Genomic DNA, 72,089 nt, shown 5'->3' with positions numbered 1-72,089 from the left:
AAAGCATTCTATCTCTACAATGTGGTTTAGATAGAATACAACTCTATCACAGTTACATTCAACCTCAGCCGGTTACATTCCTTAAAGTCTAGCTCTACCACATGGTAGAGCTAGAAGAATGCATTCTAGCTCCACCACATGGTGGAGCTTGACCTCAAAGTCTTCTAGCTCTACGATGTGGTCTAGTTAGAATACATGAGTCTACCACGTGGAAGAGCTAGATCAAATGCAATTCTAGCTCCTTGGTTCTTGTTGTGTGAAGTAGGTCTCTTCTTGGAGTAATTGGTTTTGTTGATGTGTATGGAACACAGCTAGATCGATGCATTCTTGCTCTAACACATGGTAGAGCTAGACCTCAAAGCTTTCTACCTCTACGACTCTTGCTCCACCACATGGTAAAGCTAGACCCTAAAAGCATTCTATCTCTACAATGTGGTTTAGGTAGAATACAGCTCTACCACAGTTACATTAAACCTCAGCCGGTTACATTCAACCTCAACCAGTTACATTCAACCTCAGCCGGTTACATTCATTGAAGTCTAGCTCTACCACATGGTAGAGCTCGAAGAATGCATTCTAGCTCCACCACATGGTAGAGCTAGATTTCATAGCATTCTGGTCAATACATTCATTAATCTTGCTCTGCCACCTGGTAGAGATAATATCCATTGAAAAACCAGCACTAGAATACTTTGAAGTAGTCCAGCTAGAATGCATTTATCTAGCTCTACCATGTGGTAGAGCAAGACTAATAAATGTATTGAGAGCTCCAAGATGGAGTAATTGAGATAGAATGCTTTGAGTTCTAGCTTTACCATGTGGTGGAGCTAGAATTGCACTTGAGGTCTAGCTCTACCATGTGGTGGAGCTAGAATCGTAGAGGTAGAAAGCTTTATGGTCTAGCTCTACCACAGTTACATTCAACCTCAGCCGGTTACATTCTTTGAAGTCTAGCTCTACCACATGGTAGAGCTAGAAGAATGCATTCTAGCTCCACCACATGGTAGAGCTGGACTTCAAAGCATTCTAGCTCTACGATGTAGTCTAGATAGAATACAGTTATACCACACATGGTAGAGCTAGACCTCAAATGCAATTCTAGATCCACCACATGGTAGAGCTGGACCTCAAAGCATTCAGTTCTACAAAGTGGTCTAGGTAGAATACAGCTCTACCACGTGGTAGAGCTAGATCAAATGCAATTCTAGCTCCTTGGTTATTGTCATGTGAAGTATGTCTCTTCTTGGAGTAATTGGTTTTGTTGATGTGTATGGAACACAACTAGATCGATGCATTCTTGCTCTACCACATGGTAGAGCTAGACCTCAAAGCTTTCTACCTCTACGATTCTAGCTCCACCATATGGTAGAGCTAGACCTCAAAGCATTCTATCTCTACAATGTGGTTTAGGTAGAATACAGCTCTACCAATGTCACATTCAACCTCAGCCGGTTACATTCATTGAAGTCTAGCTCTACCACATGGTAGAGCTAGAAGAATGCATTCTAGCTCCACTACATGGTACAGCTAGATTTCAAAGCATAAAGGTCAATACATTTATTAATCTTGCTCTGCCACCTGGTAGAGAAAATATCCATTGAAAAACCAGCACTAGAATACTTTAAGGTCCAGCTAGAATGCATTTATCTAGCTCTACCATGTGGTAGAGCAAGACTAACAAATTGCATTTGAGGTCTAGCTCTACCATGTGGTGGAGCTAGAATCGTAGAGGTAGAAAGCTTTGAGGTCTAGCTCTACCACAGTTACATTCAACCTTAGCCGGTTACATTCATTGAAGTCTAGCTCTACCACAGTTACATTCAACCTTAGCCGGTTACATTCATTGAAGTCTAGCTCTACCACATGGTAGAGCTAGAAGAATGCATTCTAGCTCCACCACATGGTGGAGCTGGACCTCAAAGCATTCTAGCTCTACGATGTAGTCTAGATAGAATACAGTTCTACCACATCGTAGAGCTATCTGACCTCAAATGCAATTCTAGAACCACCACATGATAGAGCTGGACCTCAAAGCATTCAGTTCTACGAAGTGGTCTAGGTAGAATACAGCTCTACCACGTGGTAGAGCTAGATCAAATGCAATTCTAGCTCCTTGGTTCTTGTCATGTGAAGTATGTCTCTTCTTGGAGTAATTGGTTTTGTTGATGTGTATGGAACACAGCTAGATCGATGCATTCTTGCTATACCACATGGTAGAGCTAGACCTCAAAGCTTTCTACCTCAACGATTCTAGCTCCACCACATGGTAGAGCTAGACCTCAATTGCAATTCTAGCTCCACCACATGGTAGAGCTAGATCTCAAATTACTCTATCTCTACAATGTGGTTTAGGTAGAATACAGCTCTACCAATGTCACATTCAACCTCAGCTGGTTACATTCATTAAAGTCTAGCTCTACCACATGGTAGAGGTAGAAGAATGCATTCTAGCTCCACCACATGGTGGAGCTGGACCTCAAAGAGTTCTAGCTCTACGATGTGGTCTAGGTAAAATACAGCTCTACCACATGGTAGAGCTAGATCAAATGCAATTCTAGCTCCTTGGCTCTTGTCATGTGAAGTAGGTCTCTTTTTGGAGTAATTGGTTTTGTTGATGTGTATGGAACACAGCTAGATCGATGCATTCTTGCTCTACCACATGGTAGAGCTAGACCTTAAAGCTTTAGACCTCAAATGCAATTCTAGCTCCACCATATCGTAGAGCTAGACCTCAAATGCAATTCTATCTTCACCACACATGTAGAGCTAGACCTCAAAGCATTCTATCTCTACAATGTGGTTTAGATAGAATATAGCTCTATCACAGTTACATTCAACCTCAGCCGGTTACATTCCTTGAAGTCTAGCTCTACCACATGGTAGAGCTAGAAGAATGCATTCTAGCTCCACCACATGGTGAAGCTTGACCTCAAAGCATTCTAGCTCTACGATGTGGTCCAGTTAGAATACATTTCTACCACGTGGAAGAGCTAGATCAAATGCAATTCTAGCTCCTTGGTTCTTGCTGTGTGAAGTAGGTCTCTTCTTGGAGTAATTGGTTTTGTTGATGTGTATGGAACATAGCTAGATCGATGCATTCTTGCTCTACCACATGGTAGAGCTAGACCTCAAAGCTTTCTACCTCTACGACTCTTGCTCCACCACATGGTAGAGCTAGACCTCAAAGCATTCTATCTCTACAATGTGGTTTAGGTAGAATACAGCTCTACCACAGTTACATTCAACCTCAGCTGGTTACATTCAACCTCAACCGGTGACATTCAACCTCAGCTGGTTACATTCATTAAAGTCTAGCTCTACCACATGGTAGAGCTAGAAGAATGCATTCTAGCTCCACCACATGGTAGAGCTAGATTTCATAGCATTCTGGTCAATACATTCATTAATCTTGCTCTGCCACCTGGTAGAGATAATATCCACTGAAAAACCAGCACTAGAATACTTTGAAGTAGTCCAGCTAGAATGCATTTATCTAGCTCTACCATGTGGTAGAGCAAGACTAATAAATGTATTGAGAGCTCCAAAATGGAGTAATTGAGATAGAATGCTTTGCGGTCTAGCGTTACCATGTGGTGGAGCTAGAATTGCATTTGAGGTCTAGCTCTACCATGTGGTGGAGCTAGAATCATAGAGGTAGAAAGCTTTGAGGTCTATCTCTACCACAGTTACATTCAACCTTAGCCGGTTACATTCTTTGAAGTCTAACTCTACCACATGGTAGAGCTAGAAGAATGCATTCTAGCTCCACCACATGGTAGAGCTGGACCTCAAAGCATTCTAGCTCTCTGATGTAGTCTAGATAGAATACAGTTATACCATATGGTAGAGCTAGACCTCAATTGCAATTTTAGAACCAACACATGGTAGAGCTGGACCTCAAAGCATTCAGTTCTACAAAGTGGTCTAGGTAGAATACAGCTCTACCACGTGGTAGAGCTAGATCAAATGCAATTCTAGCTCCTTGGTTATTGTCATGTGAAGTAGGTCTCTTCTTGGAGTAATTGGTTTTGTTGATGTGTATGGAACACAGCTAGATTGATGCATTCTTGCTCTACCACATGGTAGAGCTAGACCTCAAAGCTTTCTACCTCTACAATTCTAGCTCCACCACATGGTAGAGCTAGACCTTAATTGCAATTCTAGCTCCACCACATGGTAGAGCTAGACCTCAAAGCATTCTATCTCTACAATGTGGTTTAGGTAGAATACAGCTCTACCAATGTCACATTCAACCTCAGCCAGTTACATTCGTTGAAGTCTAGCTCTACCACATGGTAGAGCTAGAAGAATGCATTCTAGCTCCACCACATGGTAGAGCTAGATTTCATAGCATTCTGGTCAATACATTTATTAATCTTGCTCTGCCACCTGGTAGAGATAGTATCCATTGAAAAACCAACACAAGAATACTTTGAAGTCCAGCTAGAATGCATTTATCTAGATCTACCATGTGGTAGAGCAAGACTAATAAATGTATTGAGAGCTCCAAGATGGAGTAATTGAGATAGAATGCTTTGAGGTCTAGCTTTACCATGTGGTGGAGCTAGAATTGCATTTGAGGTCTAGCTCTACCATGTGGTGGAGCTAGAATCGTAGAGGTAGAAAGCTTTGAGGTCTAGCTCTATCACAGTTACATTCAACCTTAGCCGGTTACATTCATTTAAGTCTAACTCTACCACATGGTAGAGTTAGAAGAATGCATTCTAGCTCTACCACATGGTAGAGCTAGAAGAATGCATTCTAGCTCTACCACATATGGTAAAAATAGAAGAATGTATTCTAGCTCCACCACATGGTAGAGCTGGACAAAGCATTCTAGCTCTACGACGTAGTCTAGATAGAATACAGTTCTACCACATGGTAGAGCTATCTGACCTCAAATGCAATTCTAGCTCTATGATGTGGTCTAGGTAGAATACAGCTCTACCACGTGGTAGAGCTAGATCAAATGCAATTCTAGCTCCTTGGTTCTTGTCATGTGAAGTAGGTCTCTTTTTGGAGTAATTGGTTTTGTTGATGTGTATGGAACACAGCTAGATCGATGCATTCTTGCTCTACCACATGGTAGAGCTAGACCTTAAAGCTTTATACCTCAATTGCAATTCTAGCTCCACCACATGGTAGAGCTAGACCTCAAATGCAATTCTAGCTTCACCACATGGTAGAGCTAGACCTCATAGCATTCTATCTCTACAATGTGGTTTAGATAGAATATAGCTCTATCACAGTTACATTCAACCTCATCCGGTTACATTCATGCAAGTCTAGCTCTACCACATGATAGAGCTAGAAGAATGCATTCTAGCTCCACCACATGGTGGAGCTTGACCTCAAAGCATTCTAGCTCTACGATGTGGTCTAGGTAGAATACTATTCTACCACGTGGTAGAGCTAGATTAAATGCAATTCTAGCTCCTTGGTTCTTGTTGTGTGAAGTAGGTCTCTTCTTAGAGTAATTGGTTTTGTTGATGTGTATAGAACACAGCTAGATCGATGCATTCTTGCTCTACCACATGGTAGAGCTAGACCTCAAAGCTTTCTACCTCTACGATTCTAGCTCCACCACATGGTAGAGCTAGACCTCAAATGCAATTCTAACTCCACCACATTGTAGAGCTAGACCTCAAAGCATTCTATCTCTACAATGTGGTTTAGGTAGAATACAGCTCTACCACAGTTACATTCAACCTCAGCCGGTTACATCCGTTGAAGTCTAGCTCTACCACATGGTAGAGCTAGACCTCAAAGGCAATTCTAGCTCCACCACATGGTAGAGCTGGACCTTAAAGCATTCTAGCTCTACGATGTGGCCTAGGTAGAATACAGCTCTACCTCATGGTAGAGCTAGATCAAATGCAATTCTAGCTCCTTGGATCTTGTCATGTGAAGTAGGTCTCTTCTTGGAGTAATTGGTTTTGTTGATGTGTATGGAACACAGGTAGATCGATGCATTCTGCTCTACCACACATGGTAGAGCTAGACCTCAAAGCTTTCTACCTCTACGACTCTAGCTCCACCACATGGTAGAGCTAGACCTCAAATGCAATTCTAGCTCCACCAGATGGTAGAGCTAGACCTCAAAGCATTCTATCTCTACAATGTGGTTTAGATAGAATACAGCTCTACCACAGTTACATTCAACCTCAGCCGGTTACATTCGTTGAAGCTTAGCTCTACCACATGGTAGAGCTAGAAGAATGCAATTCTAGCTCCACCACATGGTAGAGCTGGACCTCAAAGCATTCTAACCCTACGATGTGGTCTAGGTAGAATACATCAATACCACGTGGTAGAGCTAGATCAAATGCAATTCTAGCTCCTTGGTTATTGTCATGTGAAGTAGGTCTCTTCTTGGAGTAATTGGTTTTGTTGATGTGTATGGAACACAGCTAGATCGATGCATTCTTGCTCTACCACATGGTAGAGCTAGACCTCAAAGCTTTCTACCTCTACGACTCTAGCTCCACCACATGGTAGAGCTAGACCTGAAATGCAATTCTAGCTCCACGACATGGTAGAGCTAGACCTCAAAGCATTCTATCTCTACAATGTGGTTTAGGTAGAATACAGCTCTACCACAGTTACATTCAACCTCAGCCGGTTACATTCATTGAAGTCTAGCTCTACCACATGGTAGAGCTATAAGAATGCATTCTAGCTCCACCACATGGTAGAGCTAGATTTCAAAGCATTCTAGTCAATACATTTATTACTCTTTCTCTGCCACCTGGTAGAGATAATATCCATTGACCAGCACTAGAATACTATAAAGTCCAGCTAGAATGCATTTATCTAGCTCTACCATGTGGTAGAGCAAGACTAATAAATGTATAATTGAGAGCTCCAAGATGGAGTAATTAAGATAGAATTCCTTGAGGTCTAGCTCTACCATATGGTGGAGCTAGTCTAGGACCAATGACTCTATCTTATATTTCTGTAGTTGATTCTCATCCCAATATTGAATGCATAAATATTGGGGTACCTGGGATCCATGAGTATCAACTAGATCCCAAGGCATTCATTATTAAATGAATAGTAAGAGATAAACAAGATACTATGTTCTCTCGAGGGTGGAAGTTAGATTGTGCAAGTCAAGAAATAACTCTTGAAGAGTTGCAAGCTTCCATTGCTTATTGTGTGAAAGGCAAACAAAAAAAAGAGAAAACGCCCTCTAAAGATCTAGTTCAAAAAAAGGTAAAAAGCAGTACAGGTATTATGGATGTAGATGAAGCAGTTCTTAAATCTACAGTAGAGAAAACAGGCTTGGAAAATTCAACAAAAATAAGATTTGTGGATCCCAAAGTTTTGGAAAATGAGGTGCAAAAGGCACAAAAGAGTGATACAAGGGGTATGGAAAAATACTCTAAGTATTTTCCAATCAAGTACAAAGAATATGAGATCCCGGTAGATCAATGCTGGCTAGCTCCTGATCACTATAACTCCCGTCAAATAGAACCTCACCATGTGGATGAATGCGTGTTATTTTTTGGTGCAAGTGCAAATAGGCCAGGAGCGTGTGCATACTTAATGCCTATAAAGAATGCTGGCAAGAAGAAAGGAATTCCAATGAAACTAAGTGAGGTAACAGAGGAGAAACTCACTGAGTATTTATATTGGATTATTGATGGCCAACATTCCATCTATGCTACAAAATTCTTACGGTATCAAGAAATGGAAAAAGATGGTCGTGCTCAAGACCTGATACAAGTGTATGAAAAAAGGAAGGCTCGAATTGTTGTAGATCCAGAGCCACAAGTTGCAACGGCCATATCTACTATAGCTAATGAAGAGGCCCAATCATTATATGTCAAACAACCATACTATGATGTCTTGCTGCACTTGAGGAGTCAGAGGATCTTCAATAATTCTCCATCAAGGCCAGCATCTGGAGTAACAGAGGGCTCATCATCTCGTGTAGACTGGGATGTATGTCCATATCCCTTGCTCTCTTAATATTACAAATTTTATTCACTTGCAAAATGCTTTAAAAAATTTAAGTGGCATAGCAAAGGAACAGTATAATGGGGCATTGCATTTTCGACGTGACAACCGATGCATTGGTGTAATAGAGTTTTTCAGCAAGGGAGATGCCTTTCAAGGACTAGCAGATGTTCCTGATCCAGGTACACAAGCGATTCATATCCTTAGTGTTTTTCAGCAAGGGAGATGCCTTTCAAGGACTAGTAGATGTTCCTGATCCAGGTACACAAGCGACAATATTGGATACTGGACTTCTTGATATAGATAATGAAGATGTTAAAACTATCCCAGGCAGACATTGAGTTTCTAAGAATCAAGAAGAATCTTTTGATCAAGAAATGTATTCGAAAGTATTGCAAAGAAGGCTGCAAGCTTGTTGATCTTTTCACTAATGGCTACATCATCAAGCTAGGGCTAGCACTAAATAAGGAAGTGATTTGCCTAGTGGAGAGTATTGAAGATCAAAGAAAGATGGGAACAAGGCTTCTTGACTTTACAAAGTCAAGAAATGAGCAACCAGTACCGCCTATTACTAACAATCCAAGGAATACCACAGAAAGATTGAGCCATGGTGAAGTTCGTTCAGCTCGAGATTTTTTGGATTTTGAAGACAGTATGTAACTTCTTAATGGGCTTTCCTTGTATCTTCAATACTTTGATTTGGTGATGTTTTGACTTGTTATATCCTTGGTTCATTTTTTAGTAGTATTTTTGTAGCTCTCTCCAAATTGGGCTTTGGAATCTAGAATCACCAAGTTATGGATCCTAACATGTTCATTGACAAATTCACTTTTTACATAACCAATTGGTGAATTTGGAAAGCCTACTTAGTGGTCGCACAATGGCCAGTTGGTGAATCTGAAAATCTTGCTTATAAATCTAAGATGATAGAGCTAGAGATCCTCTCATTTACTTCAATCCTACCCTGTAGTAGATCTAGATTTCAATAGGTCTACAATTTGGTGGAGCTAGCTACCTCTTCAAAGTGGTGGACCAAGAATCCATTAAAGTCTAGCTACCTCTTCAAAGTGGTGGAGCTAGGCCAATGCACCCCCCCAAAGACAGTTTTTGCAGAGCATCCATTTAAGTCTAGATCTACCATATGGTAGAGCTAGGCCAATGCATTTCTAGCTCCACCACATGGTAGAGCTAGTTCAAATGCAATTCTAGCTCCTTGGTTCTTGTCACGTGCGAGGAGCTAGAACCCATTGAAGTCTAGACCTAGAACCTATGGAAGTCTACTGGCTCCACCCATAAAGAAGCTATCTTGATCCCCAACTCAACCACGTGGTAAAGCAAGACTTATAAATTTCAACTCTACCATATGGAAAATCTAAAACATCTAAAATTTTAGCTTTACCATATAGTTGAGTGTTTTTGTGTTTCTCACCTCCACCTACTGTTGGAGCTCAAGAGTGGATCTCAAGGCCTACTTCCAACAAGAGCTCCCTTGCAAACTGGCTCTACCAAACGGTAGAGCTAGAATAATGGGTGTATTTGGAAATCCATTTTAAACCCTCCAATTCTAGAGTGAGCAACTAGAATTGATAATTGGTATCCAAACATAATTTCCTTTTAGATTACACCAATAAACATGTGTTAAGAGTGAGTGTTACAATTGTAAATTCTTTTAGTTTGAAAGATTGTTGAGTCAATGTTACTTTTTTTTCTTTTAGATCCCGAAATTGAGATAGTAGCACCAAGTGAAGTAGCTACGGAATGCCACAATCAAACTGTGGATGAGAGCTTCTCCCACACATTCAGTGATGTCCATCCAGAAGGTTTAAAGACAAATGCTGACAATGAAATTGGGGTACCTAAACCTCCAACAAATGAAGCCATGGGTGAGAGTTTCCAGCCCGAAGAAGAAGTACCAAGAAGTACCTACACTGCTATCTCCAAGAAATCAGTGTTGACAATTGTGTTGGACCTGAATGGTCTACTACTGAAACGTTGTCAACAACAACCATCTTCAATACATGAAACTATTCAAATGGATTCAAAACGATATATTGTACTAAGGCCAATTCTTGAAGATTTTATTAAAAAATATTAATGTTGGGATCTGGTCAACAACAGAGAGTAATGTTCTTCAAATATTGAGAATACAAGACAGAGCAGAAGAGATATTGCCTTTTTTTGTAGTTTGGACTCAAGAGGCTTGCGAGAAGGATAAAAGTGGTAAAATAGCTAGACTTGATATTCCAACAGTTCAGGCAATGTTCAAGCCATTGTCAAAAATTGCTTCATGTTTTGATTGTGATGCTCGTAGAATGGTTCTTATTGATGACTCTCCATACAAGGGATGTGCTTCTCCTGATAATAATTGTATATATCCTGCAAAGTTTGATGAAGAAAAGATGGTCGACAATATTCTCATTGATGAGCTGCTCCCTTACCTATTGCAGCTTGATGAGAGTGAAGATGTGCGTGAGATCATTGGCTCTAATCGCTACAGACAACCTCCAGTATCCAATGAAAATGAATACAAAGGTGTGGTAGATTTTTGGAGAAAGCGCAATTTAAATTGGTCACAGAAGACAATCTACACTGATAGGCTACCAATATCAGAGATTATACAAAAGCATGTCGACAATCAAGAGGTATTAACAAGACAATATGAAAACAAAGAGAAGAGATAATAGAAATTATGGCAAAAGAACGAGTCAGTATTGCTAGCATGAGGGGACCACAAGTGATTTCTCTAGCTAGAAAATTGGGTTCTACCACAACGCAATTGAAGGCATCCAATGCAAGGGCTTTCATAAACAAGGTGTTAAATGAGTACAATCTTGTCCAACGGGATAGAAATAACTAAGGTACTACCCAACATAAATGATAATTATAACTAAATACATGATTTTATGCAACAATTGTGTATTCACAATGAAGAAACTTAATTTATGATGGTTTCTTGCAGATTTGTTTCAAGGATATTGCTCCAAGGAGTATTCACTTAAAGAAGCCATTTGTCACCAAGGATTGTATTTTTTTTGGAGGAATTTTATCTTTTTGTAATCATGAATTGACAAGAAATTTTGTCTTGTTTTTAAAGTAGTGGCAAATGTATTACTCTTCAAATAATTTTATAAATGTTGGAGTGCACTCTACTATAAGATGCCTCCTAATTTGAAAATGTATGGAAGCTTGATCTTTGTCTTATGATTTTAATTCCTACATATATGGACTATGGTAGAGCTAGATCAATGCCTTCTAGCTCCACCTCATGGTAGAGCTAGACTTCAAAGCATTCTACCTCCACGACATGGTAGAGCTAGACTTGAAAGCGTTCTAGCTCTACCATATGGTAGAGCTAGATCAATGCATTCTAGCTCTTCCAAATCACCACACATGGTTGAGTTGGACTTCAAACCATTCTAGTTCTACCATGGGGTCTATCTAAAATATTTTGATACAGCTCTACCACGTGTTAGATCTGGACTTCAAATATTATTTCTAATTTTGCCATGGGATCGAGCTAGAATACTTTAATATAGCTCTATCACATGGTAGAACTAGATTTAAAAATATTCTAGCCCTACCACATGGTTGAGCTAGAACAGTGCATTCTAGCTCTACCACGTGGTTGATCTAGATCAATGCATTCTAATTTCACCACATTCTGATACCTGCTAGCACATTTTGTCGCGTCTTTTTAGAATCAAATGGAAAGAGTCTTTGCATCTTGGGTCATTTTGTAATGCACCTAAAGTCAACATTTTAGAACAGTATATAGTTTAGCGTGCATAGTCACATTTGTTTTGTAATTGTTTAAAATCTATCTTTGCATAAAAGTAGTTGTAACATGCCTTCCCCCACATGCCCACCTTTATCATTAAGCATGCTCATTTTTTTCCAGGTTATGTGATTGATTCTAATTGGCAGAGGCGACTTCTTCGTCACAGAGCATTAGTACGTCACATGTCCAAGAAAATCCAGAGTGTACTAAGACAGTTGGTTCAACGCCGTCTTGACCGTCTACGGGAAATTGATGCAAGGTTGCGCTTTGTGCATCCGTCTGAGGGGGTTATCATACTGACATGGTATTCGTCAGACCCAATATGCGTATCCCTACGCAAAGAGGATGAGAATAATAGCCCTCCTATCATCCTCTTTGCGCTTTGTGCATCCCTCTGAGGGGGTTATCATACTGACATGGTATTCGTCAGACCCAATATGCGTACCCCTACGCAAAGAGGATGATAGGAGGGCTATTATTCTAAACCTTAATGGTTTGTTGTGCCATGTTGTCGAAACCCAATATGAGGAGAAGGATCCTCCTTACAGCAACGAGTTGGTAAAATACCCAATTAACCAATATCGTTTATGTCCTATGTCACAAGGATGCACATGAGTTCTTAGATTGGTGTATTCAATTCTTTTATGTTTTTATTTGGAGCGCATGTAGGAGAACTAAGGTCTCTGGAATAATTGACACAATATTTCCACAACAAAAGCCCAAGTTTGCAGGTATTCTCTCACAAGAGCATTGTTCAAAATCCACATGGGTTGTGCAGAATAGACAAGTTTTCTTACCAACAACCTTCCAAGGAAAAGTATAGTTTTTTGAAAGAAGATATAAGAAATTGGTTGTTTTTATGGCTACAGAATGAAGATCGGCAAGAGTATACATGGGATAATGCCTTTGAAGAAGAACCTAACCAATTCTCAAATGATGTGATGAAGAAATGGCTTGAAGAAGAGAAATTGAAAGTAGAGAATAGGAAAAAGACAGAGGTGTGGAAGCAACAGCAGGAGGCTGATGCTGAGGCAGAGAGGCAGGAACAACTTGAAATTCAAAGAAAGCAAAGAGAGGAGGCTGAAGCTGAGGCAGAGAGGCAAGCAGAGAGTGAAAATCAAGCAAAGCAACAAGAGGAGACATCATGAAAGTAATACACCACCATAAAGCTCATTTTGTTTGTCCATAATATAATCAAATGTAGAGGATGCAAGTATTTTGGCCTTTTTTTAATGTAATAAAAAGCCATATATTGAAATATGATATTGTAATCAGGCCTCTTATGGAGCATACTGTTCAAATGTTTGCCTTTGCAAAGCATTGAACAAATTCTAGCACAAGCAATAAATTCATGTTCATTTACAGTGTTATTATAATTGAGTCATAAATGGAGTGCATCCTTCTCTAAGGGGACTCCTTTTATCCTTTTATCTTTTGGTCAAACTTTGCAAATTATTATTTTTTTAGTAAGAGTAGGTGAAGACTTTTAACTATCATTTTGACAAAGGTCATCCTACTGCAAGGAGACTCTTTCTATCTTTAGTAATGTTAATTTGTAGTAGTTGTGTATCATAAGAAAACTTTCACCATGTCAAATTATAAATTCTTGTTTCAAATTATTTAGTCTTTGTTCATTACAATGCAGTCTTAAAATTGGAGAGTGCATCCTACTCTAAGGGGACTCTCAATATACAATCTCTTGTATCAATGTTTTTACCTGGGAGTCTAGATTGAACAAATGGTAGATCCTGGTTCTTTCAATGCATTCTTGCTCCACGTGGTAGAGCTAGCATTCTATGTCTATATCTACCATGTGGTGGATCCACCATCCATTGAAGTCTAGCTGTATAATTTCATGGAGCTAGCTAGCTCCACCATGTGGTATCTTATTGAGCTCTAGCTCCACCATGTGGTGGAGGTAGCAGCCATGGTCTCTTCATGGAATTTTGGCCTTACCACATGGTGGAGCTAGTATCCATGTGTGGTAGACCTAAACCTTTGGAAGTCATAAAATACGACTAGAATTTTGAGTCTAGATCTACCGTTTGGTGGAACTTGCATCCACTGAAGTCTAGCTCTATAATGTCCAAATGGTGGAACAGGATCTAGAATGGATAAGTCATGGATCAAGAAATCCTTTTCAGCTCTATAATAGACAAGTGCTAGATCTAAAGTGAAGAGATAAAGTGATTGACATTGGACTGCTAGCCATGCTAGCTAGACACCTCAATATGAGCAACAAGGCAAATATCTCGCTACATTGTCCATTTCAGATAAATAACTACACGAGTTTTCTTCAAAAAAGTTCATTTATTTTGGGGTCTCCATGTTTTGTACAGCAACAAGAATACATTGAAACTCGATGATAACTACTACAATGTGTTCAATAATCAAGATGATAATCAAGATAATAATTGAGAGAATAATCTAAGTGTGTAATCTTGTGAGTACACAAAATGAACATGCTTAAAAAGAAGCTCAATACCTCATTCAACCAATACACCCCCACGACACTAGTACATTTTGTTACTCCCTTTTGTAAAATTGAATGTAAATGGTCTTTGTAAATGGTCTCTATTATAATAAAATATAAAGGGTCTTTGTAATTTGGCCATCTTCGCGAGCGTGCTGTTCAATTGTGTGCCTTTTGCAAGGCATTGAACATATTTTAACACAAAAAAAATAAATTCATTTTCATTTACAATGTTTTATTATAATGGAGTCATAGATGGAGTGCATCCTACTCTAAGGAGACTCCTTTTATCTATTGACAAAGTGCATCATACTTTAAGGGGACTCTTTAGTAGAATAAGCTTCATCAAAATGAAATCTTTTAACCGTAATTTTGACAAAGTGCATCCTACTCAAGGGGACTCTTTCTATCTTTAATAATGTTAATCTGTAGCGATTGTATATATAAGTATAATACCTTCACCACCTCAATTTATAAAATCTTGTTCATTTTGTCTTGTTCATTACAATGAAGCTTTAAAATTGGAGAGTGCATCCTACTCTAAGGGGACTCTCAATATACAATCTCTTGTATCAATGTTTGTAATTGGGGGTCTAGATCAATCAAATGTTATATCTTGGCTTCTTATGGACTGTAGAATGGCCAAGTGGTGGATTTTAAAATCTTTAAATCCTCCTCAATGTGTTGTAGCTCCACATGGTAGAGCTAGCTCAAAATTCTAGCTCTACCATGTGGTGGAGCTAGAACCCCTTAAAATCAAAATTACACCCCCATGATACTAGCACATTTTGTTACTTCATTTTATAATTGAATGTAAATGGTCTTTGAATATGGTCTCTATTATAACAAAATATAGAGGATCTTTGTAATTTGGCCAACTTTGGGAGCAGACTGTTCAATTGTGTATCTTTGCAATGCATTGAACAATTTTTAACACAATAAATAAATTCATAGATGGAGTGCATCCTAGTCTAAGGAGACTCCTCTTATGCATCCACAATGTGCATCCTACTTTAAGGAGACTCCTTTTATCCAGCTATCTTTTGGTTGTTAATGCAAAAGTTTTATTATTTCTTTAGTAGAATTAGCTTCATCAAAATGAAAATTTATAATCGTAATTTTCACAAAGTGCATCCTACTCCAAGGAGACTCTTTCTATCCTTAATAATGTTAATTTGTAGTGGTTGTGTATATAAGGATACCTTCAAGTGGTGGATCTGAAAAATCTTGAAACCTTTCTATTTCTAAGATCAAGCTACTAGGTTCGATCTAGCATCACTTGATAAAGCAAACCATTTTTAAATTTTTTATACTAGGTTGAAGAAGGTAGATTCTAGATTAAATGCATACAATTTTTCAATGTGGGAATGGGATTTTTCCCACTTTACCTAGTACGGTCTTGTATAGTTCTTGCATCATTTCTTTGTGGGTATCACAGCAGCATAGTACCCATCCTTTTAGTTTTTATCTTGTACTTAAAAGGAACAACATCTAATTTAAGATCACGCAGAAGCTTTTCGAAAATAAAATCGTGTGTACTATCAGCAGCATGCAATATGTTTACTTCCTAACCCTTAATTGTACCTTTCATTTTAAGAAGCATATGAAGAGAGACTTTCTTTTTAATGGGTTTAGGCATACCTTGATCATCGTATTCCTCTTCTTGTTCAGAATTACCCTCTTGCTTGAGAGAAAAGTCATCGTCATCCTCATCGTCTCACCATCAATCATGTTGACTCAAGCGGTGGGTTGTTGAGGCTTTGTTTAAGCTTTAGTTGACCCTTTTGGAGTTGATTTTGATCGCTTTAGTTAGCCTTGAAACTGATGTCTTGACCCTTCCATAAAAGCTCCAATTTGTTGAAATCTTTGCCCTTTAGTGTGCTTGCTTCTCTCCAACTACAACATCAACTGCAACTAAATATCTTCAAGAGAATTCATAGTCTTCCCATGAGTGATTACCCAAGCTCTAATACCACTGTCATGACCTTTGTTCATACGCTTAAAATCCATTAGCTAAGACTCTCTACAATTAACAAAAAAATCATAGCATAAACAAATAATTAACAAGCATGAAAAATAACCATCAACACTGAGAGTATTAGGTTGAATCTCCCCTGGCGTGAGAAGAGGCTCCCATACCTTCTCACCTATATTTTTTGTATTGATTATTTACGGTACCCCTTTAGAAAATTAGCTCCCTTATAGAAATATCTCAAGGCTTCCAAAAATAGAGAGCTTGCACGAAATTTGCACAAAAATAGCAAAAGAGGTAATAATTATGTTTGAGCCCATATCAAAAAGATAAGCATACCAAAATTATATATACAAGGACATTCGCAAAGCCAATAAATATTAGAATATGAATATAATAAATGGGTGTCACACGCTCTCGGAGATCCCATTACGGTCCAATACATATCCCACTCAAACTAATGTCTACCACTCAAATATCGCATGTTCATAAAATCAATGTCATCACACACAGCTGATTAATAAATTAAACCCAACCATTTAAAATTGAGCACACACACAACTGATTAATAAATTAAACCCAACCATTTAAATTGAGCGCACACAGCTGACTAAACACATTAGTCCTCAAAGATATCAAACATAACCCAAACACAAAATGTACCCCCAATAAGCATACATCACACATATGGAATTAAATAATGGCATCACCCACATTCCAATGCATGAGTAATGATCACACAGGCGCCCCCATTCAATCATAGAGGAAATAAGCACACATCATGGAACACATCCTTTGTGTTGTGTAATAGGAGTTCTTCAATCTCCTCCTTCTTCGGTCTTCTTAAAGTGCTTGATGAAGTTATAATCTGATAAATGAAGAGAGAGAGAGAGAGAGAGAGAGAGAGAGAGAGAGAGAGAGAGAGAGAGAGAGAGAGAGAGAGAGATTAGGGAGGAAGACATGATAAGGGGCTATAGAAGGGGAGATTAGCTACTAGGAAAGATTTGTAGATGGCAATAATATGTAGAAAAACACACACACACAAAGAGAGAGAGAGAGAGAGAGAGAGAGAGAGAGAGAGGGGGGGGGGGGAGGGAGAGGAGATTAGGGACTATGGAAGGGGAGACAAGAAAGAGGGTAGTTTGCTATAGGATTAGGAGCTTGGAAAAGAGATTTGCATGTGGGAAATAATATGTAGATATATATATATATATATATATATATATATATATATATAGAGAGAGAGAGAGAGAGAGAGAGACCTTAGGGAGGAAGAAGATTAGTGGCTATGGAAAGGGAAGATTAGTGTCTATGGAGAGGAAGAGAGCTTGGGGAGGAAGAAGATTAGTAGCTATGGAGAGAAAGAGAGAGTGAGAGAGTGAGAGAGTGCTTGGGAAGGGGGAAGATTAAGGGCTATGGAAGGGGAGATGAGTAAGAGGGTAGTTTGTTAGAGGCTTAGGAGCTTAGAAAAGAGAAATAGAGATTGAAAATGACTTTCTGACCATACTATATTTTTTGGGGAGATTTTGGAGGAAAATTGGACCATTTTGGGGGAAGTTAAAAATTTTAAATTTTTGGGCCTTTGCAAGAGAATTAAAATGGGTCCATTTGTGCATAAAATTGGGGAGGTCCCTAAAGATTAGGAGGGAGAGAAACCTAGCCCCCCTACTTTTGAAGTGGATAAAATGTGCACACTCCTCTTTTCGTATTGGTCCAATCCTAATGTCAATAAAAAGGGTGTTAGTATATGCTCAATGCTCACCTCTCAGAATGTATCTCACATTGATGTATGGTGCACATTTATACGGCCCCCATTATGAGGAGAACCCATTGGTGCACATATCTTTAGTGGGAACCCCAACTTAGATGCTAGAAGAGGTCGTAGTTGTGACCGCGTTGATGGTTAGGAGATGATGAGGGGTACAAGTATTAGCTGGGGTCCAAGGAATATTCCCTCGGATACTAATTTCATCATTAGTGGGGACTGGTTGGTTAGGACGCATTATGGATATGCAGGCGGTGAGCCATGTCAATGCTGCATAGCCACCCATGTCTTAAAGATGTCCACCGTACTACCTACAGCATTATAAATGGACATAGTTGGCACAAGCTAAGGCATTCAATGCTTGTGAGTATATATCCCCTATACTCTCAGTACGCCCTCCATCCAGAGTCTGTCTAGATTGCCATCTAAGTTCTATGCTAGAGTGCACAATTGAACAACAACACCATATTATACCTATCTCTTGTTTTATATATAATTAGAATTTTAAAATTCTCTCCATTCTCTCTATTACATTGTCTAGTGTACTTTCTCTTGCTGCTGTATCTCTTTCTGATGTGCCATATTCTTGCAAATGGCTCTTTTATATGCCTCCTAAATAAGGCATGTTAGAATCCACACTTGTAACATTTGTGCCTCCATATGGAATGGCATTAGGATTTGGCAGGCGAATGGATTTGGGAAACTAGGTGTGATGGTTTTATGAGGAAACACGATAGGAAAATCGGCAACACATAAGGTAGAGCCCTTATGCAAGTACATTGAGCTCTATGCAACCACATTGAGCTCTACTCGTTTCCACAAGGACTCTATCTTATGCATATAAGTCTCTTTGAGCTTTATGCATAAGGTAGAACTCATATGCATACGGTAGAACTCATATGGTAGAACTCTATCTTATGCATATAAGTCTCTTTGAGCTTTATGCATAAGGTAGAACTCATATGCATACGGTAGATCCCTTATGCAAATGCATGGAATTCTATGCAAATACATTGAGCTCTACGCATATGCATAAGGGCTCTACCTTATGCATATAAGTCTCTTTGAGCTCTATGCATAAGGTAGAACCCACATTGGGCTCCATGCATTTGTATAAGGTCTCATTAAGCTCTATGCATAAGGCAGAACACCCACATGCAAATGCATAGATCTCTTACAAATGAGATCTCTCATGGATATGAAAAAAAAACTCCCATAACACGTGGGTTGTGGCATTTTGAAAAAAGGGAATTGGGTTTAGATCTTACCACCATGAGACTAACCATCAAAGAATGGAGAGCTAGTAAGTGAAGGCCTAACTAAAGAAGAATGATGAACTACAAGAAGAAAAGAGAACATAACAAGAGAATATTATTTGTACTCTTCAAAGAGAGTTCTATTCATAAGATAGAGCCCTTATGCAAATGCATAGAGCTCTATGCATTTGTATAAGGACTCTACCTTATGCATAATGCTCTTTTTGAGCTCTATGCATAAGGTATAGCTCTTATACAAATGTAGAGAGATCTATGCATAAGGAAAAGCTCTATGCATTTTCATAAGGGCTCCTACCTTATGCATAGAGCTCTCTTTGAGCTTTATGAATAAGAAGGTAGATCCCTCTATGAAAATGCATGGAGCTCTATGCATCAGCATAATGGATCTACCTTATGTATATAACTCTCTTTGAGCTCTATGCATAAGTTAGCCCATATGTAAATGCATAGATCTCCTCCAAATGAGAGCTCTCATGCATGTGAAAAGAAAAAAAGAAAAAAAGAAATCCCGTAGTACCCAAGGGTGTGGCATTAAACAAAAAATAGCTTTGGGTTTAGAGCTTATTGTTGTAAGTGAATGGAGAGCCGGTACTTGTGAAGACCTAATTGAGGCAAAGTGATAACCTATAAGAAGAAAACGGAATATAAGTGAATGGAGAGCCGGTACTTGTGAAGACCTAATTGAGGCGGCAAAGTGGTGACCTTAAGAAGAAAATGGAATATAACAAGACTATTATTTAAATACTCTTCAAAGAGATGTCTATGAATAAGATAGATCCTTCCTCAAGTGCACAGAGTTCTATATGCTTAGATAAGGGCTCTACCTTATGCATAGAGCTCTTATTCAAGTGCATCTAGAACTCTATTCATTTGGCTCTACATTATGCATAGAGATATCTTCAAGCTCTATGTATAAGGTAGAGCCCTTACACAAATGTACACATAAGGAAAAGCAATACACATTTGCATAAGGTAGATCCCTCTATGCAAATTCATCGAGGTCCATGTATTTGCATAAGGGCTTTACCTTATGGATATAAGTGTCTTTGAGTTCTATGCATAAGATGGAACCCACATGCGTATAAGGTAGATCCCTCTATGCAAATTCATCGAGGTCTATGTATTTGCATAAGGGCTTTACCTTATGGATATAAGTCTCTTTGAGGTCTATGCATAAGATAGAACCCACATGCGTATAAGTCTCTTTGAGATCTATGCATTAAAAAAAGAATAAAAAATCATATAACCACAAAAGCATTAGGTTTAGTGTTTGCTTTTTGAATTATTAGTTGTTGTTATAATTCATGTGAAATTATAAACATTTCATTCCTCATATGGTTACTTGCACCCCCGATTTTGGGATGCCTATTATAAGTTGCTAACTTTTTTACACATTAAAAAAGCATCACGATTTTGAATTCTTTCAAAAAATCTTTTAACTGTGCTTTAACGTGCTAAAAACACACGTCTATATGGAAAATACTTGGATGATGCCAACTAGTTCTCAAAAACATGTAATATTATCCTTTTGGTATGTTATTGTGTTTGAAATATACTACATTTTGCAAGTATTATACATTACATGTTGTATCTCACAAAATAAAAACTCTTTGTGCTAAACACTTGTGGTATCTAGTATTTTGTTTGGTGATTACTTGGGGTAATGACATGAAAGATGATGACTTACCTTAAATAAGTGCTTCTTTTTATGATTATACATGGTGTTCAATCCATCCAATAAAGCACCTTTATTTTGAGGCTTGACTACTAGCTGCACTTCAGAAAATTGCCCACTTAGAAGTGTGAACATGATTTTTCTTGGAATTCTTGTAAAGGACTAAAAGCCATTCCCCAAGTTTTTACTTACAAAAAATTTAACAAGAGTAAATAATTTACTTGCATTAACCATCAAAAACATTAGGAAGCTCAATTCTTAGGAGGCATGCAATTTTCAATTATTACGTTGACATGTAGTGATTTGTACGGTAATTTCTGATTGAAAAACCTTGTATTATATTGGTTATGTATTTGAAACTATGATAGGCATATATATATATATATATATATATATATATATATATATATAACGTAACACATGAGAATCATTAAAGGAATCACGGAGAGGAATATGGTTGCTCAAAATTAGAAGTCATCTGAACAATGTTTAATAACATGGTTGCTCAAAATTAGAAGTTATCCGAACAATGGTTAATAACACTTGTGGTTATGATGATGGGAACACACACACACAATATAATGTAACATTAAAGGAATAAGGGAGAGGATGGTTGCTCAAAATTGGAAGTCATCCAAATAATGGTTAATAACACTTGTGGCGTGCACAATGAGAACTTGCACAGTACACACAAATCCTGGATAGTTACACTAAAGAAAAAAAAACCTATATGGTCCAAAAAAAAAAATCTCATGAAAAGGAGTAATTGTCATGGAGTTTGTAGAGGTCCTTTTTTTTTTAAGTGAGTTTGTACGAGTTGATTCGAACCCACAAATGGTCCACTTGAGAGGAGTGAGATGGAAAGCCATGCATATGGAGGATCCATTTTAGACTAGTTTTATAGTACGACCGGTCCCGTGTCAAGGAAAAAACCGACTTTTAGTGTAAAAAAAATGTTGAAATTTCAGAAACCGGCTAACAATTGTTTTTCCGTGCGCTCTCTATAATGTTAATTAATGAATTAATTTTTTAACTCATTGTAGGCCCCTATTCCTTGGAACTACCCGTTAGATTCTACAAAATTTAGTTATGAAACCGATTAAAACGAGATTACTCCCCATTTTTTCACTGGTTAGGAAAAATGTTTTTTTTCTTGACAATGGACCGGTCCACGTGGGATTACAGATTAGACTAGTTTTATGGTGTGCGACGCATAGGACCGGTCCACGTGGGATGACATATTAGACTAGTGTCATGTGCAAAGCTGCAGGAGAGGACTCAGGAGTGTGTGCCACGAGTGCACGGTGGCCGACGTAAGTAAAAGATGCTTCTTAAGCCCAGTTGTGAGAGGGAATCCACGAATGAGGAGGCCCACACGCCTGCACATTTTGCACACTACGAATTAAAAAACTCTTTTTCTTTTTGCTGAAATCTTTTCCCTTTAGTGTTCTTACTTCAACATCAACTGCAACTAAACGTCTTCAAGAGAATTCATAATCTCTGATACCACTGTCACGATCTTCGTACCACTTGAGAAGAGATTTAACAAACTCCTATGCTTAAAATCCATTAGCTCTCAAGACTCTCCACAAATTAACAACAAAAGCATAGCATAAACAAATAATTGACAAGCATGGAAAATAACATTCAACAAGAGTATTGGGTTGAATCTCCCTTGGCGCGAGAAGGGGCTCCCGTACCTTCTCACCCATATTTTTTGTATTGATTATTTACGATACCCCTTAACAAAATTAGCTCCCTTACAAAAATAGCTCAAGGCTTGCAAAAATAGAGAGCTTGCACGACATGTGCACAAAAATAGCAAAAGAGGTAATAATAATGTTTGAGCCTATATCAAAAAGGTAAGCATACCAAAATGATATCTACAAGGACATTGGCAAAGCCAATAAATACTAGAATATGAATATGCTAAATGGGTGTCACACAGTCTCGGAGATCCCATTGCAGTCCAACACATGTCCCGCTCGAACTAATGTCCACCACTCAAATATCACCTATCCATAAAATAAATGTTAGCACACACAACTGATTAATAAATTAATCCTGACCATTTAAATTGAGCGCACGCAGATGACTAATCACATTAGTCCTCAAAGATATCAAGCATAGCCCAAACACAAAATGTACCCCCAATAAGCATACATCACACATATGGAATTAAATAATGGCATCACCCACATTCCAATGCGTGATTAATGATTGCACAAGTGTCCCCATTTGATCATAGAGGAAATAAGCACACAGCATGGAACACATCCTTTGTGCTGTGTAATAGGAGTTCTTCAATCTCCTCCTTCGGTCTTCTTAAACTGCTTGATGAAGTTATAATCTGATACATGGAGAGAGAGAGAGAGAGAGAGAGAGAGAGAGAGAGAGAGAGAAACAGTTTATGGAGGAAGACAAGATAAGGGGCTATAGAAGGGGAGATTAGCTAGGAAAGATTTGTAGATGGCAATAATATGTACAGAAACAAAGAGAGAGAGAGAGAGAGAGAGAGAGAGAGAGAGAGAGAGAGAGAGAGAGAGAGAGCTTTGGGGAGGGAGGAGATTAGGGGCTATGGAAGGGGAGATAAGCAAGAGGGTAGTTTGCTATAGGATTAGGAGCTTGGAAAAGAGATTTGCAAGTGGGAAATAATATGTAGAGAGAGAGAGAGAGAGAGAGAGAGAGAGAGAGAGAGAGAGGGAGAGAGAGAGAGAGACCTTAGGGAGGAAGAAGATTAGTGGCTACGAAAGGGAAACATTAGTGTCTATGGAGAGGAAGAGAGCTTGGGGAGGAATAAAATTAGTAGCTATGGAGAGGTAGAGAGAGAAAGAGAGTGAGAGAGAGCTTGGGAAGGGAGAAGATTAAGGGCTATGGAAGGGGAGATTAGTAAGAGGGTAGTTTGTTAGAGGTTTAGGAGCTTGGAAAAGAGAAATAGAGGTTGAAAATGACTTTTTGACCATATTATATTTTTTGGGGAGCTTTTGGAGGAAAATTGGACCATTTTGGAGGAAGGTAAAATATTTAAATTTTTGGGCCTTTTAATGCAAGAGAATTAAAATGGGTCCATTTGTACATAAAATTGGGGGGTCCCTAAAGATTAGGGAGGGACAACTAGTAATTAGGGAGAGAAACCTAGTCCCCCCTACTTTTCAAGTGGATAAAATGTGCACACTCCTCTTTTCGTATTGGTCCAATCCTAATGTTATTAAAAAGGGTATTAGTATATGTTCAATGCCCACCTCTCAGAATGTATCCCACATTGATGTATGGTGCACATTTGTACGGCCCCTATTATTAGGAGAAGCCATTGGTGCACATATCTTTGGTGGGAACCCTAGCTTAGATGCTAGAAAAGGTCGTAGTTATGACTGCGTTGATGGTTAGGAGATGAAGAGGGGTACAAGCATTAGCTAGGGTCTAGGGAATACTCCCTTGGATACTAATTTCATCATTAGTGGGCACTGGTCAGTTAGGACACGCTATGGATATGCAGGTGGTGTGAGCCGTGTCAATGTAGTGTAGCTGCCCACGTCTTAGACATGTCCACCGCACTACCTGCATCATTATAAATGCACATAGTTGGCACAAGCTAAGGCTTCCAATGCTTGTGAGCATACATTCCCTATACTCTCATTACGCCCTCCATCTAGAGTCTGTCTAGATCTCCATCTAAGCTCTACGCTAGAGTGCACGAGTAAACAACACCATTGTATTATACCTATCTCTTGTTTGATATAATTAGAATTTTAAAAATCTCTTCATTCTCTCTATTACATTGTCTAGTGTACTTTCTCTTGCTGTATCTTTTGATGTGCCATATTCTTACAAAGGGCTCTTTTATATGCCTCCTAATGAGGCATGTTCGAATCCACACTTGTAACATATGTGCCTCCATATGGAATGGCATTGGGATTTGGCAGTGGATGGAGTTGGGACACTAGGTGTGATGATTTTATGAGGAAACATGATAGGAAAATCGGCAACACATAAGGTAGAGCCCTTATGCAAGTGCATTGAGCTTTATGCACACATTGAGCTCTATGCATTTCCATAAGGACTCTATCTTATGCATAGAAGTATCTTTGAGCTTTATGCAAACACATTGAGCTCTATGCATTTCCATAAGGACTCTATCTTATGCATAGAAGTATCTTTGAGCTTTATGCATAAGGTAGAACTCACATGCATAGGGTAGAGCCCTTATGCAAATGCATGGAGTTCTATGCAAACACATTGATCTCTATGCATTTGCATAAGAGATTTACCTTATGCATATAAGTCTCTTTGAGCTCTATGCACAAGGTAGAACCCACATTGAGCTCCTACATTTGTATAAGGTCTCATTAAGCTCTATGCATAAGGTAGAACCCACATGCAAATGCATAGATATCTTACAAATGAGATATCTCATGGATATGAAAAAAAAAAAAAAGCAATCCCATAACACGTGGATTGTGGCATTTTAAAAAAAGAGAATTGTGTTTAGATCTTTCCCATCCATCAGAGAATGGAGAGCTGGTAAGTGAAGGCCTAACCGAAGCAGAATGATGACCTACAAGAAGAAAAGAGAACATAACAAGACAATATTATTTGCACTCTTCAAAGAGAGTTCTATTCATAAGATAGAGCCCTTATGCAAATGCATAGAGCTCTATGCATTTTTATAAGGACTCTGCCTTATGCATAGTGCTCTTTTTGAGCTCTATGCATAAGGTATAGCTCTTATACAAATGTAGAGAGCTCTATGCATAAGGCAAAGCTCTATGCATTTTCATAAGGGGTCCTACCTTATGGATAGAGCTCTCTTTGAGCTTTATGAATAAGAAGGTAGAGCCCTCTATGAAATGTATGCTCTATGCATCTGCATAATATGTATATAACTCTCTTTGAGCTCTATGCATAAGGTAGCCCATATGTAAATGCATAGATCTCCTACAAATGAGAGCTCTCATGCATGTGAAAAAAAAATCTCATAGTACCCAAGGGTGTGACATTAAACAAAAAAGAGCTTTGGGTTTAGAGCTTATTGTAAGTGAATGGAGAGCCGGTACTGTGAAGACCTAACTGGAAAAACTTCCCAAGCCCAGAAAGCACGGGCGATTCCTCCAAAATATTTTTACTCTAACGTAGTCAAGTTCATCACTAACCAAACTGATCTGACCAAACCTGTAAGTCACTTGGTCAGATCAAGGAAGGAACTTGCACTTGCATCATAGAGACCAACGCTTTTTTCCTCATCGAGAGGTACAGCCATTGATTCTTTTCCATAGAACAATTACTATCCGGGATTTACTTCATCTATCGTACCATAACAGAATTGAGTCTCATTTTAGGGATCCATCAGTCCAGCCTACATCCAGTCCCATGGGTTAGCCAACCGCCCAACCACTGTAGTGATGGGATCCATTTAGGAATTCGGTTAGGTTTTGTCCCAGGTACAAGGAAAAAGAGTTCCCAGGCTCCCTAGCCGGATTTTTATGCAAGCTTCAAGCTAGTCACACCACTTATACACCCAATATGAAATTACCTTTTTCACAAATTCAACTGTTCTTTAAAACAATCTTTTAATGAAACCATAGTATCACTGATCATAATCCTCCAAAATACCCGGTTGAATTCTAATTTCCAATCATTCATCGGTGTACCTATGGCATCATTGGTAACCAGAACGCTCACCACCTATCCACTCAAGGGCCTTTTCGATAGTTCCTAGCTCATAGTACCCGGCAATATATTCACTTATAAAAATCAAAATGGAATCTCCATTGAAGATCAGCAAGATCAACCAATAGATCCATATAAAAGAGCCATGGATTCATCTGTTTGAGGACCAGCAAGGTCAATCAACCATATCCATGCCCGGTTTCAAAAAACAACTTAATCCTTGTTCCAATATCTTCCTCGACGCACGCGTGGGTATCTTCGGTGACCCAGAGCCCAAGCACTGTATGGTCAGTACCCTCTAGGATCCTTCGCACGTCACCTAGCGCTTCACTCATAGGCCACTTTCTTGGTCTCTCATCCACCGTACTACCGAAAGCTCACCATTTAAATCGAACCGAGGTTGGTCAAGATCTCAGCCGACGTTGCTACGCGAGACATCCTCCGTTGACTCTTCGTCAACTGTTGCAACTTTATTAGTTAGGTCTCCATGCCCTCATTCACAAAACGATCAAAATGCTTCCCCAGCATTATTGACATAAAATAGTCATTTAAAAATAGGTCATAAATAGAGTTTCTATAATGAACTCTCGTCTTTCCACATTGTTCCACATCAGTCCACTTTATTTAATCCACATCGAATTCATATGTATTCCCATTCTCATCTAATCACATCATTTTTCATTTCATCATTTATCCTCATCACATCTCATCCACTCGCATCTACCCATATCCACATCTCGTCACATCACATTCATTCACATCTCATCCATTCATATCTACCCCGATCCACATCACATCTAATTCACATCAAATCTCATCCATTCACATCAAATCTCATCCATTCACATCTATCCCGATTCACATCACATCTCATCCATTCACATCTATCCCAATTTACGTCATATCACATCTCATCCCTTTCACATCACATCGCATTCATTCACATGTATCCGATTCACATCACATCTATCCGATTCACATCACATCCATTTCACTTCATATCTCATTCATTCACATATATCTGATTCACATCACATCCATTCACATCACATCCCATCCATCCATTCACATCTATCACATCACATCACATCCATTCACGTCCATCATATTCATTTTCATCACATCCATTTACATCCATCACACCACATCACATTCACTCATATCCATCTCATTCATTCTCATCACCATCCCATCACATACATTCTATCCACATTACATCATTCTATCCACATTACGTCACATCCACATCATATCTCATTCATACACATCTCATCTCATTCATCCACATCCATCCAATCATTCACATCCATATTCATTTTAATTACACAACATCCTATCACATCCCATTTACATCTTATCACATCCATTCACATCCTATCGTATCTCATTTATATCTTATCACATCCCATTTACATCTTATCACATCCATTCACATCCTATCGCATCTCATTTACATCTTATCACATCCGTTCCACATCCTATTCCCATTTAGTAGTTTTTACTACTTCGATACCGATAATGGGACTTTTTCTAAATTTCTGCCAATTGTTTGGCCTAGATAAAGGTTCTTTTTCTCAACAACTATTTCCATATTCTTTCTCAATTACTCCAATGAATTATATTCAATATTCCTCTTTTGAATAAAAGAATTCATGGGATTTACAAAAATCAATTCTACCCATATTTTCACTTTTGATAAATAATCATAAATCGAATTATACTAAAAACTTCTCTTTTTCCCATTTAATTTCTTGGACCTCAATTATCATGGGAATTCCTCTTTTTGCATTTGATTATTTGTATTCCAATATCATGGGAATTCTCCTTTTATCATCAAATATTTCTCATAAAATAAATTCATCTAAAATAAAATATCCATTAATTCAATATGCTACAAATTTCTCTTTTTCTATTTAAATGATTGAATTTCAAATATCATAGGAATTTCTCTTTTATCATTTAAATATTTCTCATACATAAAATAAATTTATCTAAAATTTATCTTTAAATTTAAATAAAATATCCATTAATTTCGATATGCTAGGAATTTCTCTTTTTCTATTTAAATGATTGAATTCCAAATGTCATAGGAATTTCTCTTTTATCATTTAAATATTTCTCATACATAAAATAAATTTATCTAAAATTTATCTTTGAATTTAAATAAAATATCCATTAATTCCAATATGCTAGGAATTTCTCTTTTCCTATTTAAATGATTGAATTCCAAATGTCATAGGAGTTTCTCTTTTATCATTTAAATATAATTATCATAATTTTCTCTTTTCTTAATTATTTAATTACACATAAACTTAAAAATTAGTTTTCCATTGAATGTGACAAAAACCATTCTTTTAGCCTAGGATATTCAATCCTAGAATATGGTAGAAAATCCTCTTTTCACGTTATGCATAAGAATGAATTATGTATCAATTTTTTAAAAATTTTACCATAGCTCTGCTGCTATTACTAGCAATTTTTAATTTTTAGAAAAAGAATAAGACATAGTAATGTAATTATGATAGTATAACTATCTTTTAGCCTTAAATCCAATTTATGGATTTATCTCATAATATTATCATAATTTTTAAGCATATAGGTGTAAAATACCATTTTCTTAACGTCTAGCTTCACAAAGTCTAGAGTTTGATTTGTGAATAGAGAATTTCTCCATGAGAAGCACCAATTTTATAGAGAATTGGTCATAGGAATGACCATTCTTTGGGGGAGAGAGATAAACATAAAAGCATTCTAATTTAAGCATAAATGTAAACTTTATGTGATTAATCACTAAAATTCATAAGAGAGCTTCATTTGCATTAAAGAACCATTCAATTTAATACTTCTCAAGCCTGAGAGGGGTTGAGAAGTGAAAAACATTTAGAAGATTAAGAAAAAGACCATAAAGTCACACTTTACCTCTTGTTTTACTTGATTCTTTAGTCATTGGAGAGGCCCCCAACCAATCAATTGGTTAGTATATTGAGGAAGGCTCCAAAGAAGGTTGAAGAGAGAGAGAAGCTCCAATCTCTCCAAATTATAGAGAATTTTTAGAGGATAATAGAAAATATCATTATTTTAGTATAATACTAGGATGGTATAGTTCATAGATTTTTTTACAAAGGACTAAGGATCTATTTATAGGTGAGGGAGGCCTCTAACCAAGTCCAACTAGGTTCTAGAATTTTCCAGGTTCAGTATGGCTGAATTTGGACAAGATTTGGACCTAGTTTGGCTCCCTTTTTATTTGGTTTGATCCAAGAGAGAGGAGAGATAAAAATATCACAATTTTTTTGAGTTAAAAACTCCACCACATGTGTGAAATAGGCGTCCTCTTCTCCTTACCAAGGTGTCAAAAATATATCATTATCTCCAAAATATCTCATTTTTTTAGTAATATCTCATAGTTTTTTACTAATAAACCTTGTACTCAATCAACTCTTCATCTTATGTAGGCATTTACTCATTTTTGGGTATTTTTCTTTTATAAATTGGATTTATCTCCTCCCCAAACTTGGATTGATCCTATTGGCCCATAGGAATCTTAATTGGACCATAATCCAAAAATTTCTGAAAATCTAGACCCTTAGGCTAAGGTCGTTTATACATATTTTCAATTAATTCCAATTGCACATTGGAAAGTTTTTTTTGAATTTCTATTTCAGGGGAAACCATTTTAGACACTAGGAGGATTTTAATATCCAAAAATATCTCAATTTTGGATTACCTCTCTCTAGATATTTTCTCTCTCCAGGCCAAAACAGGATAAAACAGGATCTTTCTTTTATTTCAGAGAGGGAAATAATTATAAGATTAGAAGGGGAGGTTCTTATACCTGTACACCTCAAAAGTTGGAGGGAGGAATCTTACAAAGTGCATAGAGCTCTATGCACTTCGATAAGGGCTCTACCTTATGCACAGAACCCTTATTCAAGTGCACTGTCTGGAGCTCTATGCATTTGGCTCTACAATATGCATAGAGCTCTCTTTAGGCTCTATATATAAGGTAGAGCCCTTATATAAATGTACTCATAAGGAAAAACAACATGCATTTGCATAAGGTAGATCCCTCTATGCAAATGCATCGAGATCTATGTATTTGCAGAAGGGCTTTACTTTATGGATATAAGTCTCTTTGAGGTCTATGCATAAGATAGAACCCACATGTGTATAAGTCTCTTTTTGAGGTCTATGCATTATTAAAAAGAATAAAAAATCATATAACCAAAAAGCATTAGGTTTAGGGTTTACCTTTTGAATTATTAGTTGTTGTTATATAATCCATGTGAAAGTATAAACATTTCATTCCTCATATGGTTACTTGCACCCCCCCAGTTTTGGGATGCCTATTATAAGTTGCTAATTTTTTTTACACATTAAAAAGCCTCACTATTTTGAATTATTTCAAAAAAATCTTTCAATTATGCTTAAAAACACATGTCTTAATGGATGATGCCAACTAGTTCTCAAAACATGTAATATTGGTATGTTATTGTGTTTGAAATTTATACTACATTTTGCAAGTTTTATACATTACATGTTGTATCTCATAAAATAAAAAAGCTTGGTGCTAAACGCTTGTGGTATCTAGTATTTTGTTTGGTGATTACTTGGGGTAATGACATGAAAGATGCTGAGTTACCTTAAATAAGTGCTTCTTTTTATAATTTTACATGGTATTCAATCCATCCAATAAAGCACCTTTATTTTGGGGCTTCACTACTAGCACTTCAGAAAATTGCCCACTTAGGAGTGTGAACATGATTTTTCTTGGAAGTCTTGTAAAGGACTAAGAGCCATTCCCCAAGTTTTTACTTACAAAACATTTAACAAGAGTAAAGAATGTACTTGTTAACCATCAAAAACATTAGGAAGCTCAATTCTTAGGAGGCATGCAATTTTCAATTATTACGTTGACATGTAGTGATTTGTATAGTAGTTTCTGATTGAAAAACCTTATATTATATTGGTTATGTATTTGAAAGTATGATGGGCATATATATATATATATAATGTAACACATGAGAATCATTAAAGGGATCACGGAGAGGAATATGGTTGTTCAAAATTAGAAGTCATCGGAACAATGGTTAATAACACTTGTGGTTATGTGTTTAAAACCGTGATGAGCATATATATATATATATATATATATATATATATATATATATATATATATATATATATATATATAATGTAACACATGAGAATCCTTAAAGGAATCATGGAGAACGGTTGCTCTAATTTTTAATAACATGTAGTTATGATGATGGGCACATATACATACATATATATATATATATATATATATATATATATATATATATATATATATATATATAGATATATAATGTAACATTAAAGGAATCAAGGGGTTGCTCAAAATTGGAAGTCATCCAAACAATGGTTAATAACACTTGTGGTGTGCACAATGAGAACTTGCACAGTACACACAACTCTTGGATAGTTACACCAAAGAAGAAAAAAAACATTTCATGAAAAGGAGTAATTGTCATGGAGTTTGTAGAGGTCCTTTTTTTTTTAAGTGAGTTTGTACGAGTTGATTCGAACCCACAAATGGTCCACTTGAGAGGAGTGAGATGGAAAGCCATGCATATGGAGGATCCATTTTAGACTAGTTTTATAGTACGACCGGTCCAGTGTCAAAGGAAAAAACCGACTTTTAGTGTAAAAAAACATGTTGAAATTTCAGAAACCGGCTAACAATTGTTTTTCCGTGCGATCTCTATAATGTTAATTAATGAATTAATTTTTTAACTCATTGTAGGCCCCTATTCCTTGGAATTACCGGTTAGATTTTACCAAATTTAGTTATAAAACCGATTAAAACGAGATTACTCTCCATTTTTTCACTGGTTAGGAAAAATGTTTTTTTTTTCTCGACAATGGACCGGTCCACGTGGGATTACAGATTAGACTAGTTTTATGGTGTGGGATGCATAGGGGGATGACATGTTAGACTAGTGTCATGTGCAAAGCTGCGGGGGAGGGGGTGTGTGAAGATGCTTCTTAAGCCCAGTTGTGAGAGGGAATCTACGAATGAGGAGGCCCACACGCCTGCACATTCTGAACACCACGAATTAAAAAACTCTTTTACTTTTTAAAGGTGCAAAAGGTTTAATCTTGCGTAAAGAGAACAGGCTAGCCTCATTCTTTTATTTGTCCTCAAAGTTGGCCTTGGAAAAATGGAAGGGATTATTATTATTATTGAAATTAAGGAGATCGCAAGGATCGCGCTGGAAGCTGATTGGTTGTTTTGGAGCTGCAGAGGCAGCTTCGTGCTCGTGGCCAAGCCCAAGGTTGTATATATATATATATATATCAGTGCTCCAAAAAAAGCAGTGATATATATATATATATTTATTTATTTATTGCATAAATATATATATATATAGCATAAATAGAGAACAGTCCAAAGGCTTTCCTTTTTCTTTTTTTTTCTAATCAAAACTTTTTTGATGAGCGCTTGCCAAAAAGGAAAGCCGTAAAAAGCTGGTCCTCGGACTTTCGCTCCTAGTCTACGCAAAGGGACAAAAAAGGGGGTTAAGTACTAACGGGGGGCGGGGGAGTCTGGAGAGGGCCGATAACAGAAGAATCGGTTCGGTTCTGCCGAAATCATTAGATGCCACATTTTCCCTTTCCCCAAATGGTAGGGCCACTCCTTGTTCCTACGGCAGGCTAGGTTCACACGCTTCCACCCCCCTTGAATGTCTTTCAATGAACCTTACATGAATCCTTTTTTTTAAAGGCAATTTTGAACAAGCATTTTCTTTTATAATTTCATCCAATTACCACTTACTACTTCTGTCCTCTTTTCTTTGTACCGAAGGTGGCATTTTTCCTTCTCCTCTCAAGTTCAAGCAGATTTAAATGCTTTAAAGATATGCAGATGTCACAAGCCATCTTTGATTTCAAAGAAGTGACCGACTACGTGTCTCATGTTGGCCACTCTAGAATAGAAAGTGGAGAATTGGGGATGGGTTCAAGCTTCCCAAACCCACCATCCCAGGTGGGTGCTTGGTACAAGTGAGAGTAAAACAGATCTATGGGCCTATGCGAAAGATCTATGGGCCTATGCGAAGGAAGTTTGATGGAAATATGTCTGAAAATAAGGAACCAACACAAACACAAACACAAACACTCATCAAACAATAAAATACAAATATGGAACAAAATTTAGCACATTAGGACAAATAAGAATGTGGGGTGCTTACAATTGCAAGGAAACTTGGTTCCTCTATGATGGGGTCGAATATGGATGTTGGTGAGCCCATACACATGATGGACAATAGCCACTAAACCTTCCTCCTTATTTTTCTTGAACCCAAGCAACTTGCCCTTCCAATCATGATTTAAAACCCCTCGTCTCACTCATGAACACGGTGTGGACCACATGCACTTGGTTGCATAAAAACCTAGGCATCCTTATGAAAGATTGTTCCTACCCATCCCCCCATTTCATCCTTTGTGTTGTGTAATAGGAGTTCTTCAATCTCCTCCTTCGGTCTTCTTAAAGTGCCTGATGAAGTTATAATCTGATAGATGAAGAGAGAGAGAGAGAGAGAGAGAGAGAGAGAGTTTAGGCATGAAGACAAGATAAGGGGCTATAGAAGGGGAGATTAGCTAGGAAAGATTTGTAGATGGAAATTATATGTAGAGAAAGAAAGAGAGAGGGAGAGAGAGAGAGAGAGAGAGCTTGGGGAGGGAGGAGATTAGGGACTATCCCAAGCTTGCACCAAGCACGTTGCACAAGTTGACTAGCTGAACAAAAGGCCCACCAAGCAGAGGCAATAGTGTAATATTTTCATCCGAACGGACATTTGGCGAAAGATTATATAAAGATTGTAATCTTTCCCTTCGATGTCAAAAGGCTGGACATGTGCAAAAGGCTACAATGCTTATGTGCTTGTAGGAAACGGGTGGGTTAACAAATTAGATTCTTGCCAATGGGTGATCATGCATGATTTGATGAGCAAAAGCTAGCAGAAATGTTGTAGCTTCCTTCCACTTATTTAGAAGCTTATGTTCCCAACCTAGGTCTCTCACTTTATGGGAGCATTTACAAACAGGGAGTCACTATGTGTAAAGCCTAGCATTTGTACTTTGCAACTTTAGTTAAAACTTCATTAAACATGCTCATTACTTACTTCATCTTAATATTGGTGGTTGAGTTCAAATGATTTTTTCCTCTACTTCAATTGTTATCTTCGCTCCTTTTCAAGTGTGAATTCAAGTGGTCTATTCTAAGGGTGCAATCAACGAGTTTAAAATGTGTGCAAAGATCTAAATCTAGGTGATCGACCAAAATAATGGCAAGTGGGTAATGGAAACCTATATTTATTTTTGTTCCATGGCAACAAGTGTGTAAAGGCCCTCATTTACCTCACCCTTGGCTTTATATGTTTTAGAGTCCTTCATCATATAGATGAAAGCACACTCGCCACACCCCATGTTTTCAAGGTAAGCATCCTAGGACCATCTACCATAGCTCCATATGTTTCTAGCCCACCTAAGTTGTTTCTAGATTACACTTTTCCCCAGCTTAATCACCATTGCCCTACCCCATTCCTTATGTGGTTTAGAGTACTCTTTTGTCACAAGGATGGCATCACAATGTTGTACCCCATGATCTAGAAACCATGGTATAGATTCGAAGCCCATGTCACATACTATGGTATTTCAATCAAGCTCAAATCACCACCACTTATATGTAAGTTGCTCAACTTGGTTGATATTCAAGCCCTCTACAAGGGCCTAGGGGTCAAAAGGTTGCTACCTATCTATTCAAAACACTTGGATTTAACGTTAACCCTTGATTATGATTATGTGGAATTGGTAAAACATGAAGGCACACTCATTTATATTTGGGAAAAATGATGTGGGCTAATCACACTTTTGATATATGCAAGTGACAAGCGTCGTGTTAATTGGTAAAATTCCTTAAGGGTGAGAGATCCCAATCCATAATGTTCATATTGCAAATATTTTTTTGCAATGTAGTTGAATTAACATCGACCCTAGATATTGATGTGAGGTATTATTTGTTGATGATGCTCTTGTCACACATGAGCGACACCCAAGCAAGCCCTAATCCCTCTACAAGGGCCTAGGAGTCAAAAGGTTGCTACTTATTTATTCAAAACACTTGGATTCAACATTCACCCTTGATTATGATTATGTGGAATTGGTAAGACACGAAGGCACACTCGTTTATATTTGGGAGAAATGATCTTGGCGGATGACACTTTTGATATATGCAAGTGGCACGCACCAAGCAAGCGTGGCGTTGATTGTAAAATTACTTCAGGTGAGATATCCCAATCCATCATGTTTATATTGCAAGTATTTTATTCAATGCAGTTGGATTAACATCGACCCTAGATATTGATGTGAGATATTATTGGTTGATGACGCTCTTTTCACGCATGAGTGGCACCCAAGCAAGCCCTGATGGCATGTTCCCTTTGGGTTCGGATCTCACAATATAAAAAAATGGATTGCTACCTATTTATCCATAACACGTGGATTTAATATCCACCCTTGAATGTGACTATGTAGAAAATTGGTACACATGAGACCTCTCTTTTGTATTTTGGTGAAATATTGCTATGATTGTTGATGACTTGTTTAGAAACATTGGCACCCATGTAAACCTTAATGGCACATTCTCTTTGGGAGAGGATTCCCCAACCCATAAAATTTGGGAACATGTGTAAACTAACCTAACCCCCCTGGGTTCATCTAAAGACCTGTAAGCCTACCATGTTGATTCAAAAAGAGGGATTTTAAAGTTGAAATTTTTGCAAGTTCATTAGCAAAGCAAATTTACGTAAGAGGTAGTTTAATGTGCTAAGGGGACATTTAAAGGAATGAAGATTCTCAAACCCTTTTGAATGTATGTGCTATGTAGTTTTTCCAAAAAAAAGTGAACCCCCAATGGCATAACTGAATTGCTGATACACATGTTGACGGCACATCGATAGATGGATGGGCAATACAATGGACGGGGCACATGGTGAGATATTGTGACAAACACAACCGTCGACGAGGTACGTGTGAAAGCTCTAAGGCTCTTTGCACATTGATGGATGTCCTTGTGAAGTACAACCCATAAATTCATACCCAAGGTGTAAACACCCTAATCAAAAGATGCATTAGCCCATGTGGTAGCCGAGTGAACATATGAGGGAAGGATGCCAATAAGGACCTAAGAGCCTTCTGTTTTTGTCTACACCGAGACTCCTCGAGGGGCCCTCTGTAGGGCACCTTGCCAAGTAAACAAGCAAGCCAGCAAAAGGTTAGTATAAGTGTGCATGTCAGCGTGCTCTGAAAAGCAAACATCTCACTCTTATGTCGTTAAAACATGCACAACATTGCACATTGGCCTCCGTTGAACTGAATATGCACTCGAGATTAACATGATGAATTTGGGGAAAAGGGAAGAAATGCATTATTTTTTCTAATTTCTTGTGCATTGGGACTTGCGTGGTGAGCTTGCGAAAGAGAAAGGGAAAGGGAAAGGAAAAGCTTCTGCGTGTCTTGTTTTCCATGACCCTTCTGAGATGGGACAGTACTGCACTCGATTGATGCGACGCTTCAATCTCTCTCCTTCTAGCATAACAGGTGTTGCATAACAATTAAGATTATTTGAGCCGATCACCTCTCCTTTCAATCGATCTGCATGACAATTAAGATTATGTGAGCCGATCACCTTTCCTTTCAATCTAGAGGTCAGCACTGCAGCAGCCTTGCAATCCCTCTCTCTCTCTCTCACACACACACACACATATACACACACAAAATATAGAGAGAGAGCTGGCTCTCTCTCTCTCCCCCCCTCGACTCTCTCTCTCATACAGATCTCTCAGTTTACTTGCTAATTTTCTGCATCAACCCAAACCCCAGCATTATGAGAAAGGGGCTTTGGTCTCCAGATGAGGACGAAAGGCTCGTGCGCTGCATCACCAAGTACGTTAATGGCTCTTGGAGTGATATAGCGCGGAAAGCTGGTAAAAGAACTCATCCTCATTATTGCAGCTCTTTCAGCTTTCCTTTGATTTGGTATTGACCTTAATTATCTGAATTTGATTTTGTTTTTCTTATTCGACTAACCTTAGGCTAAATACTACGTCAATATCACAGGGCTGGATCGCTGTGGTAAAAGCTGCAGGAGGCGATGGATGAACCACCTCAGGCCGGACCTTAAGCGTGGCAAGTTTTCTATGGATGAGATAAATCTTATAGTTCAGCTGCAAGAGGCCTTGGGAAACAGGTGAGATTGATGGAGCAACAACGCAAGCAAGCATGAATATTAACCTAGCTTACAGCAAGCATGATTAATGTTAACCTAGATTACAGCCCATGATCATAGGCTATGTGGAGTTGGGTAAAATATATTACCTGAGATCCATGAGCTATTTGTAGATTAGGAATCAATCATATGTATGCAATGATGATCAATTATTTGTATCTAGACCTTAAATGTGCTTAGGATAGGCTTCAATGATGATCAATTATTTGTATCTAGATATTAATTGTGCTTAGGATAGGCTTCAATATTGTTGGCAGTTGCTCTACGTATGACTTGAATCAATGCATGTTCTCACTGTTTTACAGGTGGTCTGATATCGCTAGCCATCTTGAAGGCCGCACCGACAACGATGTTAAGAACCTCTGGAACACTCAAATAAAGAAGCGCCTGTCGAAGCCGCTCAAAAGCCAGAACACACTCTCAGATATTGAGCCGCCATTAGCATCCAACAATAATAACGGTGATCAAATGGAGTTTCTACAGACCATTCATAATAGTAATCCTACTGTCTTGAGCTTTGGCAACATCAACTTCCTGATGCAGGACGCATGCTGCGGCTCATCGTGTGACGGCGGATCTGATCTAAGTGATCATAATTCTGCATGGAACTCCAAAACGATGTCCGATATCAAATCTCACATTGATTCTATCAACCCGTGGGGGATGCATAATGAATTCTACACTAATCTTCCACAAATAATTAGTGGAAAAAGTGCAGTTCACAGCTTTGCACCTGTGTTGAGATCATGCAACACAAGCTGTTTCCCCTTCAACGCTACTGCTGCTGCTTCTGCTGCTGCCCCTCCTCCTATCACTCCTATAACTACTGCGCCATATGCTAGAGTTATTGATTTTCAGGGGAGCTATGGCGCTACCACCGTTACTTCAGTAGAATCCTCTTGTATGCCCGGAGCAGAAGTGCAATGCCATGCTAGAACAGACAGCAATAGCATGATTGATGAAAATGAAGAGTGCAGCAGTGGGCAGCTAATCATTGACCCTCCACTAATCAATCAATTAGTCAACGGAGAGAAGCCTAATCATCTCCAATCTAGTATTATCACCACCGAAACCAATGCTCAAATTTGTACCGAAGCTCTGCAGCAGCAATACTACTGCAATAGCATTACCGCCGGTATTGATCAAATTCATGGAGCTGGATCGAATGCGCCACCAATACCTACCGCTAGTAATAGCACAATGTGGGGAGGCAGCGCAGATCAGATAGAAGGCCTGCAATTTGGGTGGGATCTGGCCGAATGCGGCGCGCCCCAGGTCACATTGCCAGACTGGTTCAAGTTCCTGCAATACTATAATAGCTAAATCAAACGCTCAATTGACCCCGGATGTTACTAGTAATATCCTCCATTGGTATCTTAAATCCTTCCTACATAGAGTTCATTAGCTATTTTTGCAGCTAAGAAGGAAGAATTAAGCGTATATCAGTCATATTTCGACTCTATATATCGCTTTAAAAGCTTTATCTGGCCCTTAATCAAAGCTTACAATAAGAGCGCATGTTTGTTTTTTTGAAGATTATCATTGTTTGTTCAGCTATACCTTAATGTAACAAACCAAATGTTGTTGGAGTTTCATCTCCTCCAAATTTGCATTCATAAGATCAGTTTTGAATACCGCCCATATGTTATATTAATCTTTGAATATTAGACAGAACTCAACTTCATTAGAACCGTGATCATGGTTCTTTTTTCTTAGTTTTCCAAACCCTAAACTCTCGCTATAAGCCTTGCCATTAGGCTCGCTTTCACGGCGTCATTAAAATGTCGATACAATGTCCTACTAAAACCATCGTTGTTATAATCCTTGCAATTTTTATTTTTTTTAAAATTGATACACTTAAAGGGCAAGATGCAGCGCCTTGCCCCATTCTGTCCAAAATGTTCAAATTCAAAAACAAAACAAAAAAAACAAAAAAAACAAAAAAGAGGAGAGGAGAAAGAAGAAGAAAACGAACATTAGAAGAAGAAGATGGTGGTCGGAAAGGAAATCTTTGTTTTTCTCACCTTATAATTCACAAAAAAAATTATTATCCACGTATTCACACTCTTTTCAAGGTTTGGGTGGAGGTTTTAGCTGCAAACAAAGTACCGAAAATAAAAGCAAGTACACAAGGGGAATATTTATATATATATATATATGTGTGTGTGTGTGTATGTAGAGAGAGAGAGAGAGAGAGAGAGAGAGAGAGAGAGGTATTAACATCGGTAGAATGTAACACGAGGGCATATACGACCAACGGTTGGAATTGAACTCGAGTGGATCATGGTCTTTTTAAGGGCCCTTGCAATAGCCAATCTGTCCTACTTGTGGGTGGAAGAAAGGTAGAGAGAGAGAGAGAGAGAGAGAGAAGAGAAGAGAAGAGAAAAAGAGCCAAAATCCTACAAAACAAAAACAACAAAACTCTTGTGTACTTGCTTGTTATTTTCTAATGAGAGTTTTGTTGTTTTTGTTTTGTATTTTCTAATGAGAGTTTTGTTTTTGTTTTATAGAGAGAGAGAGAGAGAGAGAGAGAGAGAGAGAGAGAGATAAGGGAAAAAGGGCCAAAAAACCTATAAAACAAAAACAACTAAACTCTCATTATAATATAGGTCCAAATTTCGTTCTCCATTAATTAATTAATGGAGAGAGTGGATGATTTGAGGTGATGAAATTTTCAGAAGGTGAGCTCTTAGTCGAGTCAATAAAATTATCGACTAACACGTAGTTCTAGAGTTTTCGAGTTCTCAAGCCTTCTAGCGGAGGTTTTATAAAAGGCCTATGCCTCACATTTTGAGGCTGGGGCAAATAAAATTATCGACTAACACGTAGTTCTAGAGTTTTCGAGTTCTCAAGCCTTCTAGCGGAGGTTTTATAAAAGGCCTATGCCTCACATTTTGAGGCTGGGGCAAAGCCCCCCACCAAAGAGAGGCGATATAGCGAGAGACATGATCCACGATGCTGAGAGAGCATGGTCTGTGGGGGAAGTGACGATAGGGAGAGAGACGGTGAGAGTTTACGATCTGTTTTGTGAGAGAGTTTGTGATTTTTTTTAATATCAATGGCCTACAAGCATTGATGATAGAGAACGTGTTTTTTTTAATGAGACGGAACAATCTTGTGTCGGATGATATGTCTCCAACTCTATTTTTAATGAAACGGAACAATCTTGTGTCGGACGATATGTCTCCAACTCTATGATGAAGAGGACATTGCATGATTTGTACATTGATTTGCTAAGGTTTAAACCTTAGAATATTTATTAATTAATGTAACGAGCCCCATTAATTAATTAATGGATGTTATGTGAATATGTTATGTACATAAATAAATCATAATGCAACACTACATAAGTCAAGGGGATAGAAACCATTATTTGTGATGAAAGGTCGGGGCACTTAGAAAAAAATTGGGGACAAAACATTGGGCCTTGCAACCATCGGTCTGAATCTTTGTCGTTGTGCAATATGCATCGCAATTGCAATAATCCTTACAAATTTGCGAGGGTTTTTCTAGAGAGTAAAAAGTCATTGTTTCTAGTTCTATTTAATGATACATATACTCCTAAGAGAGAATAAGCATATTTTTTCTCGTTTTAACACTGTTTTGCGGACAAAATATATAATATTTTCTGAAAACGAGAAACATTTGGCATCTTTCAAAAAAGTTTAGTTTTTTTACCTCTTTTTAAAAAGTGGTCTACACATACATGCGTAAAACACTACCAAAAAATGATAATATTTTGGGCACTTTACACGTTTCTTACAAAAATTGACATGAAAAAAAGACTTCGTTTTGCTTACTTTTTGAGATTATAATTGAAAATGTAACAATAAGTTTTCAAAAAACATGCCAAAATAGAGACAATGTTTATTATTTCCATCTTCAATCCAAAAATAAATAAATGATACAACTATAAAAAGAAGCTATTTTCTAAACATATAGCTTATGGCATAGTTATAGTTCCTCATAATCATTGCTATCTATACCAATACCATCACTAGTTGATGTGCCTTTCCCTGAGAAGGTAGACGAGGCATCCTCTTCTTCACTATCCACAATTATATTTTTTTCTTCTATGTGTACACTGAAAAGATGCAGGGGGGAAGAGAGCTTGAGCTCTTGCAAGCACACACACACACACACACAAAACCCTAATAGAGAACACACAAGGTGAGAGGCTGAAAATCTTCTTCTTCTTCACTCAACACTCAACACGCCATATACAAGATAAGAGTACACATAATATGAAAGGTACTCAACCAATACATACACGGGTTCTCTATAGTGTGAACCCAACTAAATGAGCTGGCACTATAACTATGCCAGTCTCTAGAATGGCTGTCACACAGCCTATCATCCCACTGGCCGCATATCACCCAAGATCTCACCAACCATGCCAGTGGTGTAAGTGTGGGGCCTATCCCCCAGGCGGGTCATCAGTGTCCACCGCCTCACTGGATGAGCTCGATATCTCAATACTCCCCCTCGAGCTCAACTCCATCTCATGTACACCAAGCGAAGCCCTGAATCTGCGGAGCTTCTCTGTACCCAATGCTTTGGTGAAGATGTCAGCTACCTGATCCTCTGTGCTGACATAAACAAGGTCAAGGTCTCCTGCCAAGACCTTCTCTCTGACGAAATGGTAGTGGACCTCTATATGCTTCGTGCGAGCATGAAAGACTGGGTTCCTGGCCAACTGTATATTGCTAATGTTGTCACAAAAAATGACAACTTGTCTATCCACTAATAGACCCAAATCTGCAAGTAGTTTTCTCAACCAAGCTACCTCACATGCTGCCATAGCAGCTCCTCTGTACTCGGCCTCTGTACTGGATAGAGCAACCGTAGGCTGCTTCTTGCTGCTCCAAGTCACAGCAGCACTCCCCAAAGAAAACATGAATCCACTGGTAGATCTTCTATCTGAGATACTACCAGCCCAATCAGCATCTGTGTACCCATGTACACATATCTTTGTCCCAGTCTCATAGAATAGTCCACAATGCAAAGTAGACCTCAATTACCTCAGTATGCGTCTCAATGCATCCAAATGCGATTTTCGTGGAACCTGCATAAACTGACTCACCAACCCAACAGCATAGCTCAAATCTGGTCTGGTGATCGTCATATAGATCAAGCTTCCTACTATGCGCCTATACATAGTAGGGTCCTCCAAAATCTCTCCTGAATCTGCACTCAACTTGCCATTCTGATCCAATGGCACGGAAATAGGCTTACAGCCTGTCATACCATACTTGGACAACATGTCCAAGCCATACTGTCTCTGTAGTAATCCAATACCATGTGGTGACCTAATCACCTCAATGCCCAAGAAATATCTGAGCTCCCCCAGATCCTTCATCTCAAACTTCTGTTTTATACGATTATATTACAAAAGCGTTATCTTGATACAGTTATTATCTTAATTATAAAACCCTATTTTGGCTCTTGATGAGAGTAGTATTAAAATCCATTTTAAAGCTCTTGAGTATCATAATTTCTTAATTGATAATATATACTTTTTTTAAAAGAGTTCATTACGTACAGATGAATTTTAAAATATCATGAATAAGCTATTTAAAAGTTATCTAATTTTAAAAAACAATTACACACTCATTTTTAAAGAAGATGTGTCCTTGATGTGACAAAAAGGGTTAAAATGGTAGTTTTAGTTATTAAATGAGTTTAGAAAGCATGAAGAGGCTCACTTTAAGAAACAAAACTTTATACTTTTCAAAATACTTTTTTGTAAAATATCAGACTGGGACTTGGGTTCGAATCCTACTGTGGTTACTACACATGGTAAGGATATTACAACATTTGTGGCCAACTTAATACTGAGTAAGAACTTCTCAGTTAAGAGTTGATGCTTTTCATCAACTTGATACAAAACATCAACTTTTATGAAAAATTGATATTTTGCATCAAGTTGATGTAAAACATTAACTTTATATGCAAAACATTAACTTTCTACGGAAAAGATCAACTTTTTTACAAAACTTGATGTTTTGCATCAATGTTATGCAAAACATCAATTTTTCCACGAAACTTGGTGTTCTGCATCAACTTTGATGCAAAACATCAAGTTTTGTGAAAAAGTTGATGTTTTGCATCAACTCGATGTAAAACATCAACGTTTTTATAAAACTTGATATTTTGCATCAACTTTGATGCAAAACATGAAGTTTTATGGAAAAGTTGATGCTTTGTATCAACTCGATGGCAAAACACCAACTTTTAGGCTAAAAGTTGGTGTTTTGCATTGAGTTGATGCAAAACATCAACTTTTCTATATAACTTGATATTTTACATCAAAGTTGATGCAAAACATCAACTTTTCTATATAACTTGATATTTTACATCAAAGTTGATGCAAAACATCAACTCTACTACAAAACTTGATGTTTTGCATTTCAGATACTCCGAAGAAGAAAGTTGGAGGATTGGAGGTCGATTCACACATGTTGAAATTTGAGCAAAATGATGAGCTATGGTGGATCAAACACTAGAATCAACATAATTAACAAAGTGATTAAGAAATAATTAAGACGTAATTAGTGAATAATTAGCAAATAGATTAATGTAGGCATGGATACTCAAAAACCAGCAAATTCTCCTTAGGGCTATGCCTCAATTTATAGAGTTTACATCAAGCATCAAATCCCATTGATTTCTCCATGATTCACTCCCAGAATATCTTCACCTTTTACCTGATTCTCTCCACCTCTTCTCTTTTCCCTGAATATCTCCCAGAATATCTCCACACTCCTAAATTCTCTCATGCTACCCTTTATTCTCTCCCAGTAGATTCTTCTCACCTTTTCACAGGTTCTTTCACAATTACATCTCTTCTTTTACAGCCTCTATCCAAGAGCTTGTTCCCACACACACCCTATTCACTTGTATATTTCAACACCTCCCCTCAAGTGAATACTCCTAGTACACCTAGACCCTATACCAAGTTTGCCTCCCCTTACTTGATAGTCCGCGACCAGTGTCTACTCCTCCCCTCAAGTTATCTCAGCACACCTGGACCCTGTATCAAGTTTCTCTCTTACTTGACAGTCCGTGACCAGTGCCTCAAGTCCCTAAACTCCATAGTCCTTGACACTCTCTCTCTCAATGTGTCCAAGGCTACTATAAGTGCCCGCGACCTTGACTAAAGTGCTCACACATACATCTACCACGTGGCCTACATCATCGGTGGCTAAGAGGTGGTTTTACTTTATTGGGGCAGGTTACATTGGGTTGTGGGCTCTCTCTCTCTCTCTCTCAGAGATTTTCACATGGCTCCTCACTCTTTGGAGCCTCACATCTTCTCTTTTCTTCAGTCTTCTTCTCGTGGGGCAGCATCTCTCCACGCGTCCGTCTCTTCTTCCAATCTTCTCAGGGCAGCTTCTCTTCTTGTGGTAGCTTCTCTTCTCGTGTCCATGTCTTCCTTTAGATCTTCTTGGTGTGGATCCTCTTCTTGGAAAGAGATATTCTTCTTCTTTCATGGCTGGGGCCATGAGCTCGTCCGTCAGGTCATTTTGCTCCATGTGAGCAACATGTTTCAATGTTTTACTGACAGCAGTTCCTTTGGGCTTTTTATGTTTATTTTGTATCATTATGCAATGCAAACCCAAAATTATGCGGGAGGTCTTACCACTTGCCTTATTCTGGACAAGGGCAGTGTCTGTTCCCATTTTTACACTGATAAAATGTGCCCAATACATAATGCGTATAGCATTCATTCTCATGCACATTCCAAATGCAACTCTGGCTGTGAATAATCTTGAATTTGAGTGAGATTTACAGGCATTAACCAAGGGTTAAATGCAAAATGATGATTTTCACAAATTTATCAGCACAATTTTTCCAGAAATTACATTAAATTAAGGGTAACCAATTTGTACGGGATGGTTGGAGTATCAAACCAACTCCGAATTGCAATCTGAAGCTTTAGGGATCTGTATCAGATACCTAATGGTTAATTTGAACCCTCAATTGCACCAAAAGACAGTGATTAGCACTGATTAATCACTGATTAGCAAATTAATGCTCTGGTTTGTGTGCAGAAAACAGAGTATGCGGGGAGTCCAGATCTGGTGCCTTCCACTTCAAATGAGCTCAAATGCTTTGAAAGGCATCAATAGCAATGAGTCTAGTAGAGGATTAAGCCAAGAAACACAAGATTTGACCAAATATTGAAAGCTTAATCTCTGTTTTACCAAAGTCACCTGCAGATTTGATGAAGAGCTTGGATCTCACTGTAGACTTGATGAAACTCAATTCTGTCTTCACCAGCTTGTAGAGCATGCTTGATTACCCCTTGGGCTAAGAGGAATTAGAGACCTTTGATCTGTGGAAGTAGAAATCACCAAATCATCTCAGAAAAACGTAGCTTTTTAATCAGCGAAAATCGAGAGCTTCCGTGGGCGGTTTGCGCTTCTGATTCGATGGGCTGGAGCTCCTATGGGTTAGCTATCTTGGGCTAGAAGGGTTTGGGCAATGGTTGAGTGTGCAAGGAGAGGGAGCTCCTCCACTGGCTGGGGGTACAGAGGCTAATTGAAAAAAGAGGGAAAATTATAATTTTCTACTAATCTTGATTAATTAAATAATGGGCTCATAAATCTGATGGATTCTAGGCATGGCTCTGATACCATGTTGAAATTTGAGCAAAATGATGAGTTATGGTGGATCAAACACTAGAATCAACATAATTAACAAAGTGATTAAGAAATAATTAAGATGCAATTAGTGAATAATTAGCAAATAGATTAATGTAGGCATGGATACTCAAAAACCAGCAAATTCTCCTTAGGGCTATGCCTCAATTTATAGAGTTTACATCAAGCATCAAATCCCATTGATTTCTCCATGATTCACTCCCAGAATATCTCCACCTTTTGCCTGATTCTCTCCACCTCTTCTCTTTTCCCTGAATATCTCCCAGAATATCTCCACACTCCTAAATTCTCTCATGCTACCCTTTATTCTCTCCCAGTAGATTCTTCTCACCTTTTCACAGGTTCTTTCACAATTACATCTCTTCTTTGACAGCCTCTATCCAAGAGCTTGTTCCCACACACACCCTATTCACTTGTATATTTCAACAACACAAACATCATGTTTTAGCGATTCCGTGTGCAGGCATGCTCAAACGACCTATTCCACAAATTTTGAGTACCAACACGACTATGTTTCGATGCAATATGTAGACGTCACAGAGCGATTTGCTGATGCGACCTATTCCACAAATTTTGAGTACCAACACGACCATGTTTCGATGCGATATGCAGACGTCACAGAGCAATTTGCTTATCGCTCTCTGACGTCTGCATATCGCATCGAAACATAGTCGTGTTGGTACTCAAAATTTGTGGAATGGGACATCTGAGCATGTTGAAGCGGATGAAATTGCTAAAAGAGGATGTTTGTGAAAATCTACCTCTGATCCTTCAACTTTCTTCTCTGGAGCATCTGGAACTTGATGTAAAACATCAAACTTGTGCAATAGTATGCTCTCTAACATAGGGGACCTTGAATCTACCGTCATTGTGAAAGCCCCAAACTCCTCTCTACCACCATTCAAGAAGCCCTACGCTCCTCTCTTTTCTCTTTGTACACAAAGACAATGCATCTCTCAGCATCCTTCGCATGTCCTCCAAATAATTATAACCAGAGTTCATTCTACACTACCCTTAGACATACCATCTCTCAACATCCTTCACATGCTACACTCTAAATAACTGTACTAGAGCTCATTCCTACACTACTCTTACATATACCATCACATACGTTCATGATAATGGCTATCTGGATCAAACATCAACATATGCATACTATGAATTTTTGCCACCACCACATATGTACATGATATATAGGCTACAATTTCTTCCTGCCACCCTTTTCATTATTGCATAATAAGAATTTCCTTCATGAAAACAAATGTCTACGTGAGTCAAAATTTACACCGATAGGCTATATGATGTCTGCCTCTAGAATTGACCTCCCGAAAAAATATTTCAATTTTCTACTCTTTTAACATGCTTAGGTTTACTCAGAGCCTCCATATTGCCGTCTTCTACACACCACACACACACAAACATACACACACACACACACACACACACACATATATACACACACACACACACACACACACATATATATATGAATAGAAGTCTACCTTTGCACACCTATAAGTTGACCTCTTTAAACTCTTAACATTGGTTGTATAATATCATGCCCACTATCTGCTTATAAATAATAGAGCAAATAATCATGTCATGCAAACTTTCAAGGAAAGTATATACTAAAGGCTTTGCTATTTGCGTCTACAAATAGACTCAAGGATGATTGTAGGATTTTTCATAAATTATGGAGCTCATATTGTTATGTATTCTAATATTTTTTGAGTGCTTATCAAATAATGTGCATATTTATACATAGTGGTAGAATTTATCCCAAGAAAGTCCATTAAAAAAAGTGTCTTACATTCATGAAATTTATAAAATAAATTTTTATTTGAAAAAGATTGATATTTCTTTAAGTTGTTTAGACTCCTATGCCATTTTGTAAGTCAAGTTTATTTTTATGTCACAAACAACAATAGTTTATAAATCTACGAAGGTGACACATGTTCTCAATCTTGAAAAAAGAAGCAAAATTCATGTAATTTTTAAATTTATACATGGGATTCTAGATGTGTTTTCAAAAAACTATGTTTTTAAGCCATTTTTAAGATTTTACACATTTTGGGAGGGAATCTTTTTAGGTAACCCTCGTCAGTTATCTATTTTGCTCACAACAATGTTTTTTTCATATTCATTTGATAATCATGAAACTATGGAAAGAGAGAGAGAATAAGCATTTTTTCTCATTATTTATTGATAATAATGAAGAAAAGTCATATACAAAATGACATTCGCAAGAAATAAGTAGAATGTTGCTTGTGAAAAAGTTAAACAATTTGCAAGACAAAATGTCATCTACTTTATACATCCATGCAACGATCATTGGCATCTTGTGCCAGATCTCGGAAGATCATATTTTCTCACTACAAGAGTATAAAGGCATAGCCACACAATAGTGAGAGAAAGTTGTGAGAGAGTGGTGGGTGGTTGCAAGATAAGGGGCACCACTTTTGATAGTTGGGCGCCATGAAGGTAGCTTGAAAATAGGCATCTTCACAACATAAAGGTCTGATCTCTCATGGTTATGTCTTGAATTTAGTGGCGTGGTGTTTGGGAACATTATACATATGGTGGATATTCAAATGGCACCCCCTAATCACAAATCCAATTTATTTTAGTGATTTTTTCATTACATGAAAGTTTTGGTATTTGCATTTTTCAACTTTATTTACTGCAATATATGTCACACATACAATGCTTAGTACTTCTGCATCCCAAGTCCAATGATCATCCCAATTCATACATGAAAAGAACATAATTGCATACATCTTAACTTGATTTATTAAGAATTTTTAGGTATTTAACTATTTTTTATAAATATTTTTTATTTGCTTTATATTATAAAGTAACATGTGATTTTCTATTCAAGATCTTGGTAAATGTGAAGCATATCATTGAAGATCCAATGGTGAGAAGTTAGAAAAATATGTTAAGAAAGTGGCCATATTATCAAATTGTAATTTTAACGGTTGAATTTCTTCCGATCCTCTGTAGAAAATTCACTCAGTCTCTTAGAGGGCTTGCAAAAGTTTAATAATTTAATTATATAAATTTAATATGACCCTCATTGTACTTCAATTTCTTGTGGATCAAAGTACTTATCATTGTACTTCAATTTCTTGTGGATCAAAGTACTTATCATGATGAATATAAAAAAATGGAGTGAATTTGAGTAAGGGAATCCCATTTTCCAACTATCTTAATCAAATTTTCAGTGTTTGTTCGCTCAAAGTCTTAAACAAAGGATGCCTATTAGGCTTGGTGTTTCACCAAACCTAGAGAGTATAGCATTTGTCAAGAAATTGAGCTATGGTAACATAGTCTTAGTCCTACATGTACATGCCAAAACATATGGAGGAGACTCTACATAAGCATCTTGTCATCTCATCATGCCACCTTAACTTAGTCAACAAGGTTGACTGCCTAAAGCCTACATGGCATGCCACATATCACATGCATACATGTCATTTCTACGTTATTAAACAAAATATAGTATTAAAAAATAAAATATAAAATATAAATATTTTTATTGTCAATCAAGTGACTATTATGATATAATTAAATAAATTCTTACTATTTATAAAATGCATATTTTCTAAAAAAAATCAAAGAAAACTCAAAATATGTATAAAGAAATTTTAATATTATTCATTAATCAAATAAATTTTACATATACAAATAAATTTTATTTATTATATAAATAAATAATAATATTTATTACTTAAAATAATTAATTAATTCTAAAATTTATAATTATCTTTTAATATTTTATTTAAAAAATTTATCATTATCTATAAAAAGATTGGATAAATTGATAAAAATCTAGATTTTATCCATAATCTAATTTAACCAATGAAATGCTAACTAGCTTGGTATATATAGCCCAATTTTTTGATCTCCCTCATTCTTAGAGCTTCACTAACTTTGGAGATAGCTCCATTCTAAGCATATGTTAATCTTGTTCTAGTATTACTTTAATCTTGATTATCTTTAATTTTATGCTTCTCGCAAAGTTTCACCACCATCGCACATCAGATGGGCGGGCTGATGTGTTGCCGGCAACCCACTGTTTTTTGCATAGTGCCCAATGGGTCCCCTATGCAAAAAATAGCAGGTTTGGGTGGGACATAAAGCTTGTATGGCGTCCAATGTGGGTGAAACTTTATGAGTGGGTCCATGTAGCTGCTACCCCTCCACTCGCAAAGTTTCACGACCATCAAGTGCCAAATAGGCAGGACGGTGTAGTGTCTAAGGGGTCCCCTATGCAAAAAATAGCAAGTTTGGATGGGACATCACGCTCGTATGGCATCCGATGTAGGTGAAACTTTGCAAGTGGTTCCATGGGGCTGCTACCTCTCCACTTGCAAAGTTTCACCACCATCTGATGCCAGATAGGTGGGACAGTGTGTAGTCACACGTTATTTTTTGCATAGTGTCCAAGGGGTCCCCTATGGAAAAAATAGCGGGATTGGGTGGTACATCACGCTCGTATAGCATCCGATGGGGGTGAAACTTTGCAAGTGGGTCCGTGGGGATGCTACCCCTTCACTCGCAAAGTTCTACCACCATCGCAGACGCGGGATGGGCAGGACGGTGTGTTGCCACCCCCACTAATTTTTTGTATATTGCCCAAGGAGTCCCCTATGCAAAAAATAGCGGGTTTAGGTGAGACATCATGCTCTTATGGCATCCAATGTGGGTGAAACTTTGCAAGTGGGTCCATAGGGATGCTACCCCTCCACTTACAAAGTTTCACCACCATCCGACACCGGATGGGCGGGACAATGTAATGTCACGCTATTTTTTGCATAGTGCCCAAGGGGTCCCCTATGCAAAAAAATAGCGGGTTTGGGTAGGACATCATGCTCATACGACGTCCGTGGGTGAAACTTTGCAAGTGGGTCCATGGGGCTGCTACCCCTCCACTCATAAAGTTTTACCACCATTGGACGCTGGATGGGCGGGAGGGTGTGTTGCCACCCGCTATGTTTTGCATAGTGCCCAAGGGGTTCCCTATGAAAAAAATAGCGGGTTTGGGTGGTACATGAAACTTATATGGCATCCGATGTGGGTGAAAATTTACAAGTGGGTCCATGGGGCTGCTACCCCTTCACTCCCAAAGTTTCACCACTATCAGATGCCAAATGGGCGGGACAGTGTGTTGCCACCCGCTATTTTTGCATAGCATCCAAGGGATCCCCCATGCAAAAAATAGCGGTTTTGGGTGGGAAATCATGCTCGTATGGCATCCGATGCAGGTAAAACTTTGCGAGTGAGTCCGTGGGGATGCTATTCCTCCACTCACAAAGTTTCACCACAATCAGACGCTAGATGGGCGGGACGGTGTGTTACCAACCACCAGCTATTTTTTTCATAGTGCCCAAGGGGTCCCTTATGCAAAAAATAGTGGGTTTGCGTGGGAAATCACGTCCGATGTAGATGAAAATTTGCGAGTGGGTCCGTGGGACTACTACCCCTCCACTCGCAAAGTTTCACCACCATCAGATGACGAATGGGCGGGACAATATGTAGGCACCCACTATTTTTTGCATAGTGCCCAAGGGGTCCCCTATGCAAAAAATAGAAGCTTTGGGTGGGTCATCACACTCGTATGGAATTCAATGGGGGTGAGACTTTGCGAGTGGGTCCATGGAGCTGCTACCTCTCCACTTGCAAAGTTTCACCACCTTCGGATGCTGGGTGGGCGGGATGGTGTGTTGCCACCCGCTATTTTTTGCATAGTGCCCCAAGGGGTCCCCTATACAAAAAATAGTAGGTTTGGGTGGGACATCATGCTCGTATGGCATCCGATCGGGTGAAACTTTGCGAGTGGGTCTATGGGGCTACTACCCCTCCACTCACAAAGTTTCATCACCATCGGACGCTGGATTGGCGGGACGGTGTGTTGCCATCCGCTATTTTTTACATGGTGCCCAAGGAGTCCCCTATGCAAAAAATAACGGGTTTGGGTGGGACATCACGCTAGTATGGTGTCTTATGTGGGTGAAACTTTGCTAGTGGGTCCATGGGGCTGCAACGCAAAGTTTCACCACTATCGGACATCGGATGGGTGGGATGGTGTGTTGTCACTCTTCTTTTTTTTTTGCATAGTGCCCAAGGGGTCCCCTATGCAAAAGATAGCATGGCACCTTATACAAACTTTATAAAAATACAAAATTGCAAAAGACATAGTCCAATATATCAAACAAAATGTGATACAACTAGTGGATGTCATATATAGAAACATGAGGTCACTGATACAAATGTGATACAACTAGTGGATGTCATATATAGAAACATGAGGTCACTGATACAAATGTGATACAACTAGTGGATGTCATATATAGAAACATGAGGTCACTGATACAAATGTGATACAACTAGTGGATGTCATATATAGAAACATGAGGTCACTGATACAAATGGCATGTAGACTGGTCGATACAAAAACATGATGGGATATACATCTACATGATGGCTAATCCTCATCTGAGAGGACTTGGTAAGCTCCAAGATGACGTGCCCGCTACCTCCTACTCGGCTCTTGTACAACTCGCTCTATAATGGTCCTCTGAGTAAGACACTCCTCTACCATGGCTGAGAACTCACCACGTGTAGCAGCAGAGCTGCATCACTAAGCTCATGGTCAATCGCATCGCCTCTATGCTCGTGCCTCATCTCCCATAAGCGGAGGTCAGCGTACACCCAAGCAATAAAATGGCCATGTGTAGACTACTCCACCGACCTAATACGTGCCTCAATACCTCGATCCATCAAATTCCCTGCTCCAACTAGGGTACCGGGCTTATAAAATAAACTCATTGATGCGGGCCCATCATACTCTCTGTGCCGCCTCCTCATCGGGTGATAAATCCATCTCCACAGGAATCTCAAAATCCTTTGGCATATCCTCACCATCATCAGCAATGATACCTAGGATAGCCTACCGATGATTAGTGCTACCGATGGGCCTCCGTGAAACAAGATCCACAATCACTATTGACCCTAGGTACAAGTGATCTATCCGACCCGCCGAAGGTGATATAGACCAAACTCTACACTGCACCGACAAGTCGAACACCTAGCAGTCATCGCCAATGAGCAGAAAAGGTAGTAAAAATGAAACTGGTGGTGGCACCCTAATGTGTACCAACCCCAAGTGTCAAACTCATCGAGGCAAACTCCACAAACTGTGGTACCAGTGTCTGCACGTGGTCTTGCAACCAAAGAATCTAGTGGAAGGGGATAGATAGCAATGCTTGGCATCACACGATGGCGAGCTACATCTCTGCCAAGTCTAGCCCTCTCCCTCTGCACGGTAGTATGAGATCCATCTCTCCACGTCCACCTCACGGACTAACTATCTCTGGTGCTCCATCTCCTGGTCCCACTCCTGCAACTTGAGAGTGAGTTGTGACACCTGTGACGAAGCTCATCTAGCTCGACATCCTGAAAGTGAAAGTAAACAATACTAAGACAAATATAAGAAAGCATACTAAACCAGTGAGTTGTGACACCTGTGACAAAGCTCATCTAGCTCGGCATCCTGAAAGAAAAAGTAAACAATACTAAGACAAATACAAGAAAGCATACTTAACCAATGGCGAGCTACACCTCTGCCAAGTCTGGCCCACTCCCTCATGTAGTACTCCGCGCGGTGTTATGAGATCCATCTCTCCACGTCCACCTCATGGACTAACTATCTCTGGTGCTCAGTCTCTTGGTCCCGCTCCTGCAACTCGAGAGTGAGTTGTGACACATGTGAGACAAAGCTCATCTAGCTCGGCATCCTGAAAGCGAAAGTAAAAAATACTAAGAAAAATACAAGAAAGCATACTTAACCAATGGGAAATAAACTTAAACAATGGCTAGGGGGTGCTAGTAAAGGTAATGCTGCCCCAACTCCCTCCTCATCCTGGCTTGAAGTAGAAGCCTGGGTGTGAAACTGTGTGGGGACCTACACAAACAAGATAAAATATAGGTGGATAACTCCCCAACGTAGAAATGCACATCATAAGTGAATTACTCTAGAAGGGTTTGGAAAATATCATGCTAGTGATTGGCTCCAAGAAGAGATCCACGACGTATCGAATAGACTTTGTAGCGTGATGGAACTGGTTAGACTGATCTACACACCTAGCTCATGCATGGTGGCAAATGGTAGAATCTCCAATCCACAAGGTGTCCAAAGTGCAGGTGGGGGATGCCTAGCCTACTCACTAAGCCTCCTTCCCTAGTCTTGAAGTCGGCCTACACCATGGCCAGTGTTAGGTCGACGAATCATAATAATCTACCTCGATCCCCAACACGAACTCTGCATATAACTATTGTGCAAAGTAGATCAAAATCTCATGATGATGGGGCAAGGCACCACAATACGCCACATATCGCGGTAGAATGTGGGCTACCATAGCTACATGGGTGCACCAAGCTGCCTTAAGTGGCCCTGCAATCATGACTCGCCCATCCTCATGGGGACGAACAATTGTAATTTGTCCTCTCTCTCTGATAGAGGGCAGTCAGGATACCTCTCGATGATGAGACAAGCCACGGGCATACTCGTCCACCCTGCTATGTCTCTAGCCATGCTATCAAAGACTCTACATTGTCAAGGGAACATAAAGTCTCTAGCATGCTCTCTAACGATGCAACAAGATGCATGGTGGAGGGATGTGGATCTCTCTGTCCGCGAAGTGAAGCCTCTAAGAGTGTGACAATCTCGGGGATGGTGGTCTCTGAATGTGCCTCACAAGCCATGATAAAAACTATAGGGTGCCACATAACCAAAAGGTTCTCTCTCTCTCTCTCTCTCTCTCTCTCTCTCTCTCTCTCTCTCTCTCTCTCTCTCTCTCTCTCATTATCAATGGTTTGTATCACCCAAGTGAGATGACTTTGTTTTGTTTCTATTTTATTTTGCGTTTGATGATAAGATATGCCAACGCATTCGGTCATCTCTCCAAAAACTAGGATTTCTTATTTCTCTTATAAGCTGAAGAATCGTACAGTGTATTGACATCTTGATGCCTAGACATTGTTTAGGGCTCCCAAATTCTTTTTCTACTCTTCTACTCAAGTCTAAAGTTGTGACAGCGTGTTGCAATGCAAATCACTAGGGAAAGTTGTGACAACCTGTTACAAAGCAAATCGGATGGGAAAGTCTAGGTTTTTTCGTTACTAATGTTTGAACACATAGAAGACACATAGACTTTTGAGGTGTTTAAGTTGCATGGAAATTGAGTTGCCAATTTCACATATCGTGGAATTAGGAAGCATTACCACCTCAACCCTTAACATTGGAATCTAAATTGATAGGACTTTTCCTATTGAAAACAAAAATATCAATGGAGAGCCAAATCCCTCATCTGTGCATACAGTTGGGAGCTCTGAATTTTCAAAGATAGGAGAGTCATTAGAGTTAGAGCCAGAGCCATTTGGAGTTAGAGGGAGAGCCATTGTGATAACTAATTAATGAATATACATTTTCTACTCAATTTGGTCTGTATTCATCATATTCATCCTTTTGTTTAGTGTGCATATTCACCCTTTTATCTGGTGTGTACATTAATTAATGCAATAAGGTATACCTTAGAGGTATTCAGGTGAGAAAAAGGTGAATAAGGCACTATCAAAGGTTCTTTTTTTCTTGGGAAATAAATATATATAAGGCACTATCAAAGGTCCTCCTTTGTTTGGGAAGATGATAAATGGGATCTTTTATGCAAGTTGTTTAATTATCATGTGAATGACCTCGAATAGGCTTTGGCCAAGGGCCTCTCTCTGAACTTTTTATAAAGGTCTTTCATTGGTAATATTATATACAGTATCAAAGGTTCTAAATTAGAAGGGGTGGAAATGAAGCAGGAAATGGTGGGCATCAATTATTTCTATATATGGTAAACGCACTTGTACGAGTATTGTGCAAGCAAGATTGTGATTTATAGAACCCTATGTCTACAACATCTTGGATACAAAATGGTCCGTTGCTCCAACGCTTCATGTAATCACAGTGCAAGAAAGCAAATCACCCACTCAAGGCATGGAGTAGATAACATGGGTGTAGTCACTAACTTCTTCTCTAAGGGAGAAGAACACCATAAAGTCTTGGGCATAAGAGCTCCAAGAAAGGTAATAGTCAAAAATGATCAAAAGCTATACAATGCCCATGAGCCCTATGTATCATATAGCCCAAGGCCTGTAAATGACCCTAAGCCCAAGTGCCTAGGCCCCATCCCCCATGTGCATGTGACACCAAATCTACTTCATTACAAACCATCCCCTCCTACAATGATTTCATCCTCGAAATCAAAGGGTAGTCGTGCACAAAACATCTACAAGAGGCTATATACAAAACATCTACAAGAGGCTATATACAAAAGCCAAAAATGCACTCATGGCCTAGATGTATCCGCGATCAATAACATGTCCACGATGCCCACCCGGATCGAATGTAAAGGATAGGAGGGCGTCGTTAATGGTGAGGCTAATGATAATGATGCCTTGATCGAATGGAAATCCAAGCCATGTGTGACCCATGACCATATCAATCTTGCCTCCCCCTAGATCAAATGGATGGTGTAATGCACCACATCCATCGATAAGATACATCCAATGACCCCTTGGTAAAAATAGTAATGCACCCATGCATAGGTCCCTGTGGGTACATGATAGTCTGTATAGAACCACCCACTCGGATCATATGTGAATACATCATGTCCAAAAGTGAATGCCTAATAGAATATATCTATGTCACTTCATAGGCATCCATGAGCATCAAAAGAGAATGCCTCATACTCCATAACATGCTCCATCAAATGTGAATCCGTTTCCTCATTGCATCCACCATCATGCATAGGTCCATAGGCATGATCCACATTAAAAGTGACTACCTAAGCATGATCCATATGTACCAAGGCATAATCCTCATTATTGTCTGCATAACCCTCGTAGAGGTCACAATCATAGACTCTCCACTCATCTCTTAAGAAAGGGTCATAGACTGGATTCCCATAGATCCTCCATGAGGTATCCAATAGCTTCTCACTACTAAATGCATGAGTAGCCTCATCATCAATGTCATCCACATGCTCACTAGCATCATAGGACTCATCCTCATCCATATCATCAATGTCATCCACATCAATGATGTCATCCACACGCTCACTAGCATCATATGACACACTACCATCATCCACATCAATATAGATGCTCTCCTCATCACTAGTAATGATGGTAGATGAGTCATCAACACCTGCATAAGCATCATCATCAAGATGCCTAATGTCACCCCATGACCAACAATGCATGTGTCTCCACCATGTGTGTAATCCTCATCCTCATGTGCAAGACCTATGTCAAATACAACCTCATAGGCATGTACATCATCACATGAGTCATCATCCCTTATGTCAACCACAATTGTATGCACATCCAAAATATCCTCAATGTGACCACATCTTCATGATCTCGTGGCATCATATCATAAGCTGAAAATGTATCAATCAAAGCACTTATGGAAGTAATCCAAGCATTTCCATTTTCAACTTGTGTATTCCCATTGACCACGAACACATTGGTGATGTCTTGTCGAGAGAGAACCAGCATTGAGATCTCCTCATTTACTTGTTGTCCAAAAATTACAGCAAGCGTCTCATCCACTTCAACACCCACAATGTGTGCATAAAGACCCACATAGTGATACTCTATGCAATGGCCAAATGTGATTGTGAATGGAAGTCCTCGTTTGTCCTTAGTAAAGCCAACCTCTTTTAAAATAGAGTGTATGATTTGTCCTATGTGCCACATTTGCAATGTTGTTGTAGCCTTCTAAATTCATACCCTCATCACCAATCCCCTCAATACCCAAATGACATCGGATTCGAGTGTACTATGGATTGGAAAGCCCCATTGTTGTTGCTTAATGAAAAGAGCATGCCAGATTACTATTGGGCAGAAGCATGTGCTACTGCAGTATACATATTGAACAAAACAAAGCCAAACTGGTCCAAATCTTGTCCAAATTGAGTCAAACTGAACCTAGAAAGTTCTAGAACCCAGTTGGACTTGGTTAGTGGCCTCCCTCACCTATAAATAGACCCTTAGTCTTTTGTAAAAAAATCTATGAGCTATACCATGCCAGTATTACATTAAAATAATCATATTTTCTATTATCCCTTAAAAATCCTCTACTTTTGGGGAGCTTGGAGCTTCTCTCTCTCTTCAACAACTCTTGGAGCTTTCTTCTCAACTCACTAAACCAATTGATTGGTTGGGGGCTTCACTTCTAGATAAAGAAGCAAGCCAAACCTAGAGGTAAGAAGGAATTTCATGGTTTTTGTTAATATTCTCAAAATGATTTCACTTCTCAACCCCTCTCAAGCTTGAGAAGTTTCTAATTAGTTATTTTTAATGCAAATCAAGCTTTCTCTAAGAACTTTAATGATTAATCACAAAAAGTTAATCTTTATGCTTATTTAGAATGCTTTTTATGTATATCTCTCTCTTTCAAAAGAATGCTTTTTATGTATATCTCTCTCTCCCAAAAGAATAGTCATTCCTATGGCTAATTCTCTAGAAAAAGAATGCTTCTCATTGATAAATTCTTAATTCAAAAACAAACTCTAAGCTTGTTAAGCTAGAGGTTAAGAAAATAGTGTTTTTATGCTTTTATGTTAATAAAATTATGGTAAATTTATGATTTAATTCCATAATTTGGATTTAAGTTTAAGGATAGTTCTTCTATCATAATTGTATTACAAAGTCTTATTCTTTTTAGAAAAATTAAAAATTATCAGTAATAGCAGCAGCGAAGCTATGGTAAAAATTTTAGAAAATAATACATATCTTATTTTTATGTATAATGCTAAAAGAGGACTTCCTACCATATTCTAGGATTGGACATCCTATGCTAAAAGAATGATTTTCATCAAGTTCATGGGAAACAAAATTTTAGTGTTTATGCATAAATAATTAGTTAAAGAAAAGAGAAATTTTTGGTAAATTTATTCCCATGATATTTGAGAATCAAGTAATTAAATGGTGAAAGAGTAGTTTTTGGTAAATTTATTTTTATGCAAAAAGAGGAATTCCCATGATATTTGAGAATCAAGTAATTAAATGGTAAATGAGGATGAATAAGACGAATCCCAGTGATGATGTTAGTAATTGGAATGACGATTATGACTTCAGCAAATCACTATGAGATTAGTGGATTGTGTTGATAGATTGCTGCTGTTAAACTTTGACCCAGTGAATCTAATTAACGGATGACAAATTGAGAACCTGCATAACTAAAATTCTCATTGGAGAAATGTTCAGATGAAAGTTTCGGTATGATGGACCATTATTGTGTTAAGGATATAAATGATATGTTCTGAATGAATTGTTCTCTGATAATGAGTTCTGTGTGTTCTTCTTGTAATCCCAAGATTCTGCGTGGGTTGATCAGACTATAAGGAACCCCTGAATTCAGTTGGATCTAAAGTCAGAATTGAATTATAAATAAAGTGATCTTTTCACCTGAGCGTCTTGGTTAATTTGGAAAAAAGGGACTTAACAAGAACTTTTGTATTGATAGGATCATGGGTCGAGGTCGTCGTGGGGTAGGAATGTTAATCCCCAACTCGATGAGGAAGAGCTCGACCCGGATGTTCGTAAAACTCTTCATAGATCGCAGCCTGGACCTTTGAAGGGTGAAGGGGAAAACCTGGGGGCGAGGCTGTGGAGCAGTGGATCGAAGCAATGGAAGAATACTTCGATGTCATCGGGTACAATGAGAAGAGTAAAATGGCTCTTGCAAGACTGAAGATAGTAGAAACAGCTAGAGTGGCATGGAGAAACCACTGCGAGACGAATCGTCTAGATCGGAACACCCATACATGGAATGATCTCAAGATTTACCTAAGGAAGAGATTTTGTCCTCCCGGCTTTTTGGAAACCAAGATGAATGAATTCTTAGAATTAACCCAGGGGAGAAGAACTATTGAAGTGTATCACCAAGCGTTCGCTCTCCTCCTCCAGTACTCGCCACCGCTGGATAAGGAACAACTGATGGCCAGGTTCATTCGGGGACTGAAAGAACCTTTGAATGTCCTAGTGAAGAATGCCAAGCCAATTTCCATGGCCAAAGCAGTGCAGATGGCGAAGGATTTTGCCAAGGCCTTTGATGTCAAGGTCCCGGCAAAGCCAGCACCATCATCTTTCAAAAGATTTCTAGCTCCAAAAGGTGATTCCAACTTCCCACCGACTAAGAGATAACAAGATCAATCTCAGGATATAGGAAGTTCCAGAATGGAAGAAAGGTCCTTTCCTCGAAACTCAATCCCCTAGAATTCAACTTCAGAAGTTCCACCCTTGAACAAAGAAATGAAATGCTATAACTGTCAAAGATTTGGACATCGCAGTATGGATTGACCAACTCCTTTTGGATCAAGGTTTGCAGGGCAGGGAAGTCAGGGACCAAGATTCCAGACTCTAGCTCCTTCCTTCTAGAGTAATCAGGTTCCTTTCCATCAAAATCAGGGAAATCCCAGAGGTAGACCCTCTAACCAACCCTCAGTTTCAATCCAAAGTAATGCAAGACCTCCATCTCAGAACAGGGGAAGTTAAAGGGAGATGTTCCCAAATCGGCTGTCCACTTCCAAGGTACTAACGCTGGAAGTGATTGAAGAGGAAGAAGATGAAAGAGATTATACTCCACCTGCGAGATGAGGACATCTTGCGTTTTTTAAGTGGGGTAGAATGTAAGATTCCTCCCTCCAGCTTTTGAGGTGTAAAGGTGTAAGAACCTCCTCTTCTGTTCTTGTAATTATTCCCCTCTCTAAAATAGGAGAAAGACCTTGTTTTACCCTGTTTTGGCCTAAAGAGAGGTAATTCAAAATTGAGATATCTTTGGATATAAAAATCCTCCTAGAGTGTCTAAAATGGTTTCCCGTGAAACAGAAGTTCAAAATGAACTTTCCAATGTGCATTAGGAATCAATTAAAAATGATATAAGGGACCTTAGCCTAAGGGTCTAGATTTTCAGAAATTTCTGGATTATGGTCCAATTAAGGTTCCTATGGGCCAATAGGATTAATCCAAGTGTTGGGATGAGATAAATCCAAAGAATAAAATAAAATATCCAAAAATGAGTAAATCCTCACATAAGATGAAGAGTTGACTGAGTACAAGGTTTATTAGTTAAAAATTATGCGATATTACTAAAACAATGAGATATAATGATACCATTTTGACACCTTGGTAAGGAGAGGGAGACTCTTGAGGTAGCCTCTTATTTCACGTGTGGAAGGGTTTTTAATTCAAAAAAATTATGATATTTTTATCTCTCCTCTCTCTTGGATCAAACTGGATCATAAAGGGAGCCAAACTGGTCTAAATCTTGTCCAAATTGAGTCAAACTGAACCTAGAAAATTCTAGAACCCAGTTGGACTTGGTTAATGGCCTCCCTCACCTATAAATAGACCCTTAGTCTTTTGTAAAAAAATCTATGAGCTAGACCATGCCAGTATTACATTAAAATAATCATATTTTCTATTATCCCTTAAAAATCCTCTACTTTTGGGGAGCTTGGAGCTTCTCTCTCTCTTCAACAACTCTTGGAGCTTTCTTCTCAACTCACTAAACCAATTGATTGGTTGGGGGCTTCACTTCTAGATAAAGAAGCAAGCTAAACCTAGAGGTAAGAAGGAATTTCATGGTTTTTGTTAATATTCTCAAAATGATTTCACTTCTCAACCCCTCTCAAGCTTGAGAAGCTTCTAATTAGTTATTTTTAATGCAAATCAAGCTTTCTTTTAGAACTTTAATGATTAATCACAAAAAGTTAATCTTTATGCTTATTTAGAATGCTTTTTATATATATCTCTCTCTCCCAAAAGAATAGTCATTCCTATGGCTAATTCTTTAGAAAAAGAATGCTTCTCATTGATAAATTCTTAATTCAACAACAAACTCTAAGCTTGTTAAGCTAGAGGTTAAGAAAATAGTGTTTTTATGCTTTTATGTTAATAAAATTATGGTAAATTTATGATTTAATTTCATAATTTGGATTTAAATTTAATTCCATAATTTGGAAGGTGGTGTGATGTGGATATGGGTAGATGTGAATGGATGACATGTGATGAGGATGGATGTGATGTGATGTGATAAGGATCTGAATAGATGTAATTGGATGTGATGAGATGTGATGTGGATGAATGTGATGTGATGTGGATAAATGTGATGAGATGTAATATGATATGATTGGATGAGATGTAATATGATATGATTGGATGAGAATGGATGAAGGATGATTGGAATAGATATGATTGGATGAGATGTAATATGATATGATTGGATGAGAATGGATGAAGGATGATTGTAATATGATATGATTGGATGAGATGTAATATGATATGATTGGATGAGAATGGATGAAGGATGATTGGAATAGATATGATTGGATGTGGAATAAGGAAAGTGAATTGATTTAGAAGAATGTGGAATAACGAGAAATAATATGGAACAATGTGGAAATATGAGAGTTCGTTAGAAACTGTATTTCTGACCTGTTTTTAAATGGCTGTTTTATGTCAAGAATCTGGGGAAGCATTTTGACCATCTTGTGAATGAGGTCGTGGATACCTATGTGATAAAGTTACAACAACTGACGGAGAGTCAACGGAGGATGTCTTGCGTAGCAAGGTCGGTCGAGGTCTTGACTAGCCTCGGTTCGATTTAAATGGCAAGCTTCCGGTGTACGGTGGATGAGGGACCAAGGAAGCGGCTTATGAGTAAAGCGCTCGGTGACCTGCGAAGGAACCTAGAGGGTGCTGACGGTGATCAAGCTCTGGGTCGCCAAAGATACCCATGCGTGCATCGAGGAAGAAAATGGAACAAGGTGTTAGAGTTGTTTTCTTAACTCGGGCATGGATCTAGTTGATTGTCTTTGCTGGTCCTCAACGGATGAGTCCATGGCTCTTTTATATGGATCTGTTAATTGATCTTGCTGATCTTCAACGGAGAGTCCATCTGGATTTTCTTACGTGATTATATTGCTGGGTACTATGAGCTAGGAACTATTGAAAAGGCCCCTGAGTTAACAGGTGGTGAGCGTTCTGGTTGCCAATGATGCCATAGGTATACCGATTGAAGGAATGATTGAAAATTAGAATTCAAGCTGGATATTTTGGAGGATTATGATCAATGATACTATGGTTTTATTAAAAGATTGTTTTAGAGACAGTTGAATCTATGAAACGGGCAATTTCATACTGGGTGTGTAAGGGTGTGTAAGTGGTGTGACTATCTTGAAGTTTGCTTGAAGCGCCGACTAGGGGGGGTGGGAACTCTTTTCCCTGGTACCCGAGACAAAACATAACCAAATTTCTAAATGGATCCTATCACTACAATGGTTGGGCCGTTGGCTAACCCATGGGATTGGATGGGGTTAGTAGGCTGGACTGATGGATCCCTAAAATGAGACTCAATTCTGTTAAGTTACGATAGTTGAGGTAAATCTCGGATAACCCTTGTTCTATGGAAAAGAATCAACGGTTGTGCCTCTTGATGAGGAAAAAAGCGTTGGACTCTATGATCCAAGTGCAAGTCTTTTCCTTGATCTGACCATGTGACTTACAGGTTCGGTCGGATCAGTTTGGTTAGTTAAGGCTCTTGACTACGTTAGAATAAAAATGTCCTGAAGGAATTGCCTATGTCTGTTGGGGCGAGGGAAGTCTTTCTGGGTTCGGTTTTGGAAGAACCGAGGGATTAGTCTCTTGTTCGGATATCCATGGGCAAGGCACCGAGTGAGAGGTTCTGCCCTGCGCAAGAAGTGCTACTTCCACTGCTAGTACCCCCGAAATTTGTTGCGTGGAGGGGACAGGGATCTTTCAGCTGGTATCACAGCCAGGTTGGCTAAAGTGGAATAACCGAGAAGCCAGAAATATCAAAAATTTACGAAGTACCAGTAGAAGATTATAATTGTGATGAAATTCATACAAATTTGTTGCATGACGACGAGTGGTGATCAATGCAAGGATGCAACACAAAGATGGAAGCAAGAAAACAAGAGACTTGACATTCTTATTTAGGGCTCTTGTAGAGAGTTCCAAGTTGTAGGTGAGTGTGGGAGTGGGCTTGAGAATAATCCCACATGGGAAGTTTTGGGAGTTTTAGGAGTTTTAGTATAAATAGTGGCTCATTTGAGAGCTCATACACACATTGGGCTAAACTCATGCTTGAGCTCTCTTGAGACTAGCTTTCCCTCTTGTTCATAGAGGTGCAAGCTCTTCTCTCTCCCCATCTACACTTTTGTATGAGCAATGCTCTTCTAATTCAATGCAATGAGATGATGTTTTTCTCTCTTCTCATTTCTATTCTTTAGTGTGCATGCTTCTTTGTTGATGCTTGTGGATTCTCTATTAGGCTTTGTGTGGTAGTGGATTCAAGCTTAAGCTTCTCCATAGCTTGTAGCTTATCCATGGGCAAGGCATTGCTTGAGTAGTGAATGAGAATGCATGTTTATTTCAAGTTCCATTAAGCTTCAAGGTTTATGTGCATGCTAGGGAAGTAAGTGCTTGAGAATGAAGTATGCTTTGAGCTTGTGTATGCATTAGCTTAGCTTTCTTCTTGTATTGGATGCATGAATGAGTAGGATGATGAGTGAATGAGTTATGGCAAGATTGAGCTTGTGTGTGTAAAGTCTATGTCAAGGTAGTGGTGATCATAGCATTCTCTCCCATTCGTGGATAAGCTTCCGTGCACCGGTACGGGTTGAATCTCTAGCTCCGAAAGGGATGCAAATCCCATTGGATTGAGCTACACATGGATCATGCTACTCTTGCTACAAGTGTAGAGAGTCTTCCGTCTCTCCATTGGCGCCGCTGCCGAGGAGAAGACTCAAAACCGGTTGAGAAGCTTGCATTACTACCACTAATTCTTTTTGTTTTTAGGTTTAGGGATAGCACGAGTGTGGAATCTCGGAGCTAGTGATTAGAAGAGAAAAAGTAGATTAGTACTTACTTGTGCGGTTGAGATGGTTGCTTTCATTGTTGTGTTCATGTTTTGTTCATAAAATAGAGTTAGAAAAATTAGTTTTAAAGTACTTTGTGGCTGGTCTTGTGTGCACGGCAGCAAAGAGACTCATCCAAGCTGAGAGGAGGATATTTAATGGATTATTTAGAAGGTCCTCAAAACCTTTAATAATGCACATCCAAAGCTTGTAGAGGGTGCAAGTCAAGGCGGCCATCTCTGTCTCACCCTCAGCAGAGAGGGCGCCTGGCCGCTGAAGGGCCGCGAGGAGGTGTGGAAGCGAAGGAGAGGCCGGCAGGCCGTGTGGCCTGAGGCAAAGCGATCTTTCGATGGGCTGGAAAAGAGCTTTATAGCTGCATTTTCAAAAATGGGAATTAAGCACAATGCGGTAGCTCAAATTTACGCTTTTAAGCAAAAAGATCAAGAATCTGTGCGAGATTGTGTAAATAGGCTAAAGCAGTACATCAATCGATGCCCTGACGATGAGAAGCCAAGCCAAGGAAGATTAATTTCTATCTTCCTGGAAGGCTTACGAAACAAGACGCTTCACGCTCACTTGTACGCAAAGAAGCATGTCATCTTCAATGAGTGTTGCATGGACGCCATGGATTACGATGACAACTTTGACATGACTGGCATGGGAAACCAAGATAGTCATCCGGATGATAAACGTAGCTCTGGGAAGGGCTCTGACTCTAGTGTGCTATTAGTTAATACAGATCAGATTGCCGAGATAGTATTGAAAAAGATGGGGAAATACTACAGACCTTCCTACCGACCCCAACCATCATACATGCATACTGTACCTACAGACCCTTACGTCTGTGGAGGATGTGGAGGTAGCCATAAAACCGAGCAGTGCCCAACCTTTTCACCATTGGTTGGCAATCAACCAACAAAGAAGTGGTGCCAGCTTTGTAAATGGAACTACACACATGTGACTTCGGACTGCAATCACATTGCAAGGATACAAAGGGAACAAGCAGCCAACTCTGCACCTAGACAGCAAGTTGTGAACCATGAGAGAACATTAGTTGCTCAAGAGCAAGCACGGCCGGTGCTAGGAGCTCAACCTCCTCCACCTGGCACAGCTTCCTTTAGATATGTGGAATATGAGAATCCTGAATTAGGTATGGAGATGGTTAGCTCTCAACCATGCTACATCGAAGTGGAGCATCCTCTTGTCGAACCCTACTTTGAGAACCCAACCGGACCAAGCCTAGTTCATGACTTTAATGGAGACCCAAGCTCTTTGATGCTTATAGGATCTCAGCCAACCAAGACTCAAGGTTATCCAGGACCATATCCTACAAAGAGATTATACCCCACGCAACAAACAGGACCATGCTACGAATGTGGTGGACCACATTGGGCGAGAGAATGTCCAAACAAGAAACGACCCCTCTTAGCTAACATAGGCACAACATCTACGTTTCCACCTATAGACAGGTTTGCCAAGGGTGTAGCATTGACCATCTACCAAAGGATTGCTTGTTGAAGCCTGCGGATCCGGCAGCACAAAAAGCTAAAGCGCCCCTCAACTATGTTGAAGTGATTCCATCACCCACGACATCTGAGGAGGAGAACGAACTAGTGTCGCTAAGAGTAGTGACTAGAGCCCAAGCGCAAAAGAATGTCAAAGAGGTTGTTGAGAAACGCTCTGTGATTAAGGTTCTATCCAAAGATGGAAAAGAGAGAAAGAAATCAACTCGACGTAAACCATGCAGAAAGGGGAGTAAGAAGTCGAAGGAGTAGAAGAGCTCTGATGGAGGAAACTCTATCCCAAAAGAGCTAGAAGGAATGTTGAAAACGAAACAAATCGGAGAGAAAACTCAAAATGAGCAAAAGGGAAAAGCATTCGAGTGTGAGGAAAGCTCAGGAGGATCAGTCCTTGTGGACAAGGTGTACGAGCCTTTAGATGCAGCGCTTCAAGCGTATAATAGTAGGATCACAGCTCTAACCGAGCTGCCTAAGAAGCTGCAAGAATATCCCAACCCTCGTGAAGAGGCAATCAACTTGGCTATCCATAAGCAGTTGATTAGGGATACTCAGACTCTAATAGACGGCCCACCACCTATGTACGCAAGAGGACTTGCTTCTCTGAAGCCTAACTTAGAGACGATACCAGAAGCCACGTCAAGCATGGAAAAGGGAAGTGAAGTTGTATCTCTACACAGAAATGCCTGAAGGAGATGATTTACCTCATACCAATGCAGACGAGTCAAAACCATTGACTACCGCGGATTATGGAGATGAAATTCCTGAAATAGAGGAAGCAGTAGCAAGGGAGATGTGGGAAGCGGTGCAAAAACAAGTTCAGGATCTAGCATCTTCTGACAAGTCACCACCGTTCTCTATAGTAGAATTCTCGAATCAAAGGGTTCAAGAATTAGATGCTTTATCTCTACCAGATGATGCTCAGACTGTTGTCTCAGCTCGGAGCAACAAGCTCACATGCAAGACACTGCCCTCATATTTAGGACTGTACGAAGCACATAGCCAAATCATGCGAGTACCATCAATGACATGACAACCTCATCAGGAACGAGACATAGGGAGTTTACAAGCTTTAATGTCGGCACCAGTTACGTGTACCATTCCACTCGCAGAGTTCTTAAAGCTTAGGCCAAGATTGTGGGGAGAAGTGGCTACACAATTAACTGAGCAAGGATTGTGGAACCAGAACATCCAGGTTAAGGAGTTGTTGAAGGCAAAGGCTTCTGAGCTAATGCTTACGCAAACAATTCCAGTTCCTGTGAACAAAGTTGGCAAGCATTGTGAAGACGACGAAGGAAATACTACGCTTCCTATGGAGATCAACAAGATTGAATCTATAGCTATTCTAGATAGCGGAGCAGGGGTGAGTATAGCAACAAAAACTGTATGGGAAATGTGGGGAAAACCTGCAATTAGAAGTACAAGGATGAGTTTGCAATTGGCAGACGGAAATCTAGAGAGTCCCATAGGATTGCTTGAGAACGTTATAGTCAAGTCATGTGGCATTGAGTACGGACATACCTTTGCTATCGTAGACTTTGGCAAGAATACAAATTACGAAGTGATCCTAGGAAGGCCATTCATGCGCCAATTCAAAATGATTCAAGACTGGGGTTACAATTACTTGTACCTCAGATATGAGAATGTAACCACGAGGGTGAATCCGAAAAACCATGCTTATCGAGATGTGACGCACTCTCCTGTGGATGAGTTTGATTCCACTTCTTCAGAAGCATCAGGAGCAACTATGTCTAAAGGAAGAGCTGATCTATGGATCTGTGGAGCATCTTGTCGAGACTTGCAACCTGGAAATGTTACCATAGACAGAAGTGTGACAGATGAGGCGTATATCCCTATACCTTTTCCTGAGAACTTGATAGATCCCTTAGAATGGAACCATGTTTTAGCTACCATAGACACTTGTGCATTGCCAAGGCAAACACAGTTCTGTGATCCAGATGGGTATGACATTATTCCCGTAAGAATGCTAAGACCGATCTATGCAGAGGAACCTCAAGAAGCCCCTAGGTATGAAGCAAACAAATCATTATTGCTAGGAGATATGGTATCTGTAGAGGAGGTATCCCCTCTTGAGTACAGCTCAGCTGATGAAGGAGATGAGGATAGATGCTTAGATTCCTCTGATGGGAAGGATTCTGATGATGATGCCATAGTCCCTAAATCAGAGTTAGAGAAGATAAGATTGTTGTTAAAGGGCAGAGAGGTCTTGCTGAGTATTCCTATAGTGACAAACCGAAACGTAAGTTTTGCAAGAGTCACCAGAAGTTTCGCAAACAGAAAGTCAAGGAAAAGAGACAACAAGAACAAAAAGAAAGAGAAGATGTGGATAAAGAAGACCTTATTCCACCTCCAACCTTTGTAGTAGGTAAGAACGAGTACTTGTACTACTTGGGAGCTGAAGATTACATCAAAGATGAGATGAAATGGAGATACGGCTTTCAATTAGTGCAAAAGCTAAATGAGAAGGAGAGTGACAACCCAAAGAAGAAGAGGAAACAGAAACCGAAGCTAAAATCTAAGGCTTCAGTGCATTCAGTCAAGACTGAACAAAGCACCATGATGAGAGTGGAGCGTAAAGCTCAAGTGCAAGAAAGGAAGAGAATGCTAAAAGCAGCATGGTCTTCCATGAGTGATGACTCAAAGGAAGAAGAGGATACCACAAATATCCCCTCAAACTTCAAGAAATTCACCATACAAGATCGGAAAATAGTCTTGCAACAACCTATTCGACAGAAACCTGAGGAACCAGAAGTTTCCTATGATGGCCCTGAGGACGCCAAGAAAATAGACCTGGCAGAACCAAGCGAAGAGCCACGTAACGTGTGGATTGCCACAGACTTAACCCAAGCGGAGGAAGAATTGCTAATCTCTACTCTGAGAGAGTATCGAGATATATTTGCTTGGAGTTACAAAGACCTTAAGGGGGTAGATCCAAAGATCTGCCAACATACAATTCCCATGCGAGAGGATGCCAAGCCGTCCAAGCAGCGTCCTTACACGTATAACAATAATTTTGCCAAAAAGATCAAAGAAGAGATTGGCGGCTGAATTTATTTATGAGATTGAACATACAGAATGGGTTTCACCGATTGTGGTAGTACCTAAGAAGAATGGAAAACTACGAGTATGTGTCAATCTAAAGAAAGTAAATGCTGCTACTGTCCAAAAGAAAGTAAATGCTGCTACTGTCCGGGACCACTATCCGCTTCCACTCACTGATCATGTATTGGAGAGGGTAGCTGGTAAGAAGGCATACAGTTTTCTTGATGGATTTTCGGGCTACAACCAGGTATCTATTGATCCCAAGGATCAACACAAAACCGCATTTGCTACAGAATGGGGAGTGTTTGCATATAGAGTCATGCCTTTTGGTTTGACTAACGCTCCAGCCACCTTTCAGAGGTTGATGAGCCATGCGTTCAAAGATACTTACGATTATTTCTTGAAATATTCATGGATGACTTGTGTGTGCATTCCATAAATAGAGAAGAATACATAGAGCATCTCAAAAAAATCTTTGAGAAATGCAGAGTGTATCGCATATGCCTTAACCCTGATAAATGCAAGTTTATGGTTAGGCAAGGGAAGATTCTAGGCCACATTGTGTCTAGGAATGGTATATCCACGGATGCGGAAAAGATAGCTGTTATTGTTGAGCTACCTAGACCTTACAATGCAAAAGGGGTACAAGTTTTCATGGGTCATTGCGGCTACTATCGTAGATTTATCTACATGTACGCTGAAATAGCACGGCCATTGTACGCACTCCTTACTGTATTTGAATGGACAGAGGATTGTGAAGAAGCCTTTGAAAAGCTGAAGAAAGCATTAGTGACGGCACCTATTCTCAGGTCGCCGGATTGGGATAATTTATTCCACGTACATATAGATGCTTCGACTTTTGCAATTGGCTGTATTTTAGCTCAACCAGGCGAGAACAAAATGGACTTTCCAGTCTCATATGCTAGCCGCCAGTTGAATAGTGCTGAAAAGAATTACACCATCACAGAAAGAGAAGGCTTAGCTATGATCTATGCTGTGAAGAATTTTTGGCATTACCTTTTGGCTAACAAATTTACATTCTTCGTAGATCATCAAGCTTTGCTTTACCTTGTGAACAAGCCATGTGCAACCGGAAGGATTGTATGCTGGGTTGTTATTCTACTTGAATTTGAATTTGAAGTAGCGGTAAAGAAGGGAAAAATGCATCAGCGGGCTGATCATCTTTCCAGGATAACTTCGGGAGAAGCACCCATTGGTATAGATGATGATATTCCTGATGCTACTCTATTCTTGGTTGAGACATCACCAAGATGGGCAGAACCCATCATTCAAGTTTTAACGACAGGATTTGTTAACTCCATTAGTCCCACCAATGAAAAGATAATGACCTTAGAGCATTGTGCTCCTTATAAGCTTCTTTCTGGACGATTGTATAAATTAGGAAAAGATGGAATACTTCGTCTAGGCCCTGACCCTGATCAATATGATGAGATTATCTCATATGTCCACGTGAGCTTAGGAGGCAGACACGTCTCTGGAAAGGATACGGTTAAAAGAGTTTTGTGGAAAGGATATTGGTGGCCAACACTTCATGCTGATACAGAAGAGTACGTACGAAATTGTAAAATTTATCAACAAAGGAAACCCATTCCTCATGTGACTCTATTTTATATTTCAACAACACCTAATTGGAGTTCGTACATTGTGAAGTATTTGACGCAAGGTCATATGGACGATAAGATGCCTAGGCATAGAAAGAGAGCCATAGAGGTAGAAGCAGCGAGTTTTCAGATTATTGAAGGCCAGCTGTACAAAGGGGGCAAAGATGGAAACCTACGGACTTGTGTTTGTGAGAGTGACTACCTTAGCGTATTGACTCATGCACATTCAGGAGTTGGGGGTGGACATTTCTGTGGAGAAACAACTGCCAAACTTATACTATGGTCAGGACTATGGTGGCCTACGCTCTTTCATGATGCAACA

Source organism: Cibotium barometz, chromosome 1 (genome assembly GCF_041138505.1).
Source record: "Cibotium barometz isolate CiBa-2024 chromosome 1, ASM4113850v1, whole genome shotgun sequence".
NCBI classification, from domain to species: domain Eukaryota; kingdom Viridiplantae; phylum Streptophyta; class Polypodiopsida; order Cyatheales; family Cibotiaceae; genus Cibotium; species Cibotium barometz.
Note: the sequence above shows the minus strand (reverse complement) of the source record.